General features: G+C 31.5%; 1 long non-coding RNA gene across 2 annotated transcripts; it reads left to right on the top strand.

The window, feature by feature from the left end:
* The first annotated feature begins 7,383 nt into the window (after positions 1 to 7,383).
* Positions 7,384 to 50,235, top strand: LOC124418544. Of its 2 annotated transcripts, none has more exons than XR_006940063.1 (3): positions 7,384 to 8,041; positions 12,263 to 12,511; positions 50,160 to 50,235. It is a non-coding gene; the product is annotated as an uncharacterized LOC124418544 (long non-coding RNA). The 2 variants fall into 2 exon arrangements; XR_006940064.1 differs by lacking the exon at positions 50,160 to 50,235 and adding an exon at positions 41,128 to 41,184.
* The last annotated feature ends 21,854 nt before the right edge of the window (positions 50,236 to 72,089 follow it).

Genomic DNA, 72,089 nt, shown 5'->3' on the forward strand with positions numbered 1-72,089 from the left:
ACCACAGAATCTGGTACTATGGGATCCGGTAGCCCGCAAGTAAAAGTTTCGGACTTTGTATTCTCTCGGGAAGATGCCTTCGGGATTCGTGTCGTATCTGTGGTTTAAAACATATTCGCGGAATTATAATGTCTATAATTCTGGAAAAGTTCTGCACTGTTGCCGAGAGTAACAGCATTGGAAATGCGTCCAAAAAGAGAAGCACAGAATCTAATAATATGGGATCCTGTAGCCCACAGGTCAAAGTTTCGGACTTTGTATTCTCTCGGAGAGATGCCTTGGGGATTTATGTCGTATCTGCAATATAATGTCGATAATTGTGGAAAAGTTCTGTACTGTTGCCGAGAGTAACAACTAAGCATTGGAAATGACTTGGTGTTAAGTGTTTACAATATGCGATGGATGTAGGGGCTTGAACCTTACCCAAGTCATATACATATATGGAATATGTGGGATGTTGTTCTCTACTAGTTTGTCGGGTGAAACTGGTGAGTAGATAGATTATTGATGAAACGTATCTTACACAAGTGATGCCAATGAATTTCCCACTACATGCTCTGCAAATATGAACGAGTTCTCGGATTATTTAATAAATTCCTGTTTCAGTCTACCCCATCTACCGTTGCCGACTGAACAGAAACCATTTTTGCATCTTTGAGGTTAGGCAACGTGGCTACAATGTACATGAGCAAAGTGCTGGTGATGATCAAATGTATCCTCAGTCTTTCTTGGAGTAATTTGACATGGGGTCTAACCCGAAACACATGATACTCGAAGAACAAGAAATGCTTTATGGTACTCATATCATCCCAAGAGAAAAGAAATTGGAATAAATATATTCGTCCATAATTTCAAGAACAATTTTATCCCATCTTTGTACACGGTAAAAATGTGCCTGTTAATAAAACAAGAAAAAATAATACTCTACTCTTTGATAAACATTTTGGCAAAATGTTTGGCAACCACATCTGTTTTGCAGTTTTAATAAACGCAACACTACCCAGCAGTTTTACTTGGAGTTAATCGCCAATTTTAAGTTTAACATATACTTATTTTTCAGAATTTGATTATCTGGAAAAAAAAGATATTTCTGTCTTTTACCTTAACAGCTATCACAAGTAATCCATTTCGGAACCAACTAAGCATTTGTAGAGTGAATTTACTTTTTCCATGTTTTAATATTAAATATGTCCGGATATATGCTTGTACATATGTATGTGCTATTCTCTTTTCACATATACTGACATAGAGAGCTCACTTTTAGCACACTTAAGTTAGATAAAATCATTAGTTCACTCAAAACTGCAGGGTACCATTTTTAAAGCCTCCTAATTACAGCCTAAAACCACAAAGTAACTCATACTTAAAAAAAAGAAAAATCTGTTTATAAATGTGTCTAAGTGTTCATCGAAATTACAAGACAAAGGCCTGTGTATTAAATGAGGCGGAAATGTGAAATCATTTAGACAACCGACTTTTAAATAAAGTGAACAAAAGTGCAATCAACAAAAAATAAAGAAAAACCGACAAACAATTTTTTTGTTCAAAAGAAACGAAATTGTTTAATGATGAGAGCAGTACAACACTGCTGGTACATACTAAGTTAGTTTGTACCCACTGGCCCAAAACTTAAAACAAAATGCAAAATTGCTGATAAAAATATAAAAAAACCCACATAAAAGGATTTGAAAGTTTCTTGGCAAGCAAAAAGCACCTGATGACAAAAACAAATGAAAGAAACAAAAGAAAGAAGTCTCATAAAAAGTGAAAAGTCATCGTCATCATGAAATGAGAAATTAAATTGAGATTATATAGTTAAGGAAGTTGAACAAAAAAAAAATACAACTAAAACTAGGACATAAAGGATTTCACTTTTACACAGTCGCATAATATGAAATATACAGCTGCATGATATTTTAATTTTAATTTTTTTTTTCAAGAACATGTATGTAGCTCTAACACACTTACATATCTGAGTGTCTGAACAATATTCATATTAATTTTTTTTGTATCCCTTTGGTATTTGACCAACATACATATGGATATCCTTTTTCAAGGAATTACTTTTTGCATTAAAAAAACATTTACACAAAGTAAAAAAAAAGCTCAACCAGTTCTGCATAAATATGTGAAGGAAGCAAAATATTTTTTAATCTCTTTAGTGGATATATTCGTTAAAAATTTCCGTAGCATTTGATGTCCTAAAAGTTATGATTTCCTGAATAGCTTTAAAGGAAACTAAACTTTATGATATTTTTTTTTTGTATAATTTATTTAGAAATGAAGAAGTTTCACACATTATATCAAAAAAAGTAACAAACAAACTAACTAACTAACTAACTAACTAACTAACAATCTTACAAACTATCTAACTAATTAACTAACTAACTAATTAACAAACTAACTAACTAACTAACTAACTAACTAACTAACTAACTAACTAACTAACTAACTAACTAACTAACTAACTAACTAACTAACTATCTATCTAACTATCTAACTATCTAACTATCTAACTATCTAACTATCTAACTATCTAACTAACTAACTAACTAACTAACTAACTAACTAACTAACTAACTAACTAACTAACTAACTAACTAACTAACTAACTAACTAACTAACTAACTAATTAACTAACTAACTAACTAACTAACTAACTTACTACCTAACTAACTAATTAACTAACTAACTAACTAACTAACTAACTAACTAACTAACTAACTAACTAACTAACTAACTAACTAACTAACTAACTAACTAACTAACTAACTACCTAACTAACTAACTAACTAACTAACTAACTAACTAACTAACTAACTAACTAACTAACTAACTAACTAACTAACTAACTAACTAACTAACTAACTAACTAACTGACTTACTTACTAATTGACTAACTAACTTACCTAACTAACTAGTTTAATTATGGGGTGAGGTAGTGCTCTTTCTCCTGGTACTGGATAGGCACAAACTCTTTTTATTAGATAGGTAATAAGCAGAAATTTATGAATTGTCAGTCACAGCCTTATTTAGAGGGCCGAATTTCAATCCAAATTTATTTCTTTAAAGATACGGATGCAACTGCATACCAGATCCAGAATACATGATGGTGAAGAAGAACATTGGAGCAAATGGCTCTAAACAGGAGAACAAAGCAGTTATATAGTTCTAAATTCAAAACATAGGAACAGGAAGACACTATCGTCTAAGTAATCACTAGGTTAGCTTCCAGACAGGTAATGTAATAAGGGAGTTTGTTAAACAGAATTCTTATAATGATAGTGATAACAGGCATTTACATATCAGACAGAAGGTAATAAAACAGGTGACAACTTTAAATCTTAAACCATATTGGACCGTAAGAGAACGTTTACTTAATACTCTCCCAAACATAAGTTTAGAACACTTCGCTCTCTTTTCAAATGGAATAGGACTTCGAAGAAGTTAAACGGGCGTAGTCAAACCTCTTGATTCGAAAAGCCTCGCGTTTAGTGTGATAATATGTGTTTTAAGTGAAAACATGCGTTAAGTGGAACATTTACTTGAAATTGATATTACAAATACTTATAGGAAAAGTTGTAAGAATTTGTTTCTAAGTATCGTGCTTAATCTAAGTTTTTGGTGTATCTGGACTGCTTGCGGAGAGTACGATGATGCTTTTCGGTGACAGCAATATATCGAATTATATTAATTCGCTGCATTATCGATCATATTTAATTAATGATAACCCACGTCAGTCAGTATAAAAGAGATTTTCTATAAGAAGGCAAAGAAATTTAAGGCTACTTTAGGGTTATTTATGTACACTTTAATTGTGTTATTAGTGTTTATAAGTTAATTTTGACCTTCAAGTTTGTTTTTTGAAGTGGAGTTTGTATAGGAGTTTGTAAGGTCAAATGAGGCTCGATTACAAGAAAAATTGTCCGTGTTATTTAAACTTCTTAAAAACTAAGAACGTTTAACATAATGATGAGCATTAAAGTCATATTCTGAGGGTACGGTTGTATTGGGGCTAAGCGAAATAATGGACTGATTTCAACCGTTTTCAATGGCGTTCGTATATGCCAAATTTCATCAAATTATCTTGAAAAGTGCAATCTGAAGTGTGCGTACAAGCTTTACATGAAAACACACATTGACAGACAGACAGACATACAGAGGGACGGACAAACAGACAGACAGACGGACAGACAGACATAGCTAAAGCGACTCAGCAAATGATACTGAGCCGATTAGTATACTTTAAAATATGTGTAAGACCAATATTTTTAGGAGTTACAAACACCAGCTCAAACGAATAATATCCTCCTTACTAAAATTGTTTAAGTACATTTATCAGCAACATTGCAATAATAATAAAAACTACCATTGTGTTTATCAATAATAATGTTATCATTAGTTTTCCAAAATGTTACTACAAAAATATTTTTATATTTCCAAAAAAAACTAATAATCCTTTTACTTGCGTACTGCAATGACACAACACAGTCACAAACTTTGTTGCCTTCCTAGCTTTCAACTTTGTATGGCTGGCAAATTGTAACTAACAGCAACAACAACAACAACTATTATTACTCTCTAAACTCCCATACTAACTTATCATCATACAATACGCATACACATCTATATTATGTATTCTCATGTCTAAAAGGACTTCTTCCATTGCACACATTGTTTGCTTTTAATACCATTAAAATACTATACCATTCATTTTAGTTTTTTTTTTTAACATTGAGAAGTTGAAACAAACAATATTCACACAAACAACAACATAACAAGCAAAAACAACAATTGAAAGTACAAACCCATCTTTGTTTTCAGTGTATTTATTCGATATTTAATGCTGCACGACTGTTTTACATTATTTTTTTTTTTTTCATATACAAATATAAATACATTTACACATATATATGTATGTATCTGTGTAATATTTTATTGTATTATGTGGCCCATAATATTCTTATTCTTCTTCATCTTCTTCTTGTTAATGCTGTTATTGTTGTTTTTGTTTATCTGTGACACTGTTAGCGTTATATTTTCCCGGAGCACGTTGTTGACCTATATTTTTGGCATCAATGAATTTAAACCCCACCATCACCACCACCACCATCATCATCTGCAGCATCCACTAGTGTCACAATAACAAAAACAACAATACAAACACTTGCAATATCAACAAATCTCGTGCACATGCACAATTTTTATTTTGCCGATGTAGTTTTTAACCGACTGAATGTACAGAAAAACACGAAATGTTGAGGTCTCCCTTAATACAAATTTTCTCTTTTATTGGATCTCTTTCTTGAGGGGGATGGAGTATGATAAGAAAATTGTCGGAAAAATACTGGAATATTGTTTCTCTTAAATTAAAATTTGATAAGAAACTTTAAATTATACCGTAAAAGGTAATAGAAATACGTTTATATAAAGTAAGTAAAAAAGTTTAAAATATCAAGACCTACAATACAGTCTAAATATTGGCGTGAAAAAGCTCTTAGTCTAAATTTGTATTGTTCTTCCATGGCAAAGAAAACATAGTTCTACATGGTTACTATAACTAAACTATGTTCACCGTAACAATATGATATTTTAAAATTGTTACAATTACCATAATATATTTAGATTACAATCATAATTTTAACCATAATATGTTGCTCTTAGAACATGGTTACCACAACCATGTTTTTTTCTCTATGTGCAGTAATCATACGTATCCACTCAAAAAACGTACTAGCATGGTACTTGTTCATTCTGGAATATGTGTGGCTTTACTCACCATTTCATTATACCAAGATTTCACATTCGTTTGGGTAACTTTCGCGTGTTCCATCCCTTTTATTAAGTGATCTACTACTCATATGATGTAAAATTTACCACACAGGAAGGTTATTCGGTTAAGGGCACTTCACACGATCACACTTTACGTACGACAAGTCTAATGAAAAAGTAAAATGAAATACCATCCGTATGACAAAAAAGAGAATAAAAGTTGTTTGATTTATATTTTTCGTGTTTTCACGATTGGTATATAACAATAAAATAGTAAGATGGAAACATCTGTTTTACTTTTTTTATATGTGTTTACATAAAAATACATCCCTGATCTAATGCGATCTGCTTGTTTTTTTAATTAATTTTAATAAATGAAGAGAGCCATACGACTGTCAAATTTTCCATCCGTATTCTCTCTCATTGTGTGATTGTTTCATTACATATTGCGTTTAGACGATCCCATCCGTATTCTTCTACACAAAATTTTGACAGATCATATTACTTGTGTGATCGTGTAAAGCCGGATTTAGGGATATTTTAAAGTTTAATACCGTTATTGTCTTTCATTGTTGGAACATTTCGTTGTTGCACGGACTTCAGCCTGTATGCTACTATATATTTTAATTAGGTATGTGATGGGCCTGTTTCGTCCCTTAACTTAGAGTCAAGCTTACAGCCACGAAGTTTTATGATCATTTGCTCTAATGTTTCAATGAACCATTATATTGTATGTTTGCGTATTAACTTTCACTGTGTTCTGTATATGTATTTTTATGACTGGTAAAATGTTTGCTTCTCCTAATTTTCAAGGTCCGTTCGGATGTAGGTGTAGAAGAAGTCCATCATATTATAAAAGTTATATAATTTCGCACATAAATGGATATATATAAAATCACTATGTCCTTCCAGATTATATAGTGTGCAGAACCGATCAGCCGTTCACCGATATATTCAGTTCTTCAAGTCTTTTTCAGGACTTCCATGAAGTATATTCTACTTCTATTTTGCTTCTTTGTAAGTTCTTTTTTTTTTGTTTGTATTACAGTCGATGTGTGAGCATTGCCAGTTGAAAGGCTGCCCATGTTGGACAACTAATGGTTATTTGGGAACTAGTGCTATTTATCATTATTTTCTTACTAATCATAAGTCTTCCAACAGTAAATAATATTTACTTGCCGTATCACCTAAACCATACAAATTCTATAATTCTATTTATAACGTCCTTTAACCTTAAAACTTTTCGTTTTCTAAAAACAGCTTGTCATATTGATTGTCAATAAATTTACAGTTATTTCCGCTATATTGAAGAAAGAGAGAGAGAAAGCGAGAGAAAGGAGAGTCAACTAAAGTGCAACTGTCAAAAAAAGTTTTCAAGAACAAACAGCTGTGTGTATGCTAAACTAAAACAAAACATATGTATGTATGGAAATAAGAAAGCTTTCTGGTGAAAAGCTTTTACATTAACAAGCCACTAACTGGAATATAAACAAAACAATGCATGATTTACACTCTCACTCTCTATGCATATAGTACATATGTATGCTCTCCCTAGAGGAAACTTTGTTGTTGTAGTAACTTGGCAGAACAGTTAGTAGGGAAGTGGTAGCAGCAGCACAACAAAACAAAAACAAGACACAACTTTTACTAGGTGAAGGCATTTTAAAAAGACAACTGAAAAAAGGGCACAAGTGTCAGTGGAAAATTAAAATTACAGCAACAACAACTATAATAAGAATGTGAGAAAAATCACGAATGACAACAACAACTACTACATATTTTATGGATATAGAAAATATTGTTAAAGCCACAACAACAACAACAAAAGCCATCAACGAAATGTGCGTTCTTTTCGGCTTTCGTTAGCTGGAGAATTATTATTGTTGTTTTTGTTTTACTTGCTCTTCTTCCTGTTTTACACTTCCTCCTCTTCTTAATGCTCATCTTCCACAACAATTCGACAAACGAGAGTGAACAAAATTTGTGATTTTTTTTGTTTTTGTTTTTTGGGAAAAAATAAGGAAAACCATTCATTTTTCATTTCATATGATTTTGATTTTCTGTTATGACGAAAAAAAAAACAACTAACAGAAACAACAAAAAAACAGAACACAACAATTTTTCCTCATTCAAGTTGGAGCTTTATAACGTAACGGTTGGCTTGTGCTGGTTTTAACGGTAAAACTAAGTAAACAGGAAACTAAAGTGAAATTCTATAAGAAACAAAAAAAAATGTTCAACGAGGAGTTTTAAATTTTCATGTGAATCTGTAAGAAAAAAAAAATAAAGAAAAAATTTAAAACCCATGAAAATTGTTTAATATACAAATAACAACAACAAAAAATCAATAAAAAGGAAATGTGAAAATGTGGCCAATAGAAAATCTTTTGTGTTTTATTTAAATTTAAAAAAAAAGTATAAAATAATACAAATTGGTTTGTAATTAATAAAATAAGTAAAAAAATATAATAAAATTTTATTCAAAAATAAAATTGTGTTTCAATTAAAAAGCCAAAGAAATCAAAAGCACAAAAGTATTTTCTTTTTTTTAAATAAAATATTTATTTAAATTAAGTGTAAAATTTGTTAAATAAAATATTCATAATTGTTTAAGAAGAAAAAGTATTATATTCAGTTGTTCCTGTTTAAGAAGAAGAAATTGTGACGTTTATATACCTTCAGTCAGTGTATTGGCCTCCCAATAACGACGTTATACTGTTTATTATTTATATGTTCGCTCTCCCAAATAATAAAGTATGAAATAACAACAACAACAAACACGTAAAAACCTAATAAAATTTGAACTCTTTATCATGGAATAATAATAGAAAGAGTCGCTACAAAGCTCTTTAATAAACAAAACAAAAATTACTATGTCATTTTCTCTCACCGCAAATTTACTAGAGTTGCCAAGTGGTTATAAATTAAAGAAAATTACTTAGAAAGTTTTTGATAAATATGTTTCGTTGTCATAATTTTTTTCATACTTGTAAAATTTTTCTGTAAATTTTGCCATTATGGTTAAAACCTCTATCTAGTTTTAGTGAATTAACATTAAAATGTTTCCAGATTCCTATATGATGATAGGTCATTTGGTCAATATTTCACAATTAACCAGAAACGGAATATGGTAGATCTTGCCCGACCATATGATATCCTACACCAGTAATTAGTATCATTCATTTTAACTTACATATTTCAGATTTTACCTAAATTTATGACCTTTATTGACTACAAAACTTATTTATGCCAATTTTGATATACATATATACTATTATGTATAATTCAAATCTGGACTTTAAAAAAATGGGATTTTGTATAGGGGCTACAGGCGTTTTGAAGCCACCATAATGTTATTCGGCTGTAAAACTTTTCTGTTTCAGTTTTTGTCAATTTTCATCACTGTAACCTTCTAAAGGTCTTAAAGCCGTGATACACGGTTGTCAGATCTTACAACGTTGTCAGTAAAATATTCAGAAAATAATCATCTGAACTTAAAAATTTTCTTTGTAACTTTGTCAGACATGCTTTTTCTGAAATATGTATTGCATGACAATATATTTAGCTTGACAGTATTATTAAACATTTTCTGTATATTTTACTGCCAACGTTGCAAGATCTAACAACCGTGTTCACATAGCATTATATATGAGGGTGTGTTCAATTGTGGAGCGTTCCTCATAAAATTTTGTAGAACGATGTTAGTTCATAGAAAACTTGATTATGTTGAAAATTATCGCTTTACTGTAGTTTTAAGTCAGTAATTGCTATTAAAATAGTTATGTGAAGGGAAAGGGTCAGGTCAATTATTTACCGATCTTCATAAAGTAATTGACCCATTCTATATAATATTTGGAAGATTAACGTTTCTATAAAGGTTTAGTTTAATTTAAAAGGGTTGTATACCAACAGGAATTGGATATGGGTGGGAGATCTTCACTGTCCGTTACACGAATAACCAAGATATTCCCCTAGTAAAACTAATCTAATTAACATCCTGCTACTTCTCCCGATTCATCATCTACCTAGCCATTTCAGTTTCAGACTTTGTACTCTGGACAGCTGCATAATAGATGACCTACTGTTTTCAGTTTATCCACTTCCTCACACAATCTACAAAAATCCTGCGTGTTGCCGACCCAGTTACACCTAAAGGCCCAAATTGCAAAGTGACCAGTTATTACCCCTATTATGGTCCCTATACTCTTCCTGTCCTGTCGTAATAGTATTTTGGTTGCATTTGGGTTTAATTTCGGCCAATGCGCCATAGAAAACCTGCAATCCAGCATAATGCGCCAAGATCGGTTGATTAAGTTTTTAAATTTTTCAGAATTTTACAGATTATAAATAAAATCGAGCTCTGACCCTTGTGCGGCCAATTCATCTGCAATCTCGTTTCCCTGAGTATCATAATGTCCTAGTATACAACATAACCTCGTTGTGTATAATCTGTCCAATGAATCCAGGTCCCTTTTGCAGCTAGTTACAAAGCTAGAATGTAACATGTGATAATGTAGAGCTTTAAGTGCTGTCTGAATATCAACATATATGTTGCGATGTTATATGTGGAGGAAGGTCAATTATGGACCGAAGAGAAGAGGCAGCGTGGCTATAACCAATATTTCGATTTGTTGTTTTAATGGAATGACAATGACACTACCAATACACATTCCACTTATCAAAATCTCTTTACGGAAATCAAATTTCAGGTTCAGTTAGTTTCTCAGGCTCATATGGCTAGAGAATAGGTTCCGTGGCAAAATGAGGAATATTGCATGTCTTAACCTTCGCAGGATACTAGGGTTTGTCAAGGGAATAAGTCATTTCTTTAACTGCGTTTTGTAGGGGAACATAGTTTTTCACTCTTATCTCCTTCTTTTTGGGAAAATCTCCTGGTCTGTATTACCTTAGATACTCTGTTACTATTCTATTTAAGATATACCCATCGTTCTATACCTTTTTCTTAAGTATCTTTTTTCTCTGTCTATGTATCTTTAATTTTAGAATCTTCAATATTTGAAGGTTTATAACCTTTTTAAAGCTTACCTATCCTCGTTTCTACTTTCCGTTCTGTAAAAAATCAGCCTTTTAGATGACATAATTAAAATTTTATAAATAAAATTATATTGGAGTTGTTATAAAATCTATGGCCAAAAACGGAGCACGATATTTCGAAAACACAATATGATATAGATTTCAGCGTAAAAGTTTACTTTAGAAAAGTATACATCTATTTTTGGGTTTCAACATTCTTTATTTTCTGTTGTCCTCTTTAGATCACTATAAGGAAAATTACATTATTTTGGAATGCATAATCTTAATCTTCTGTTACTCCTTTTCATGAATTTAGCTCACCACGGCAACTCTTTTTTTTACGAAAGACACAACAACTATTACAGCAACAACCAAAATCATTTCCTTTTCAGTTTGTATGTTTGAAAATCTTTAAAACTACAATTGTGCAAAAATCTCTATTACAGTATCCTTTGAAACGTCTTGCCTAACAAATCGCAGCATTCATATATTTTGCTCTCTCTTATAGGCATTCGCACTTCAAAAATATTCTTTAAATGAAATTTAGTTTGTCAGTGAAAAAAAAAAAACAAAATCGTAAAAGGCATCTTTAATCAAAGTAAAATAAAAGTAAAATTTAATTAAATAAATTAAAAAATAATAATAAATTTGAAAATTAATTAAAATCAAATACTAGAGGAGACTCAATACACTGATTATTTTAAAGAAAATTTGTGCTATAAATAATAATGAACTTGTTTAATCCTATTTTACCGTTACACGGAAGCATTTTGTTTGTATAGAAAGTGCAACAGTACTGTGTGGGTGTTTAGGTATGTGGGGTGCTGGATGTTGGATGTATGTGTATTTGCCTGTGGTTTTGAACTATATCATTGCAGTTCAGATGTTTATTATAGATATTTTATTTGTTGATTTTCTTGCTGTACTCTCAATTGTCTTAAATAAACAATTAAAAGCATTTAATATTATTTGCACATACACATACATAAAATATATTAACACTGCAGCAAGACTTATCTGGTAATTGGGGATGTCGTCAACGTTCTAGAGTTTTTAGTTAGTGGGATCCATGTCTAAAGCGATATATACATTTAACTCTGTAATTGATTACTTTTGATGGGTTATAGAACTACTTTCTAAGGGCAGTGAGTTTCCTCTCGATTACTTTCCTCTCTTGGATCTAAAGTAAAGATTAATTTTTCGCTAGCTTGCCAACTTGATAAATGTATTACAAGTGTTCTAAAAATCTATAAAAAAATACATCCTACTAGGAACTACAAAACTTTATATATTTAGAACATTTTGTAATTGAAATTCTTGTGTCTTTTTTACTATATTTTCTTTTTTCACCAAACACATGCTGTTACGATACCTACAAATACCCACACATCCACCACAGTATTATAATTAAAATACATACTAAATATAAGATAAAAAAAACCTCAATTGTAATTAGATTGTGCGGTGTTAGTCACATCTCTGATTGAAAATTCATTTTATCGACATTTTACAAATTATAAATAAAAATAAAAAAAGTAAAAAAATAAATAAATTTCATTCATCTACAACTTTAACTGAGAATGTCGATGTAAAAGCAAACTGGTGCATCTAGATATAAAAAAGAAATACAACCAAAACGAAGGAGAATATTATAACGTACAAAGTTCTAATAAACTCATCTTATGCATGGCTTGGTGTGTTACAGGTAAGTTAATGTGTGATTGATAATTAAAATTCTGTTTTTATGCTTAAGGATTTTATTGTAAGGATAACAAAAGTTAGCTTGACAAATCCAGTTGAGAATATTATTCGTCCTTGTTGTGTTACTTTTATTTACAACCATGTAAAATGCATTGTGAATGTCATACATGAGTTTACTTGTCAATAGGACGTAACTATGTAATCGGTATCAATCAATAAAGTAATAATTTAACTGGACTTGAATATAATATTGGTACTTATGAAAATGCCTGACAGTGGCAAAAAAAGTGCTCCAGGGTTTCACTGTCCTCTCCACATGCTCTACATTCGTCTGTATCCTCACGTCCAATTTTGTATAGATCTGCACGTAATCCTGTGTGTCCACTCAGAATACGTACTATCAGACTTGCTCATTTTGAGAAGATTTCTCGTCTTGCTCACATCAGGGTCACCCCATAGAATCTTTGTAGTTCTACCCACCGTTTTATTATTCCAAGAGGCCTTATGGGATTCTCTCCTACATATTTTTTAATTTAGCTTTTGTTGCGTCGAATGGTTTTGCGTTTGTCAGGTTAACTACATCAAGCTCATTTCCCTTTAAAGCTATTACATTCGCCCTTTCGTTGCAACTACTCCCGAGTAGCCTGGTACCCATATGATGTAAACATTACCTCTGGGAGAGTATTCAGTTAACGCTTTCTTACAATCCTACAATCTATCACCGTGTAGCAACGGATTCTTACTGGTATTTGCTCCAATGTGCCGCTTGACCAAGACATTCTATCTGGGATTAGCGTTTCCGACATATTCTGTGTCTGATATGCGATCAGGCACGTCCGATGAATGTGTATAACATTCCAATGTGTCCAGTATACATTGATGACGTATCCTATAACCGTTTTTGGCCAGTTCGCCTAAAGTAAAGAGCCATTCGGCTGTAAGCGCCGCCTTATATCTTATATATGTTTCAATGGGTGGAATATCTAGCAACGTTGTATAATAGTTATAAACTATTATTTTCCTTCGCTTGTGATTAAATCGATTATTCAGTTTTCAAGTTATTCGCACTGACAGATGTGCCCCAATGGCGAATGATCCCCTTCTAAGCTAAAGGTGAAATCTCATAAAAATCGATCTCCACATCTTGTCATATTTATACTCATTATCCAAAAAGATAGGGGAATATCGATTTTGTCGTTTCGTTTGTAACACATCAATTTATAAAATTCTAAGACGATCTACCAATGTCTGTAAGTCTGTCCTTTTATCTGTCTGTCTGTCTGTTGAAAGCATGATAGAGTCCAAACGGAAAGAGTTAGTTCCCTATAGATAAGGCCTGTTTGATATTAAAAATTGGCAATATCGGTCCATGTTTTCCTATAGCCTCTACACAAGTGGCCCCCAAAAAACTGCATTAACAGTTATAACTGTTTTAAAAATGCGCATGTAGCGATGAAATTGGAGTGAAATAAATCTTATATGAACCAGATTCTCTAATTAATTAATTTTTCTAACTAATTTTCGTGACTGCTCTAGAGAAAGGCAATTATCTTCAGTTTCTAACTTTTTCTTCATTAACAAGCAATTATTTTCTTGCCCTTTTTGAGAAAGTTGTGATATGTGTTTGTCAATATATTGGAAGACTACTGTTTGGTTCTCTAGAAGATCCAGTCCTTTTTGACTTAGAGCGAATCCAGCTCAAATGTGGAGGGAGGACTTTTTATAACTTATTTTATTTTTTTCCTTCTTCCTCATTTTTATATTTAGTATGAAAAAAATTTTGGTTTTTGGGGGGAAAACATCCCTTTAACCACCATAAATCCGCGCCTTTACATACATAAGCTAAAATTAAACCATAAAATAACATTACCAACTATATGCATATATAATGTAATTGATGATAATCATTTCCATAAATTAGACCAATTCCAGTGCAGTCAATTAAGACTGTATGTCTCAAAAACACATTCCCTCTTGTTCTCGGTCCTTAGAGAAGACACACATGCACACACACACACCAAATAAAACGTACACTATTTTTTGTAACTGTCAGAATACAAGTATCCAGAACATTAGTTAGAAGAATGAACATTTGCTGTGTTTATAATTTCGTAAATAACAAGTTGTTTGCCACTGCAAGTGGCAATTGTTTCTCTTTCGATTTGTGCAACTACAAATGCAATTGCAACCACAACAAACAACAACTCTACTTGTCAAATTTCAATGAAAAACACACAGACACCCAAGTACTGGGGAAATTATGGCAACTGACAGCTAAAATTTATTTAATGATGTCAGTGTTAATGATAATTTCAAGTGTGGGGAAGTATTAGAATTTGCGAGAAGTGCAATTAGATTGTGTTAAGTAGATTTAGTTTCAAGTAAATAAAAGTGGATATATTGGGATTTGAAAAAATATGCAAATATATTTGGTTACAAAGCGAAATTTGTCAACGAAAATTTGTTTTTAATTAGAATCTTGTTATAATATCCCAGCGAAAAATGCAATCAATGTAGGAAATAAGTTACAATTAAATTGGAAGGATTATAAGATATTCATTACGGAAAAACGTATTCTTTTCTCTTCAGTTCAGTTCTAGTTCAGTTCTAGTTCAGTTCTAGTTCAGTTCTAGTTCAGTTCTAGTTCAGTTCTAGTTCAGTTCTAGTTCAGTTCTAGTTTAGTTCTAGTTCAGTTCTAGTTCAGTTCTAGTTCAGTTCTAGTTCAGTTCTAGTTCAGTTCTAGTTCAGTTCTAGTTCAGTTCTAGTTCAGTTCTAGTTTAGTTCTAGCTCCGTTCTAGTTCATTTCTAGTTAAATTTAAGTTAAATATTAGTACTGACTGCAATGGTCTTTCAACTTGTTAATAAAATTGTTTTTGGTTATTTATTTTTCTACAAAATATGATAATTTAGAAATTCCTAAACGACCTTTTTTGTCAAAATGTACTAAAAATAAAATTTGATTTCCACCTGACACATCTTTAGTCCTAGTTATCATTGTCCTTTAATAGACCTAGCAAACACTTACATTATAATAATGATATTTTTCTTTATATTCGTATACAAAAACAAACTTATAGTAAAAAGCTTTCGCTTTTATTGTAAAGATTTTGATGACATTTGTAACAATGAAATTCATACAAAAAAAAAAAAAAAAATAATAATAAAAACAAAAGCAGAAAACATAACTTAAGACAATAATACTCTAAAGGATAAAACAATCTAAACGCAAGAGAGCTGGATAAGTACGCACACATAAAACTTGACTTTACACATGCAAATACTAACACTCTTATAATACGTAGTTATAATGACAGACAGTGATACAAACCAACTGGCTGGCTATTTTTGTGACACACTTACTAGTTTAAGAGAAGAAGGATACTACAAAGCAATTGCTTTAAAATAACATTAACATAAAAAGAAATCACTTAACAATGACTATAAATACAATATTATTATTTTTAGAGTAAAAGTACCCAAAACAATTACAAACTTAATCATCAAATTGAGACTAAAGATTAAAAGTAGAAAACAAACAATTTATGTTAAAACTAAGATCTGGGAAATCTGCAAGAACGCCAGAATTATATATAGAAGAAAATACATAAATAAATAACATTTTATTTTCTCATTAAATGCTAATATAATTAACCTTTCCCTATTTTGCATTTTATCATCATTATTGTCATCGCTATAATCAGTTCCATCATCATCGTCATCTTGTAATAAATCATTACAATTATAATAATTAAGAAGTTGATGGTGGTAATAAAATTGTAAATTAGCTTTCATTGTTTTTTAAGGTAAGCTTTAAAAGTAATTTTAAAAAGTTGACAGTGGAGTGTGTAAAACTTTTGTTGCCTTAAGGCAAAAATGGAACATTGAACGTTATCATGGGATTTAAAAAGAAAAATTATGTTGCACTTGCTGTTTAAATCGTTTACTGCTGAGTTATAAAAGTTCTTCTTGTTATGTTGCAATTGAAGTGAAAATGGAAGTTAGAAAGTTATTTACCTTTGTGGAAACTTTAGGGTTTACCATACATTTGTAAGGAGGAAAATATGAAATTCTATAAAAAATATTACTGTTGTTCACCTTGTTTAAAAATTTAATTTAAACTTAAGGATTTGTTAAGTCTGAACTTCATGAATCGTCATATATATCAAAGTTAATTATGTTCCAAAATACTGAAATTTAGTTTTTTTTTCATTCATTAAAATTATACTATAGCCGCCTGAATTTAGCAAAACGTAGTTAAATGGCAAATAGCTACAGGTCACGAATGCCAAATGTTGTTGTGATTTAAATGTCATAAAGGTGTGGTCTTACGTTTACTATAGTTAATTATCCCACTGATTTAGTTAGTAATATCATAACTAGGATTTTGTATAGAAATTATAAAGAATTAACTTAAACAAAAGTGTATTTTAAACCAATGATGAATTTTTTTTGTTCCTCAGACTAGTGTGGAATATCATAGTAGATGATAATCTTTACTAATATGGACCAGAAAAATATCTATATTTGGTTTTTTCCTTTGTACCAAAACAGTTAGTAATTTAATTTGATCGGAGGATGTATATACATCAAATCAGAAGAAATACACCTAGACCACATAGTAAGAATCGAACCCACCAACTCCGGTCTACCAGACTAGAACACTAACCTAACGGAGGCCTGCATTTCTCTCTGTTAAAATCACGATAAGGACTAAAAGGGAGGAGATAGTACGTATTAAAAATGTCCCCTAAGAACTCCCATTTCACAAGATACTCTGAAGTAATCAGAAACTTATGAAAGAAGGAGGTTCGAAAAAGACCCACATTTAACTCTGGCCCTTTCCAACGTGACTTTAACTTTCTTAAGTGTTTTTGAAATTCTTTATATCCACGAAATTTTATATAATAAAGTTAATCGCCATTAATTTCAGACCAGTCTGTCCCTTCTAAGGAACATGATTCAAAACAGGTAGAAAGAATCTCATAAATACTGCATTCGGCTTGGATCAATCAAAAAATCAACCCAACTAAAACGATAATCTTTATTTTCAACAAAGATCTAACTAACTAACTAACTAACTCACTAACTAACTAACTAACTAACTAACTAACTAACTAACTAACTAACTAACTAACTAACTAACTAACTAACTAACTAACTAACTATATCCCTTTTCATACCCTGCACCACTTTAGTGGCGAGGGTATATTGGGTTTTTGCTGATGATTGTAACGCACAATAATATTGGTCATATACCCACCTTAAAGTATACCTATCGGCTCCGAATCATTTTTTGAGTCGATTTAGCTATGTCCGTCCATCTATCAGTTTGTCCGTCTGTCTGTCTGTCCGTCCTTCCATGTAAACTTTGTAATCATACTACAGGTCGCAATTTTGAAGATATTGAAATTTGGTACGTCATATTCTATTGTCCAGGGACAAAAATGGTTAAGATCGGTCCATTATTTCACCTAGACCCCATATAACTGAACCCCCCAATAATTATGTTTAATATACTCCTATCTCGGCAAAAAGCTGCAAAAACCAAGTTCTATACTAGACTTGCGAATAGGTAGTCATATGATCATAGCCCCTATGAAAAGCCCCCATCATAATTTCTTTTAAATCTCTACAATTTTATTCAACAATAAACGTCTTAAGTATGTGTATCTGGGGTAAGGTACAATTCAATTTAAATGCTTTACTATGACAACTAAATCACATTATATTTTTGTAAAAGGTGTAAGGTATTTTATGATCGACTATACCCGTCTATACTTTCATACTTGTTTTTTCATTGAAAAAAGCATACCGAATATTTTTTATAACTCTCAAACCAACCATAAATAAAAGATCTGTGATAGTTAATTTAATTGCAAATGTTTTCGGATGCACTATGTGCAACTCATCATATAATCATAATGGAAATATTCCCAACATCATTTCTATTTTCAGATTAAAACCTAAATAACTTTCAACATAACTTTTCAATCAAAATCTGTAAACAATATCAATTATGTAGTTTGTAAAAAAAAACAATTAAGTTTTGAGATTCTTATGTGAATGTAAAATCTTTTAATACAAAAATCATAACTATATAACTCAAGTTCAAACGTCTAATATATTTTCTTCAACAAATAAGCTGCTGGGTTCCTTTGAATTCAAACTCGGCAACGGTATCATTACAATTCTAACAACTTTACCAAGTGCAATTTTGTCTGCAAGTATTTTTTGGAATGGTATGTTGTTGTTGTTGTTGGTGGTGGTAGAGTGTTGTCGGTGGTTGTAAAACATAATGAATGTAACTATAAACCATGTTGAAATGGCATCAAAAAGGAGGAAACGAAATTGTTTGGAATTAGAACAGTCACTGCGGGAATTAATTGCGTGCCTTTTCACAGAAAATTGTATTTTTGGGTTTCCTTTTGCTATTTTCTATTTTTTTTTGTGGATTCTTTGTTAAAAGCATAAAGCTTGGCAGGAGGTATGTATGTAGGGCGTTGCTTAAAATATTGTTGTAATCTAACTTCTCAAACAACTAAAACTATAGGAACATGAACACATACAGACATGCATAGTTTTTAAATGGTTTTCATTATTTTTCATCAAGAAATAGTGAAAACTTGTAAGAGAATGAAAAAAAAAAAACCGACATAAAATTTCAGGGTAAAAATATTTTAAAACTAATTGTAACAACATCTTTTGAGGTTTTATTTATTAGCTGCAGTAAATTAGAGACATTGTCTTGATAACTGTCAAAATATGTTGAAAATTGTAAAATGTGGATTATTGGGGGAGAACAAATGTTATTGAAACTTGTATAGAGAATAAAATGTAGAAATAAATATGAATGTAAGTTTTTTATTTAAGAGATATTTTTAGAATTCAATATCTGATTTTGCACTAGAAGAAAATAAAATGTGCTATTTAATTAAATTTTTTGTTTAAATAAATTTTTAAAAAATTTAATATATTTTTTATAAACATGATATAACTAACAAGATTTGGTTTAGTTTTTTCCAATGCTTGTTGTTACTATTTTAATAGTAAAATAATACTATATCCTCAAACTTCATAAAGAACACTCAACTATAAACTTAATTACAGTTTAAAAACAAGTAAGAAATTATAGTCGGATAAGGCGACCATATAATATCCTACATCTGTATACGAATAAAATATGATTTAGTTTTCATTATAAAGCATTTAAGTTGAATTGTACATTGCCTCAGATATACTTAAGCCATTTATTGTTTAATAAAACTGTGGATATTTAGGTAAAATTTTTAATGGGAACTTTCTAAAGGGGATAGGGTCTAATAAGGCCCTATAATTATAAAGTTCATTAATGTCATCAAGGCTAGTATAGAACTTGGTTTTGCAGCTTTTTGTCGAGATACGAGTATATTAAACATAATTATGAACTTAAAAGCTATATTTGGCGGGTTCAGTTGTATGGGGCCTAGAGGAAATAATGGACCGATGTTAACTTTTTGCAATAGGCTTCATCTGCGGTACCATAAAAGATCACGTGCCAAATTTGACTGACTTATCTCCAAAATTGCGACTTTTAGTTTGATTACAAATTTTACAAGTTCTATGCGGAGGTTCAGTTGTATGGGGGCTAGGTGAAATAATGGACCGATGATAACCATTTTTAAAAGTTTTAGTCCCTGAGACAATAGAATATCATGTACCAAATTTCATTGAATTATCTGCATAATTGCGACCTGTAGTTTGATTACAAGGGGTACATGGACGGACGGACAGGCGGACGGAGAGACGGACGGACATAGCAAAATCGACTCAAAAAATGATTCTGAGCCGATTGGTACACTTTAAGGTGAGTATTAGACCAATGTTATTGTGAGTTACAAACATCAGCACAAACCTAATATACCCTCCCCACTAAAGTGGGGAGGGTATGCTTCGTCAAGTACTAAAGTACTTCGTCAAGTACTAATATAAATCCCAAAAATCTTCTTTTTTTAATAAAATAAAATAATTTTATTTGCAAAAAAACAAGCAATCTTCAACACATATGCTGTTTGCTGACTGTGACATTAACACATGTGAATTTTCCCATGACTTTGTTTTACATTTTCTATTTTACAGTTTTTTTCCATTTTCTTGGTTTTTAAATTAATTTTTAATACTAAGATGTTACTTTATATTTGTACGAGTAAAGTTGTCTACATACTAGTTCTTTCTAGCAGTTTTTTTTTAATCAACTAATTCATACATTTTTTAAATGTTCATGAAATGTAAAATGGCGTGTAAAATGACGCGTTTATATTTTATTCTTTTCATACTAGTATACTTACAACTATAAACGTTCATATGTACGGGAACAAAACCCAACAGTTCGAAATTTGGCTTTAGTTAATACTATAAACTGATTCAGTACTACAAAGATATATAGAAAGATATTTATTGATTTATAATCGAGAATATAGAAAGATCTAAAAACAATACTTATCTATAATCAATACTAAAAACGGAACCAAATTCAAGGCTATAGATTGATCTATAGTCAAGGTTATTGACTCTTCTATAACTAAGACTATAGACTATTTGTAGTCAAGCATAAAAACTGACTTTTTCATAAAAAGTGATCTATAGCCGAGACTATTTACTAATAGTCAGAACTAAAACCAATGTATACTTAGTCGGTATTTAAGACAAATCTTACTTTAAAACTATGGACTGATCAATAGTTATAATTATAAACAGATCTGCAATCAAAACTGATCTATAGTAAAGATCATAAACTAATTTATAGTCATGATATTAGTCTTATCTATAGTTAATATATTGGACTGATCTATAGTCTAGACTAGACTGATCTATAGTCTAGACTAGACTGATATATAGTCTAGACTAGGCTGATCTATAGTCTAGACTAGACTGATCTATAGTGTAGACTAGACTGATGTATAGTTTAGACTAGACTGATGTATAGTCTAGACTAGACTGATCTATAGTGTAAACTAGACTGATGTATAGTCTAGACTAGACTGATGTATAGTCTAGACTAGACTGATGTATAGTCTAGACTAGACTGATCTATAGTCTAGAATAGACTGATCTATAGTCTAGAATAGACTGATCTATAGTCTAGACTAGACTGATCTATGATCTAGACTAGACTGATCTATAGTCTAGACTAGACTGATCTATAGTCTAGACTAGACTGATCTATAGTCTAGACTAGACTGATCTATAGTCTAGACTAGACTGATCTATAGTCTAGACTAAACTTTAGACAGGTTTGAAGTCAAAACTATAGACTGATCTATAGGCAAGACTATACATTAATCTACAGTCAAGACTTTAAAATGATCTATAGTCAAGACTACATACTAATATTTTAGTGACTATATATTTATAGTTACGGCTATATACTTATATTCAGTCAAGAATGCACACTAACCGACAGTGAAGTCTATTGGATGATCTAAAGACAAGACTATATACTGATCTATAGTTAGGACTATAGATTTATGTATATTCAAGACTACATGCTGATCTTTACTCAAGACTATAGATCTATAGTCAAGACTAAAGATTGATTAACATTCAAGACTATATACTTATCTATAGCCAGTACTAAATTATAATATTTAGTTAATATTATATGCTGTTTTATGAGTAAGTCAAAAGTGAGATAATAATAATTATTTATTTTATAGTTAAAATAAAGACTGTTCTATCAAGGATATATATTGTTAATTGAATTCCTGCTAGATTACTTAGAAAACTCTTTAATGACTCTATACCTCATCCAACTAAAATTTTGGAAATTTTCTGATCTGTTGACTTGTTGTATACCTGCCGGGCAAAGACCATAATACAGCTTTAACTAAAAGCTACAGCATAACAATAACAAGAATAAAATAGCCTGAAAACTGGGAATGTTACTGTAATGGTAATTCAAAATTAACAACAACTCATACAACGGTAAACACTGTTTAACTGTAGTTACGAGTTTATTCATGTGCCTGCTTTTCATGGTTGAAATAATAAATATAAAAAAATTTTATTTCCCATTGTTATTATACGCATGAATATCGTCAACTTAAATGCGAAAAAATCCTAAATATAACTTCTATAACTATCAGAACTATCAAATAGGAAAATGGTTTCTTTTAATATGTATTTTCCAAAATTTGGAGCAATATTTAAAAAAATTCATATATTTTCTGTTTACATATACGATTGTTTAAAAATTATATGCAACAAAATATTTTTGACCTTCTACATTTTTGACAACGATATTTGTGTTTATGTATGTGCGACATTTACATTTACAACATTCATGTGTAAATGTTATGTGTAAAGTTACTAAATTACACTTTATTCTAGCAAAAAAATATGTATGTTACACATACTAATTTTGGTTAAATTTTAACACTTTCATTTTATTATGTTTTTGTTTTTCTTTTTTTTTTTCTTTTCTATATACTTTTTTCGGTAGAATAAGTACACAGCAGGACATTTACTTAAAATGTTCTCATTATTAAAATTAAAAAGTTAATTTATTTTCGTTTAATATACAGTCCACAATCTGGGCTAGAAATTAGTATATAGTAGGGTTATTGTTAGTCAGTACTATAGACCAGTCTATAGTCTGGAGTGTATACCAGTCTATTGCATGGAGTAAAAACAAGTTTATAATCTGGAGTATAGATCAATCTATAGTCAGGAGTATAGACCAGTCTATAGTCTGAAGTATAGACCAGTCTATGGTTTGGAGTATAGACCAGTCTATAGTCTGGAGTGTATACCAGTCTATTGTATGGACTAAAAACAAGTTTATAATCTGGAGTATAGTCCAGTCTATAGTCTGGAGTATACACCAGTCTATAGTCTGGAGTATAGACCAGTCTATAGTCTGGAGTATAGACCATTCTATAGTCTGGAGTATACACCAGTCTATAGTCCGGAGTATACACCAGTCTATAGTTTGGAGTATAGATCAATCTATAGTCTGGAGTATAGAGCAGTCTATAGTTGGAAGTATAGACCAGTCTATAGCCTGAGTATTGACCAGTATATAGTCTGGAGTATGGAACAGTCTATAGCCTGAATATTGACCAGTATAGTCTGGATTATAGAACAGTCTATAGTCTATAGATCATTCAATTTTCTGGAGTATGAACCAGCTTATAGTCTGGAGTATAGAGCAGTATATAGTCTGAAACATAGACCAATCAATGGCCTGAGTATTGACCAATATAAAGTCTGGAGTATAGACCAATCTATAGTCTGGAGTATATAGCAGTCTATAGCCTGAGTATTGACCAGTACATAGTCTGGAGTATAGTCCAATCTATAGACTGTAGTAAAGACCAGTCTATAGCCTGAGTATTGACCAGTTTATAGTTTGGAGTATAGACCAGTCTATAGTCTGAAGTATAGACCAGTCTATAGTCTGGAGTAGAGGCCAGTCTATAGTCTGGAGTACAGTCTATAGCCTGTAAAACTGACCAGTCTATAGTCTGGAGTATAGAACAGTCTATAGTCTGGAGTATAGACCAGTCTATAGTCAGGAGTATAGACCAGTCTATAGTCAGGAGTATAGACCAGTCTATAGTCTGGAGTATAGAACAGTCTATAGTCTGGAGTATAGAACAGTCTATAGTCTGGAGTATAGACCAGTCTATAGTCTGGAGTTTAAACCAGTCCATAATCTGGAGTATAGAACAGTCTATAGTCTGGAGTATAGACCAGTCTATAGTCTGAAGTATAGACCAGTCTATAGTCTGGTGTATAGACCAGTCTATAGTCTGAACTATAGACCAGTCTATAGTCTTGAGTATAGACCACTCTATAGTCTGGAGTATAGACCAGTCTATAGTCTGGAGTATAAACCAGTCTATAGTCTGGAGTATAGACCAGTCTATAGTCTGGAGTATAGACCAGACTATAGTCTGGAGTATAGACCAGACTATAGTCTGGAGTATAGACCAGTCTGGAGTATAGACCATTCTATAGTGTGAAGTATAGCCAATATATATTCTGTAGTACAGACAAGTCTATAGTCTGCATATTGACCTGGACTATAGACTAGTATAATTATCTAGCCATGGGCCTCATGGAAATCTTCCAATATCTTTAAATCCTTGAGAAGAAACTTCTCTACTTGGCGAAGAAAAATAAACACTGATTTAAAGTTTAAAAAAATTAAAATTCTTCATATAATAACTACGGGTAGTATGAGTAATATTGTTTTAATAGATATTAACAATACGCATTTATGCACAACATTTAAAAAATAAATGAGTATAACATATTCAAAGTAGTGTTTATTGTTTAAAAAAGTTACAAATATATAATGGCACATTTAGTAATCAAAGTTCATGGCAAAGACATTGAACAGAGTACGTATATGTTAAAATTTAACTTTTTAAGCTTTTCATGTCTAAACAATCTTGTAAGATTTTTCATTATATATTTAATGATTTTTTAATCTGTAAATCCACTATGAGCTATTAAATCAATTATTTCTTGATATTTTAATTATCTTATAGTTTCATTTAGCAAAAATGCAAAACACAAAACCACATGCTCATCGGAAAAAAAGTTTCTTAATAAGAACTTTAATAACAATAAAAACAGATATACAAAGTTTATATACTATATTTTATTAAATTAAAAGATTTTTATATCATATGAACAAATGTGTGTAGCATTTAAATAAAATTAAACATTGTGTAAACCCTTCTTAGCTCACTCCGACTACAACAACTAAAGTGAATAATCATTTGAGTTGGTACAATTTTTCAAAATTATAAAAAAAGCAGCCACATAAAGACGCATACATTAAAACTTAATAAAGTCCGGTAGTTTTATTAAGAATCATGACATCCGTAACTTTCGATAATATTCTATCAGGAAAGTAATGTCTCTGATGCATTTTGAATTACTGTGATTTAGTAATCAAGAGGGTAGATTCTTAAAATATTTTATTTTTTATTTTACATTTGTTACTTTGTTGTTGTACCAGTTCGTCGGTGGAGCAGCAATTTAGCAATCTTGGACCGACTAAAACTCTTTCAAATAGTTGCATATACTCTACTTATAGCAATTTGAGTATTGTCGCCACAAACTACCGGGAAATGTTTAACACACACACTTTTTGTATACAACGGCATTTGGTCGGTCATAAATTTGCAATAAACAAAAACTCAAAGGTTCTTTAGGGAGCCATAAGTAAAAACAATAAACAACAATAACATACGCAATAACAAGACAAGGCAAAAAAGTATTCTAAAAGATAAAACAACGAAATTAAACAAATAAAATAAAGTTTTCCTTTAGGCATCTTAAGTTGTCATTATATGATGTCTCGCCAAAAAGGACTCGTTTTGTATCAAACACTCACTTACTCAGACATATAGACTTCAACATAAACTCATTTATTGCTAAAACGTCACTACTCAGAAAAGAGAAATTAAACTCTTAAACCTTATCCGGATTACACAGAAGTAGTCAATCAAAGTCCTTATAAACCTTTCTCCACATACTTCCTTTTTGATGAAAAATAAAAAAAGTATAAATATCACAGGATATCCTTCGAAAACACTTTTCGCTAGACGTCAAACTCAGAAAAGAACTGTTTCGAAAAACTTTTCCTGATTACACAGAAGTAGTCAAATAAAGTCCTATTAAACCTTTCACCACATACTTTGTTTTTGATGAAATATAGAAAAAGTATAAATATCACAGGGTATCCTTCGAAAACACTTTTCGAAAGACACTAAATTCTAAAAAAAAAAAAAATTTTTTTCTTTGGAAATATCAATTTACGGTAGCTGTAAGCTAAAAATATCGCTCTAAATCGTGAAAAATAAGGAAAAAATTTTAGGACACCGAAGTCCCTTATACATGACTTTCTAAGTTAGCTTTTCCGTTAAGATATTGAAGCTGTATACTTTTTTCCCAAGATTTACATTCACTGTTTTCTTTTATTACTTATTAGCGATAGTGTGAAGTACGTGCTTCCAATGACACCACCGTCTTAAAATTTTATCATATTAACCCATTATTTGATTATAAAAGTGTTTGCTGGGTAATACTTAACTAAAGTTAATAATTTAATGTACTTATAACGCTCGTTTACAAATAAGTACCTAAATAAGTCATTACAATTTAAAAAGTTTTTTGTTAGTTTTATACACAATTAAAAATATTGACATGCAATAAGAACATGCATACATATATCAAAAAATGGTTTCCATACAGAAGTAGTATTGGCATTTATGTAAGTTATTTAAATATTACTTAGAAGTAATGTAGAAGGTATGTAGGTTAGGTTTCACAGACTACTTGTGTCAGTTTGTATTGTCTGTAATGAATGAAAGTTAAAGAGACAGAGAGAGGAAGAGAAAAATTACTATAGAGAAGATTAATGAGAATGAAAGGTAGATGAAAAGGATTATAGAGAAGATACAAAATAAGACAGAAGTAGACAAAGAATTCGTTCCAGTTAAACATCTGCAAAACAGATAGATCAGAGAAGTGTGACGACTTCAACGTTTGATAGTGAATCATTTCTAGGAAAGGTCACTTATACAGAAGGTGAATAATTGATTCCTCCTCCTAATTTTGTCAGCTTCTACAGAAGTCATTATAAGGAAGACTCATGCTTCTTGCATAATTTCTAAATTTACAGTGAACAGTGATAAATGATGTAAAAATTAGAACGGATGTTATATGAGTGTCACAATTTCTTGTTCAGAAGTAATAAAATAATAGTTTAATAGTTTTCACACAAAACTTAACTTAATTTCCATTGCTGTATAAAATAACATTTCAAGATTTAAATATTATTTTTTGCATATATAGTTATTTGTAAGTTATAAATACACTCCTTCCAATTAATGCTGACGTTATGTAGTAGCCATTTATAATCAAGTTGTTGACTAAGTAATAGTCATTAACAAGATTTCCGTACCATTAATGCGCTCTCATTCAAAGTATTCTCGCTATCCATTACATACTAAGAATTATTTTCTGAGTCGATTTAGCTATGTCCGCCCATCTGTTTGTTTGTCTGTCTGTCTATTTGTCCGTGTAAACCTTGTAATCAAACAACAGGTTGCAATTTTGAAGATAATTCAATGAAATTTGGTTCATAATATTCTATTGTCCCAGTAGCGTCCCCCCGGGGGCATGTTACCTTGACGAAACCCCCGCCTTGGTGTTATTGCAATCCCGGAATATAAAGAGGTGGCCAATACCTCCAGTCTGGCCGGGACTAAAAAATTGGTTACAGTCTACTGCTTGGATTAGTCCTTGCATAGATTGCCAGAGGTCATACCAGAGCACCGCATAATCTTGTACTACGGGTGGCCAGTTGCCCGCAGGACAATGTCCTGGCTAGTCATTTGGTTAAGGTTCCTTCGGGATCAACGTATTGGATGTGGTTTAAACCCAAATTCGCGAGAAGAGTAAGTGGCGGTTAAAAGACTGATGCATGATAATAGTCAATATATCGGGATAAGTTCGGTGCTATTGCCGGAAACAACAGATACCCCACAGAGGAGTGACTGTGGGACTATACGTTGGAAATGAGTTGGTATTAATTGTATATGGTACGGGATGAATGTGAGGATCAGCGGGCCTTACCCACCCGCCTACCTAATGAATGCGTCGTATGTTTTTCTCTTATGAATGTATCGTATGAATGAGATGTGTGCAGGGTTGAATGATGATGGATGAAAGGTATGGTGTACATGATATACATGTCTTCGGCTTATTGATGGATTGTACTTTGCTCTACCGGATACGTCTCTAGGTGCTGTTGTCGAAGCAACTGAGGCCATCCAATGGTCAGAGATTAGATAGCTCGAGTACTCCAGCAAAGTACTTGTGCATGGACCGGGCAAAACCAATGTACAAAAATTGCCACCTGAGTTCTTCATTGAAGAATAAAGGGGCGAGGGTAGACCGTTCTCAAGTCTACCTAATGGATGAAAAAGACCACCGTGAGATAAGACCGTCAAGGCAGGTGCTCACGTTAAAACTCTCGACAGTCATGTCCCAGGGACGAGGTAATTTATTCACCTAGCTCCCATACAACTGAACCCGCCGAATAGAGATTTTAAGACTCGTCGGACAATAATTTCTTACTTGTTTGTTATTAAAATCATACTTTTTGATTATGTCTACCACTGCTACATCGGACGTAATAAAATGATACATTATTAATTTATTGCGTATTAGACCACAATAAAAAATATCACAACAATTATAATTAGAAAATAATTCTGAGAAATTTAATCCACACTCATTTATTGTTCTAAGAAAAAAAAAGAATATTGTATGAATAATTTAATATGTTGTTTGCAAATATCCAAAAATAACTCCTGAAATAAAATATCTATTCAATATTTTAAGAAATTATAACTTTAATACTAAAAGAAAATTCCTAAATTATATTAAAATGTTTAGTCTTGTATACTTTTCGATTATAAATTTATGCACGACCTTATTTGAAGTTATCCAAATCAATAATCAATCATTGAGTGAATTTTTCTGACAAACACAGTTCTTTATTTTTTTCACATACAAAAGTGATTGAGTAGGAATTGCAAGTTATTAGAAAAATCATTCGATGTAAATCGTGCTTCAACATCTTCATACAGATTCTGACTGACTGTCGAGAGTTTTAACCTGCCTTGACGGCTTTATCTCACGGTGGTCTTTTTCATCAACTGCGTAGACTTGAGAACGGTCTTCCATCGCCCCTTTGTTCTTTAATGAAGAACTCAGGTGGCAATTTTTGTACATTGCCTTTGACCCGTCCATTCACAAGTACTTTGCTGAAGTACTCGAGGTATCTAATCTCTGACCATTGGATGGTCTTTGTTGATTCGGCAACAGCACCTAGAGACGTAACCGGTGGACCGAAGTACGATCCATAAATAAGCCGTAGAGATTGTTCTTACTCACAGGGACACACTGTGGTAATTCTGATATGAACAGAGTTACTCTGGACAAGGAAGGAAAATTCAACCCAGCACACATCTCATTCATACGACACATTCATAAGAGAAAAACATACGACACATTCATTAGGTAGACGGGTGGGGTAAGGCTCGCCGAACCTCACATTCATCCCGTACCATATACAATTAATACCAACTCATTTCCAACGCTTAGTCCCACAGCCACTCCTCTGTGGGGTATCTATTGTTTTCGTCAACAGCACCGAACTTATCCCGAAATATTAGTCTTTTAACCGCCACTTATTCTCCCCGTCAATTTGAGTATAAATCACAGCCACTATGTGGAACCTCAACCAACTGACTAGCCAGGACATAGTCCTGCGGCCAACTGGCCACCCGTAGTACCAGATTATGCGGTGCTCTGGTATAACCTCTGGCAATCTATGCAGGGACTAAGCCAAGCAATTTTTCAGTCCCGGCCAGACTGGAGGTATTGGCCACCTTTTTATACCCCGGGATTGCAGAACAACAAAGCGGAGGACTCGCCAAGGTAATATGCCACCGGGGGGAACAGATTCTAGCTTATGAATTAGAAACTATTAATATAATACATTATTAATAAGACGTTATTAAAGTACTTCTATGTAATCATAGGTATTAATAGGTAAGCGGTTAAAATTTTCAAGTCATTAACAAGTTTTTGCTGGGTATATACATATATATGTATCACAACTGCTACAACATCTAAAGCTATTTATTTTCGCTTTCATTAAAAAAAACTTTTACAATTTAGCACAAATTTGTTTGTAAAAACTTTTATTTCGCCCATTTTCTTTGCGTATTTTCTTGCGGAAATTGTCATTCACATATTGAGGATATACATGCACACATAAATACATACGTAGCAAACCTAAATATGTTCAAATAACGAATTATATTAAGAAACAGAAGATAGAAAAATCGTTAAAGATATTGTCTGTATAAGAAAATAAAACGATGACAAAGTAAACTGAAAACGGATATTGTCTTAAGAAATTTAATTTTACAAAATTTATTGTTGTACATAGTTGTATGTTTTATTGTTGCAAAAAAATACATAAGATGATATTTGTGTCAATTTTCATTTGTGGTTTGTGTTAAGTAACGCCCGCGGAAAGTTAATTTCACACTTCAATGTACGCCATTTTGTATGGCATGAAATTGTGTGAAACAAAAAGTTAGATTTTATATGATTTTCGTTAAAATTATGTGGTTTCGAAGGGTGGTATTAAAAGTTTTACAACAGCTCAAGAAGTTTTTATGAGAATAAATATTAAGAGAACATTTTGAAAATACCAGGAAATCGGTAAAATGCCTTTTCTTATTAATGACTTTATTAATTTTCTAAATATATTAGAACTAAGTTTGCACAATATCCATTAAAAAGTTTTTATCTTCAACTTTTGAAGTAAATGGCTTTCTTTTATATAATTTATTTACATCTGGTAATTGTCCTTTTGTAAAATTTCACCACTTTCGTTTAACTCAAATAGAATTTAGTTTTATCTATAAATCTATGGCGTCCTTTAAACAACACGCTCTTAGTACTAAATATATAATTACACCGTATGCTACTACTTAGAGGAGATTATTATGTAAATATACTAATGTTTGTTACGCAACAGTTACGCATGTTTTATCGAAACTTGTTCTAGAACCAAATGTATTAAAACTACTCAGCTAAAACTTACATTACCAAGTAAGGCATTTAAATGCAAAAATTTACTTGCATAATAGAATTTTAAGTTATTATTATAGCAAAGCGCTGACATTGGAAGCAAGCACTTATCACTTTTGCTTATAAATAAGGAGATGAATAAGTACTTACCCTGATCTCTTGCTATACTTGTGTAAAAATTAAAATTCTAAAAAAATTCATGTCTAAAAAGTAATCACTTACTTCTAAAGTTATTTGTATGTCATTGCTAGATTCATTCTAAGTACAAGTCTTTAACATGATTTTGCTGGGTAGTTTTGAATCAGGCCCGGATTCACGTGGGGAATGTTTAATCATATGTAAACATCCAAGCTATCCATGTAAGAACTGATTTCACTTGATCATGATCATCTATGTGTATGATCGTTTAACAACAATGGGTTAAGTAAGTAGTTTTGTTAGAAATTGCGTCTGCTTATATTAGGAGGAAAAGAAGTTTTCAAGTTATACATACCTGGTACAAAATTAACACCAAACTTTACTTTATATACTTTTTTATATACTTTTTCAATAACATCCATTTTCAAAGTATGTACATGCAGTTGTCAAATAAGCAACTAAAATAAACAAGTATGAATGTATAGTCGGTCATAGCCGACTATATGATGCCCTATACAAGTCAGTATGCTATTAATGAGGATTATTTAAAAAGTAAAGCATTTGATTTTAAACTTTATTTCGGAACATTTTAACTTATTTTTGGCATAAAAAAGAGATTTTTTACAAGAGATCTCAAAGAGGATTAGGGGAAAATAAGGCCCTATCCTTATAAATGTTGATAGGGGAAGTTAAGTCTACTTCAAAGTTATTTATGTAGAATTTAAAAGTGTTATTAGTGTTTGTAAGTGAATTTTGACCTTTAAGTCATTTTCTGAAGGGGAGTTTGTATGGGGGCTAGGGTCAAATGAAGCCCGATCATTACACAAGTCGGTAGTGTTATTTAAAGTTCTATAAAACTAAGTTTTGCCGTATTTTGTTTCCATAATAGAACATTTAACTTAATTTTGAGCCCAAAGTCCCTATTCAGGGGGTACGGTTGTATGTTTGTTAGGCGAAATAATGGACATTAACGCATTTTATCCATTTTGAATAGACTTCATCGAAAAAAAAGAGTGTGTGCCAAATTTCAATCAATTATCTTGAAAATTGCGACCTGTATCTTGCGCACAAGGTTTACATGGACAGCCAGCCAGACGGACGGACATAGCTTAATTGACTCAGAAAACGATTCTAAGCCTATATATACATGTATGTTGCAAACATCAGCAAAAAACCCAATATACCCTCCCCACTAAAAAGCCGACTAGATTATTACCATGCCTCTGCTAACAATCATAGGGGAAAAAAAACGTTTTCAAGTTATACATACCTGGTACCAAATTGACACCAAACTGTTTATACTTTTTCAATAACATTCGTTGTCAAAGTATGTACGTACGCAAAGTTATCAAATCCGTTCTCGAAATGAAAACGATTTGTTATTGAAATAGCGAAAAGATCCAAAGTTTAATCGAAATAACAACAAGAATGGCAACGATGCGTTGTCCAAATTTTAACAATGGTTGTCAAAATAATAACTAGGTGTTATTTAAATGTTTTACATATTTCTTGTCTAAATATTAACAAATGTGAGGAAGCGAGGATTTACTTATTTTTGAACCTATTACCTTTCTAGTCTTATAAACTCACCGATATGTGGTATTATTTGTTCATTTATGTCCAACAATAATTCCTTATTTGTTCTAATTTATAAATTATTTCTTAACATCTTTCTTTGTCACACTCATAAAGACGTAATAATATTTTCATTCTCTCCGAAATCCTTTTTGTCGTCTGCTACCGGTCCCAAAAGTCCAACACAATTAAATGCAATTAAAATTTTTTTTTTATTTTGGTTCATAACTAAATTATGCTTATAGTTGAAATATTATTTTCATTTTTATGACTTGTGTATTTAGGGGATATTTCTTTATATATTTATACATTTGTATGTATAATTTGTATAATTATCATAAATAAGTCCGCATTGTATTTTGCTTAAGTATGATTACCATTAAAATGGCCTACTTTTTGTGTGATGTTGTAGTTGTTTCTTTTACAACCAGATTTTATTTGCAACTGTCTGTTTAAACACCTAAAACAATTTTGCATGAATATGTATATATTTGTGTGTATATGAGCATATATGGTTTCAGAATTAGAATGTAAGTATAATTTTTGTGAAATGTTAATTATAAAAAATTGTAATATTTACGAAATCACACAATGTTCTATTTCATTTATGATCTTATTTTATAAAAGGTTTATAAAACAAAATTTCTATATAAAATCTATTTCATAAACCATTAATAAAATAAAAGTTTGGATAAAACAAAAAAAATAAAAATTTGTTGATGTTGCTCTTCTATAATCAGTGGTCGTAAAGGGTCGAAGTGCTTAACGTGAGTACCTAGCGCGTAACCCTAAAGTGAGTTCCAACGCACTCAACCATATGAGAAAATCGCTAATAAATTAAAGAGAGGGCAGTGACGACCCTACCTCACGTCCATCCGTTCTTTCTTGCAGACCATAGTTTAACACATCGTTACATCTTCACTTTATCTGTCAAAACGATTCTCTCTAGAATCTTTGCATTATCAGCTTAAATTCAATATTTTATAAATCTACAGTCATACTATCTAATTTTTACCGCTTGTGGTATCAGGGAACGATAACAGAAATGTATCTGGAAAATTATATTTCACCGTGTATCAGTTTTTTAACAACCACCCTCTTTCCGCGATTTGAGTTTAAACCACAGCCACTACATGGATGCCGAAGGAACCTTAACCAACTGACCAGCCAAGACAAAGTCCTGTGAGCAACTGGCCACTCGAAGTGCCAGATTATGTGGTGCTCTGGTTAGACCTCTTTTCAATTCATACAAGGTCAAGCCAAAGATTGAATTTTAAAAACCATCTAATAGTCCCGGTAGACTAGAAATACTCATCCTCTTTACATCGGGATTGCAATACACCATGTTCTGACACTTATCATGGAAACATGCCCCGGGGGGAGGTCATAGAGGGTATATAAAAATGTGTAATATACATGTTAAATTAGATGTCCTTCCAATCGAGTCATATGTATATAGGATATAAGTCTGCACTCACTGCTGTACAGCTTTTATCCAATTTGTCCAATCGTTCACGAACAGAAATTGTTGTACTTAAAATCATTGGCATCTTTATAAGACTTTGTGCTAGATAATACATCCAGACAGTTGTAGGATGTGTCCAATCGTTCACGAACAGAAATTGTTGTACTTTGAATCATTGACATCTTTATAAGACTTTGACTTTCGGATTGCAATAGGTGCTCTAACCAGAGAATATCTAATACCACAGAAGACAGTGATCCATAAAGCAGAGTTTTCGATTTTGTCTTGTGCCAGTTAGGACCCATTGCGGTGCACACGATGGCTGTGCTTGGACCATAAAACGCGTTAAGAGAATGTTGATTTATATTCAAATGTACAGTGAAATCTATATTTTAGGATAAATTTGGTTTTGTTAGAGGAGTGACTGTGGGCCTAAGTGTTGGGAATAAGTTGATGTTAAATGAATAAGATACTGTATTAATAAAGAGGAATACAGGCCTCGTCCACCCCTATACCTTAAAAAGATGTATCGGATGTTTTTTGTGTGCATACGTGGGGAGATGGATGTATGGTAACTTATTTAAGTTGACATCATTGTTCTTTCTCTTATTTTTCAGAGTATATTCTGGGTTTACTCTGTTTTTAAGAGACTTACGTAGAGTGTTCTCTGTGAATAAGAAACTGTGATTGTCTTTTTTTTGGTGACACCATTAAATTTTAGTTCTTTAGTATATTCAAGATATTCTCTGTTCATAAGTGATTTACGACAGAGTGTTCTCTGTGAGTAAAAACCTATCTTAGTTTTAATTAATGGAATCGTGGTTGAAAACGAAACTGAGGTTTAGATATCTCGGAAGTTACGCAACAAGGCAGAGGTAAATAGGAAGTACTCGATCATATTTATCTTTCGACATCTTGTAACCGAATAATATTACGGTGATGGTTAGATTACGTGGGTTGAACGCCAATAAGCGAGTTCATTCGGTTACCTTGTGGCCCATTGTGATACACTTAAAAGTGCCATTCCCTAATGTTAATAGAATAGTCTCCTTGAAACCAAACGGTGTTTAAAATAAAACCGATCACGTTAACTAGTGACGCATCTCTGAGACAGATAATGGAAAAGAGCTCTAACAAGATAGATTCCAGTAATTAGCTCTACACCATATGGGTACTCGGGAATAATTTAAATAGAATTGTACCTTCCCTCAGATGCACATACTTAAGCCGTTTATTGTTGAAGAAAATTGTGGACATTTAAGTCAAACTTTGACGGGTGCTTTTCATAAGGGCTACGACCATATGAGGACCTATTATAATAGAATTCGTGAGGGTCATAAAGTCTAGTATAGAACTTGGTTTTGCAGCTTTTTATCGAGATATGAGTATATTAAACATAATAATGAACTTGAAAGTCCTATTCGACGGGTTCAGTTGTATGGGGGCTAGGTGAAATAATGGATCGATATAAACCATTTTCAACAGGCTTCGTCTACGATATCATATGTACCAAATTTCATTTAATTATATCCAAAATTGTGACCTGTAGTTTTATTACAAGGCTTACAAGGCCTATTATCTCCAAAATTGCGACCGGGTGTTCAGTTGTATGGGGGCTAAGGGAAATAATGGGCCAATCTTAACCATTTTCAATAGGCTTCGTCCCGGGGACAATAGAAGATCATGTACCAAATTTTGTTAAACTGTCTTCAAAATTGCGACCTGTAGTTTGATTTCAAGGTTTACATGGATGGACGGACATAGCTAAATCGACTCATGATTCTGAGCCCATTGGTATACTTTAAGATCGGTATAATATTGTACGTTACAAACATCAGCACAAACCCAATATACCCTCCCCACTAAAGTGGTGTAGGGTATAAAAACTTAAAAAATACAGTAAATTTGTGCTCTAACTCTAGGGATTAACGTCCCTTACGCAAAGATTTGTTTAATCTCACGCCTGTTATAGCAATACAAACTTAATTTCATGTCACCTGTCTGATTTAAATATGGAAATTTCAATTCCTAAACCAAATATAGAAGAACAACAGCTACATACATATACGAATACAGACAATAACGAAGGGGAGAAACACCTTTGAAGATTTTTACCTTTTATTATAGTTTTTGAAAAGTGTAACTAACGAAAGCAAAAGTATTGCATATTTTTGGAAAAGTAATGAATGAATGACTTTATAAACATAATTAGTTTAAAAAGAGTTAGATGAAATTAAATTAAAATTGTTTTGAAATAGATATTTGTGTGAGAGTGAGTGAGTGTGTATTGTTATTGCTGTTGAGTTGAAGGACAAAAACAAAGTCTAAATATCTCAGCTCATAGTATTTTTGTATTCGTAAGTTTTCAAAATATTCAAGTGGTGCAAAAGTAGAACGAGGCTGACTGGGTAAAGTTGGGTTGGTTTAGTAGAAAAAGTGTTAAAATAGTAAATAAGATGATTGTTTGAGTAAAGTGAAAAATAATTAAATTACTTTGGTAGGGGTAATATTAAATGTTTAAATTAATGTTTAAAAGAAAATGATTAAATAAAGTTTAAGACTAATTTACTGTTGCAAATCAGTTAAAGTAACTGATTATAAATAACTAAGTAGAAAAATGTTTTATCTTAAATGATTTTGACTTGAAGCTATTTTAGTTAAAATGATTAAAAATCATTTTCTTGAGTTGTTGTCTAAAAATGTTTACAAAATAAAATTTATTAAACATTTTTTAATTTTTTTTATATCTTTTTAGCCTTAAGTAGTAAAGACTTAATAAGGGCCTTTTTAACAAAATCTTTTGTAATATTATTTTTTTTTTTTAATTTAATAAATTTGAATATGAACTACTGAATTTCATTTTACTTTTTTTATTGGCTCACAGAAAAAAACTAAAGCTGACTACAGTTTATATTTACTATAAAAGCCGAAAGCCAAAGCAGCTAGTGCTTTATACTTTATTTTAATTATAATTTTCAATTGTAATTAAAATTTTTTAAATAAATAAATAAATAAAAATAAATATTTACTATAATGTCTGTCTTTTTTGGTTTTTTTTTTTGGCACAGTTTTGATGTTGATTTTATAGTTAATAAAATAAAAACAGAAAACAATATATTTATGTACAATATTCTTCTCAATCATTTATTCTTTAATAAACATACTTATATTTAAATACAAAAAATCAACAATACAATTGAACAAGAACAATTAATGGAATTTCAATGATGCATGATCAACACATCACATAATATTGTGTTCATTATATATTTTCATAAATACAATTACACATATATATATCTATATATACCCCGCATGTTCTGTTTGGGATAACCCCTTAATTACTTAACGTGATCCCTTTCTTGAAGTCAATTAGCTTTCAAATAGAAAACAAAAAAGCATTAGACGCTAACTATTTACTTCAGGTAAATTAAATAACTACTTTCTAAATTACAACACAGAATCTCCTTAAATACTCTAAAGATACTTTAAACTGTGTATATTTAAGTTATTTAAGTTATTTAGTCAATTTTATCATTTCCTGAAAATACTAAAGTAAAGAGATAATTTTGCTCTTCATAAAACTACTGGGTATTTATTTATAAATGAATTCATAAATACAATTACAAACACATATGTACATATAAATATTATTGTTTATTTACTTTAATGAAATGGTTATAATACAATTGAAATTTATCAATATGTTTCTCATTTTTGTATTTGTTTTTTATTAAAAAAAACTCAAATGTAAAATAAAAACTGTATTGTGGCAACTAAAGCATTTCAAATTTAAATGATAATGTGTTGATAATTTTAATTGTTTTCTGTGGCAACACATGTCGTATGATGTATTTCAATTGTAAGTGAATCGATTAAATATTTATTATACGTCGTGGAGCTCCTACCAACTTAATGCAATTGAAATGTATTTAAGTATTTCGAAATAGCAAGAGTTGAACAGATTAAAAACAAAAATTTTATATAGAACATTTTTTTTAAGATTATAAAAAAAGTTAAACGGATTTCAGGCAAATTAGTATTGGCAATTTTCTATAAAAAAGTTGCACACAATGTAGATTATTTTTACAGAAAATTGTACACAGTCTTCAACTGTGAAAGTTATTCTACTTTCCTATAGAAAACATGATCACACCGTGTACACTCTGAGGAATCTTCTCTATGAAAAAGTTTCTTAGGAGTGTACATAAAGCAGAATATATAAAGAAATCCATTTGAATTGAAATTTATCATTTAATATTTTTTTTTATTTGTAAGCATCTAATAAAGTCCTATGCAAATATATTAAAATAAATGTTCTCTGATTTCCTTTTTGCCATCAGAAAAATTGTGTTCGCTAAACTACAGAAAATTAAAACTAGAAATTGAAACTAAAATCAAATTACAAAAATTTACCACATTTTACATGAGTGATTAACATGATTGACCAAATAATAACCAGTAGATTTTTGTTAACAATATATATTTAAAACATCCTTTAATCAAGAAAAAAACATACAAAAGAGTCACTAAAAAAATTTAATTTGCATGTATATGTTTGTATATATGTTGCTCTCCCCGAACATACCAGTCGGATAAAGACTAAAGCACAGAGGAAATATCACAAAAAAGATGTCTGTCGACAAGTCATTGTAAAAACGCTGACAGAAAACTGAAATGTCATAAAAATAGCAAAAATACAACAATGTAATGATTGTCATGATGTCGAAAAGAAAATGCGGGTTTTAAGATGAGAGAGTTCTAGCTCAGGTTTAATTTATTTCAAGTTCAGTTCTAGTTCAAATCTAGTTCAGTTCTAGTTCAATTCTAGTTCAGTTCTAGTTCAGTTCTAGTTCAGTTCTAGTTCAGTTCTAGTTCAGTTCTAGTTCAGTTCTAGTTCAGTTCTAGTTCAGTTCTAGTTCAGTTCTAGTTCAGTTCTAGTTCAGTTCTAGTTCAGTTCTAGTTCAGTTCTAGTTCAGTTCTAGTTCAGTTCTAGTTCAGTTCTTGTTCAGTTCTAGTTCAGTTCTAGTTCAGTTCTAGTTTAGTTCTAGTCCAGTTCTAGTTCAGTTCTAGTTCAGTTCTAGTTATAGGTTATTTATAGTTCGGTTAATTTTCAGTAGGGTTTTTAACTGCATAGTCTGATTAACTATAAGTTTATTTGATTTTTAAGAAGTTATTCTTAGACAAATTGTTGTAAAATGTATTACATACTAATACCTTGCCTGTGTGTTTCACACGCATACACAAATATTATTGTTATCTCTAGACATACATATATTATCTCTGCCAGCAAATTTGAGTTTAATATTGGATACATGAACTGAATAGTCACTACAAAGGCTCAATTTTATGTTTCTCAGTGCTAAGTTAAAAAATTTACAAAAACAAAGTACATTACTTTCTAATTTTGATCATAATTTTGTTAAATTTTAGTGCGTTTTAATAAACCAAAAGGAAAATTAAATGATAATAAGTAGATAGAATAAAAATTTCAAAAACTAACACTTTTTAATACACTAAGAAGATAGTTTAATGCAGAATCATTCTTGCTCTCAAAATTCAGAAGGAAAAGTATTTGCACATTTCAGTAAATATATTTATTTCATTGTGATCACACACAGAAAACAGATCGATGGGAAATCGGTTACCATGATAAATATTTAGTTAAACTAATTAAAATTGTATCGCTGTTATTGAAAAACTTTATACTTAACTGATTTTCTATATTCAGTATTCAAAAACAATAATACTAATCGAATTGTGGTTTTAACTATTTCTAAATCAATAATTTGAACTGAATTGTATCGGTTATTAAATTCATTTGGCAATTCAGTAAATGCAGCCGACTTTTATTTAGGATTAAAACGTAAGAACATCAAATATTAGTCGCTACAACCGAAAAACAGCAGAAAGTAAAAAATATTGAGCACTGCAACCAATTATCAATTGAAGTAATTATTTAAAATTTAATTACGGTTAAAGGAACCAAATTCGATGTTCAGAACCGATTAATTGGTAATTATAGTTGACGTATACAAAAATAAATAAAATAAAACGAATTTATAATATAAAAAAACCTAATTACACAGAAAAAATTATCGGTAGTTTATTTTCAATTAACATGTTTTAATTTTCTTTACTTTTTATTTAAACACATTTTTATTTGTCTTAATTATCTCATTTTTTGAAACTGTTTGAAACATAAGTATACAATTTTGATTAAATTTTTAATTAATTCAATTAATTTTTTAATTGATTGAAAAAATGTTTCTGGCCTACTTTTCTATTTTAGTTTTATTTTTTTAATATTTTATTTAATTTTTTTGCGAGGAATACTTATAATTCCTAAATAGTTAATAAAATGTTAGGCATATAATATTTAAGTTTCTTGACAATTTGTGAAACACTTTATATGTTAAATTGTGTCAATAAAGTGATAATTTTTGTAAATGCTGAACGCATTGTTAAAGGTCTAGTATTCCTTTAACGTTGTGTGTAATCGATTAATAATTTGATTGTTTTAATCACCTTCTTAATTGATTTTTAAAATTTTCTCTATCAAACAGTTTAATTTATTTGAATAATAAATTAATAAAAATCAATTTTTTATTTATTAAATATTTAATTTATACAATTAATGAATTAATCAATGTTAAATCTTGTCTCAATTATTGACATTGATTGTTTTGATTAATTCGTTATTTGGAAAAAATATATATATTTTTATTTTTTTACAAATTTGGTAATTGATATCATCATTTTGGTTATAGGTGCAAAACTTGCTTGATACAATTATTTTGATAATTAAAACTCATTTTCAGTTTTTTCTGTGTACATTTGAGGATAAATTAATGCAGAAATTTGGATAAAAAAAGGTAATGTTTGGTGTATTTTATATCTTATAATCTATTTTGTGTTATTTTTCTATAATTTTTAATAATTTTACAGCAGCGGAAAGGCGTGGAAAGATAGTGTTCCTTTGAAAATGTTGAGCAGAATCAAGAGCAAAATCCCTATTTATTACCATGAAAATCTCAAAGCAAAAGGGGAGAAGTTATTTTATATTTATACGTTTTGTAAGTTTATACATATTTATATTTTATTGTAAATACTTTACACAAAATAAATATATTTTCAAATACACATAATCCACAAATTGTTTTTCTATAAATAATATTTCAGTTGCTAATACCAATAATTTCAATCCAGATTACCAAATAATAATTAAAAATTTTTGTGTACACCATATATTCAGTAATACTAACCGAATTATACAATAATTACAATCGAATTTTGGGATAGTTGTTAGAACCGACTGAATTCGATTGGAAACAAATTCGGCTATCACAACGAATCTGTTTTCTCTGTGCAGTTGTGTGATATATTGTGAAATTTAAATTTTGTAATAAATTGTGTTAATATAAAATTCAATATATCTAAAACATAGTTTAATATAAAATAAGCATCAGTGAGAGATTAGTGAGTGCAAAACAGTATAATAAAGGAGAAATAAAAAAAATTATAAAGTCGCGTTTATTACATAAAAGAGTATAAAATCATTACACTTTCCAGCTTCTCTATTGTTATGGCAAAGCTTGAAATTACTACATTTACGAAATTTTATGTTATAAAAAAGTTACTTGAAACTGAAACAAAATGGGCACATCAAGTAAGTATTAAACAGGCGGAACAGTTTCTTCCGAACGGGTCACTTTTTATTCACTCAGATTATATCAAATTAGATTGTTTTAAACATTTAGCTGTAACGTTATGGTTACAATTTGGATAGAAATTGTTGGCAGGGATTAAAAGAATGTCATTTATCAATGACCCTTTTTGTTCTCTTACATAAAGTGGTTTTCTTCAATGTGTTTTAGGTCACAAAAAGAAAGACAGAGTGAGAGAGTGAGATAATTGTTGACAAACATGAGAAAAGAAGCAGTCACTTGTAAAGGCTTATGAAAATGTATGTGTATGTATCTGTCTATATCTAAAAAGTCAGCATTAAGTGTTTTATTTTGATTTTATTATGATTAATTTTACGAGTTTATTGTGGCGTATAATTGTTTTTTAATTAATTATTACTCATACTCATGCTAAACATATATAAAATGTACACATTAAGAATAATTTAAACTTATTACGACATATAATACTAACTTATTACGGCAGGTAATACTAGTTTTTTTTTAATTTAATTTAGAAATTTTAATTTTTAAATAAAAATCGAAAAGTTTTTAATTATGTAGCGTTTATATGTTAGCCAAGTTGAAACAACATTTTTATCTCCGCTTAAACTTTATTCATATATACATACGTATTTTATACTAAGAGCTACTGGTTTTGGTATCACTTGATATTTAAAAAAGGCACCACAACTAAAGCAAAAATCTTTCAATATATATTTTTTTCTACTTTTTGAATTCAAACACTTGAAGAATACAGTTCATGTAATCGTAGCAGAATTTCTACATACTAACACGTACTTGAGGGTGAATAAGTCGATTCTTTTTTTTCCGCAATTTTAAATATACGTGTGTTAAGATTTTGATTCCTAAAATGAAATGGAAAATTCGTATTCGTGTGAGTTTGTGTAGTTTTTTTTTTGTTTTTTTGAAGTAGTATGATGAAATGATGAATAAATGAAGGAATGGATGAATGAGTGAATTGAATAGAAATGATTTTAATGGCAAATCGATGATGGCAGGTCATAAGTGAATGAATTGAGTTTTACATTATACATATATGCATACATACATAAGTAAGTAAATAATCCAAGGCTGAAAGTGTAATAGAGAAAACAAAATACCAAAATACTGAATATGTATTGAAAACATTGTTTAGTAATATGCGAGGGTAGATTAAATGCTAGAATTATTAATTAATAATTATATTTTAAATTAAATCTTGAACTATGACGTACCAATTGGTACCCAAAAATTAAAATCTACTAGTCTGTTATACTTTTAGTGCAATCATTGGTCTTTAAACGATATGCCGTAGATTTTTAGTCAATCGTAATTTGTGGATTTTTAATTTAAGCTTTGACTTTTGGAGAACATACATAACATGTACAATCAAGAAAGTTAAAGATCTGTGTAAGTTAACTTAGTTTTAAACTAAGTTCTAATATGGCAGAGGGACTTCGATTTTACCCTCAATTTCAACATTTTAAAGGGAACCATGAGCTTTTTTAAAGTGTTTTCTAACGTCGAATAAAACATACTTTCAAACTCATTTTCATACTATACTCACAAATAGCAATCAAACTGTCAAAATATACATTTGAAAAGAACTTCCAAAAAAAGAGGAAAAGAAGCTGAATTTTATATAAGAAAGTACTGAAAAATATCCGTATGTATATAATACATATAGTTAGTTAGTTAGTTAGTTAGTTAGTTAGTTAGGTTGTTTGTTTCTAACAGTTCTTTCAATACCACTTATATAACAAAATTTTATGTAAAACCCTCGTGCAACCCATCATCATCATTTATTTCAGCACCATTATATTCACACAATCAAACCGCCATTGACTTTTATGAAGAGTTGTTATACCCTACACCACTATAGTGGGGAGGGTATTATACGTTTGTGCTGATGTTTGTAACATACAAAAATATTGGTCCAATACCCACCTTAAAGTATACCGATCGATTCAGAATCATTTTTTGAGTGGATTAAGACATGTCCGTCCGTCCGTCTGTCCGGCTGGCTGGCTGTCTATGTAAACCTTGTGCGCAAGGTACAGGCCGCAATTTTCAAGATAATTTGACGAAATTTGGACCAAGCATGTTTTTTGGCACAAGGACGAAGCCTATTGAAAATGGTTGAAATCGGTCCATTATTTCACCTAGCCCCCATACAACCGTACCTCCCGATTTGAACTTTTTATGCTATAATTAAGTCAAATATTCTGCTATCTCTTTAAAAATTGGCACAAATAAGTTTTATATAAGTATAAATGACACTGCAGATTTTCGTAAGGATCGGCCTATATTTGACCCTAGCCCCCATACAAACCCCCCTTCAAAAAATGACTTAAACGTCTAAAATTGACTTGTAACCATTTGTATCGCAATGAAACTCAACAAAACTAACTATTATTTAAAAATATATCCCTTTTCCCAAATTTTCGCAGATATCTGAGATCTTCTGATAACTTATTTAATCATACACACAGACAGATAGGCGTGGATAAAACGACTCCGCAATCTATAAGGATCCAGAATATATAAACTTCATAGGATCGAAAAGTTATATTATAAAAACTACAAAGGGAATGATAAACTTCATATGTACATACCCTTCTCATCCCCTCGCCCGGGCATGTTTTCTGGTTCTAATAGTATAAAGGGACTATAAACTTGTGATGTCAAATGTATTCTCGATATTTCCTTGGAATAATTTGACATGGGGTCGAGTCAGAGCACCTCATAAACTTTTTTTACGGGTGGTTAAGGTTTAAAACCAAATTTGTGAGAAGGTGGTGCTTGGATAAAAGATTGATACACGGTGAAATATAAATGTTCAGGATATGTTTCTGTTACGGCTCCTTGATTCCAGGAGCTGTCAAAACACTTAATAAGGCTGTGGATTAATAAAATGTTGGAATTGAGTTGATAATGTAAAGATTGGATATGCGTTGGAGTGAGGTGTCCCATCGAATAGTTGTATCTGATGTATGAGGGAAGGTTCTAAGTTGTATTTGTGAAGATGTCGGAGTGATGGTTGAAGTTTTGGTGAAGATGGTTAAGACGCGGTTTAAGTTTAATTAATTGGTTGAGTGTGTTGGAGATTACTCTAAACATGCTCAACTTAGCTTAGTAAGTTCTTGAGGCCACTGAAATAATAATTATATAAAGATCTGTGTTTTTCTAACCACCAACTAGGGGACGTGCTGTTGCCGAAGCAATAGTAGACGTCTCAATAGTGTGTGCTACTATAAGAGGACCAAGAATACACTGGGGTGTGTCCTTAGATGATGAGATAATGATTGTCAGGACATGTCATTCCTCATAGCAAGATGTTGTATCCGCCTCTTTTATCGGTTCTGTCGGGGTTAGATTCAGATTGACTCGTGACATCTGCATATCTAAACGGGGCTACTAGAGCAAGATAGCTCGAGTACTTATGCAAAGTGCACATGAATCTACATACCTAAACAGTCACCTGTATGTAAGACACGATATGGGGTGGTGATGAGTCTTCAAATAAGCTCACCCAACAGTTGAAAAAAGCACCATGAAATAGTCCTTCGCACGAAGTTATTTCAAATATTGGTATTCACTATATAGTTTTTCTACGTTTTATATAGGTCGGTAGAAAACAAGTTCATATTTTAATGTGGTTCCAAAAACAATTTAATGGGTTAATATTATTCGATTTTACTACAGAAATAAGTTTCCAATTATCTGGAATTTTATATGGGGAATTTTATATAAAATATATAATTTTCTAATTTTCAAAAATATGAACAAATAATTATTTTCTGCAAAATCCTTTAAAGTCAAATCGCAGGTATTGCTAATCTGTGGGTAATATAGACAAAATTTCTTTACTTTATAATTCCGTTTTTATTGTCCATAAATTACAAGAAGATTTTCTTAAAATTGAAAAATTTGCAGAGTAATAGAAACTAGAGCATTAGAACTTTCATCTGAAGAGTTATCCATGTATTGGCCTGTGTTATTAGGAAAAACTTGCAATGATATTTTCAATTTTACTGCATCCATTCTAAATACTTTCATATATTAACGCATACCACCTTTTTTAGATATTTATCTCCCCCTTAAAGATCTGCTAATTACTTGACAATCTCCTCTATTCTTTCACATTTATCTTAATTAAAATTCATGACATTACAAAAGTTTATCTTAAATGTGTTTAGCAATTTGTCTTTATGAATATTACTTAAATGAAACTAGTTAAACTTATTAAATCTTTTAAACTATTCTAAATAAGAAAAGGTCATTTTGATTAAACGAAAAACATGAAAAATTTATTTAAACTCACTTAAATAAATTTCTAAGTAAACTTTTGCCCAGTTATATCATATGAGGAAAACAGAGATTTAAAGGAATTTAAAAACATTTCAAATGAATTTTTAGTTTTTAATCTAAATGAATCTTAATTTACATTTTCTTCATACGAACACGTACAAATCTTAATTACAAATTTGTCTTTTCTAACAGGTGAAATGATTCCTTTGAATTTAACACTAAATTCATAAACACACCAACACAAATTCTTACAAACATTCATGTAATTCCCGCAAATCCTCTTATAAACTGAAACCTTTCCCAATAGAACACCAGATTACCCTAACTCACCTTAAACGAAAAAAAGGTAAAACTTTATTTTTCACCCTCTTTCCAACCGCGTCAACACAATAACTAATTGTTATCTTTTTAATGTGTAAATTTCCTTGGATTTCTACATTTTCGTTAGGATTTTCTAATAAATATTTTGTTTTGTTTTATTTTTTATTTTGGGTCAAAAGGACGGCCAAGTAAGGACTTTTTTCCTTAATTCTAAATTGATAAATAAGGGCTATAAAGTACACAAATATTTATGTGTCTGTTTGTTTGTTTGTTTGTTTGTGTGTATGTATACAATAGAAGTGGGTGCTGTTGAGAATGTGTTTTGTTCACAAACTCATTTGAGTTCTTACGACCCTTTTCAATAAATTCTCTCTTGTCTCCTTTTGCTAATACTTGTCGACAAAAGAGTGTATGTGGCTCTTTGTATACAAGAATGTATATTGTGTTGATGTTGTTATTGTTGTTTTTGTGGAATTTATGAGCATAATTTATATATTGGTAAAATAATAGCAGCATCAACAACAGCAACAAATTCCACTTGTTTTTCTATATAAATAGATTTTATTTTTATTGTTGCTAAATGTGTTAGAAACAAAATATTAATATGTGTCATAGATTCCATACACCAACCAAAATACATGCACATACTTATTTAAATTTGTTAAATATCTGTGTAAATAGATTTAATTAATTTCTAACATCTGAAGGTTTTATAGAAAACCTTTTAAATATTTTTTTTAAAAAACCTTTTTTTTAATTGGACCAGCTCTCAGGGGATGACCCCTACTTATGCAAAACATTGTGTTGGAACTAGGAAAATAGGTTGTGGAAAGGAGGATAGAGGGAGTAGTGTTTGTGGACATTTGATTTAAATCTTCTTATGTCGAAAGTGGCAGCGAATACCTCTGTATGAATTTTTTTCCACATACGAACAGTGCGGCTGAAGAATGAATTTTCCCTGTAAAGTGTTGTGCAGTACACTGGCCAATCTACCACAAATGGATGTTGTTCTTAAAAAAGACGTGTGTTACGCAACAATATACTGGTATTGGGAACAAGTTCCCTAATTTCAAAGGAACACATTCCATTGTAGTATCGATAGAACAGTGGAATACACCCCACGTTGCGACGGTGCTCCAGTGAAAAGATTTGGATACCCCACTCTCACCGATAAGTACTTTCGCCCTCTACTGTACGCGGTCGAATAGCTCCAAAATAGACTTCGAAGCTCCGGCCGATTAAGTGATTAAGCTATTCATTCATATTGCGCCTCTTTGGCCTAATCTTTAGAGGGCTTGACCTATGATTGAATGAATAAGAATACCAGATACTGCTGTCATCCGCAAAAGAGTAGATAGAATAGGAAGTTTTATATAGAAGGTCATTTTTAAAGATAAAAAATTGTGTAGAGGAAAGAACGGAGACTTGTGGCACCCCTGAATTAAACTTGAACTCGTTTGATGAGATCCCATCTATAATAACTCGTATAGTGCGATCTCTGAGAAATAAATCGAGAGAAGTTATTACCGACACCAAATGCAATTAGTTTTGATACAAGTGCACCATGCCACACTCTATCAAACGCTTTTATAATATCATGGCATGTTTCCAAGACCATAAACTGGTGATGTCAAATGTATCCTTGGCTTCGCCTCGGAATGATTTGACATGAGGTGTAACCAGAGCACCATATAATCTGACACTACGGGTGTGCAGTTTCCCGCAGAACTAAGTCCTGCCTGGTCAGTTGGTTGAGGTTTCTTCAGGATCCACGTAGTAACTGTGGTTTAATACCCAAAATCGCGGGGAGAGAATGTTTGTTTAAGGACTGATATATCCAATACCTAATGGGTTTGATAAATCTCTCTTCGAAAAGGTCTGTGTACAAAGCAGCATATGCTGGATTCCTAAACCCGATCGGTATCTCTTACCGTTCGTGTAGTGGGACGCCAGCATGTGCTTGGGAATTGTCAGGTCAGTATTCAATGGTTGCTTGTAATTCCCTAGATCGAGGTAAAAAATCGGGAAGTCTCCATATATTGGAGATTAGTACTGATTTAGTATACCTTTTTACGCTTCTGGAAATTTCTTCGGTGCTGTTGCCATCTCAACAGGATATATTGATACATGTTGCCGGAGTATTTGTCTGGGCAATTATTGGAATTAATTGACTTTGGAAATTCCTATTTCCTTTGGTAGATTGATCGGTTCCTAAAAAAGGGATCCTGATCCATTTTGTTGGGTATTTCGAACTACCAAATATGTCTCTAGGTGCTGTTGCCAAAACAACAGAGCCATCTCAATAGTGTGGTTGCGCGGGCTTTAAGAGGTTAAGAAATGCTCTGGAATGGGTCATTAGATGATGGAGGTTGCATTTTGAATAATGCAATTCTTTCATGACATCATAAGGGTGGTAAATTTCGCATTGTCGGAAGATTGATTTCACCTGATGTTGGGACTCGTCATTGTTTTTCCCTTGTCGAGGTACGAATTGGGCATTTTATCCTATGCGCCCTGTCATTCCGCAACCGGGCTACTATGGCAAGAGATTAGATAACTCGAGTATTTCAACAAAGTGCTTGTAAATGGACCGGACATCCATGTACAAAAATTGCTGCCTGAGTTCTTCATTTAGGAATTCAGGGGCGCATGGTAGACCGTTTGTAGTCTACCCAGTGGATGAAAAAGGCTACCGTGAGATAAGGCCGTCAAGGCAGGTGCTTATTTGTCCTAAATAATAATGTCGGTACGAAATTGGATTCGAAAATACTTCAGGACTCTAGCTGCTATATTTTCGGAGACATACTATTTTATGTTGTTATATGGAAGGTGCCCATTGTAGCTAGACTGCCTTTTTATCCTCATGTATTTATATGGATGTCAAAGTTGTTCATACAATATTTGAAGACACTAGATGTTGCACTTTCTGAGAAATGTAACTTTATAGACATACTTTGTATGCGGGTATGGAACCTTGCCTATATTTCCTTCCAGACAAACAGAAAGGCAGTGTAAAAAGTTTTAAAAAAATCGGTTCAGCACTATATTTTTTAGTTTTTTGTTCTAATTTTTCTTTCCGATATAATAGAAGTATACATTGTACAAAATCCTTGTTTATATTGAAGTTACCATAAGAGCTATTTAATGTTAAAACGTGGATCAGCTCCTCCGTATGTAGAGATAGAAGGACAGAAAAACGGACATGTCAGATTATCCTAGGATTTAATAAGAACCCAGAGTAAATAAACTGGCCAATATTTCGATATGTCACAAATGGAATGACAAAATCTGGTTATATTGATTTTTTTTACGGTTATAAAAGTAGGCAATATCGAATAAATGGAAATGGTTCATTAATATGTCTATATACTGGATAAGGCTCAAAATTCTATTAAAATTTCTTACGAATATCATTATGTTACCATTCTATGACTTCTCTAAAATATAAAACGATTTAACTTTAATATTTTTTATCTTTTCAGGTATGTCGTAATCATTCAGACAACTGCTCATAATCTGAAGGTAATAAAATTAGGAAAACAAATTTATTATTTATTATATTTGGAAAATCCACTTCAAAACGAACTTAGTAGCTTTATTTTATTTATTTCAAAAAGAATTTCCATTGCTTTTGTTAAAAAAAATTGTTGATGTTTTTTGTTTCTATCTCTCGGACGAAGGTTTGAATCGTTTTTGTTTCATACATGATAATTGAATGAAATTTGGCTATTGAAAATGGTTAAAATCGGACCATTATATCGTCTACCCTCATACAACCATACTCTCACCAAATCGGGCCTTGTGCTCATAATTAAGTTAAATGTTCAAATTTGTCAACAAAAGTCGGTAAAACTTAATTTTATTAAACTTTAAATGTCACTACCGATTTTTGTAATGATCGGGAACCATTTGACCCTATACTCCTGTCAAAAAGTCGGACTACTTGTTATACTTTGGTAGGAACCTATAAAAGGGAAATTTTGATATATTTTCGTTTTTTAATGAGTTCTTTTTGTATTTTCTATAATATTGCACCTAGAGTCCGATGTATGCGAAAAATTAATGGGTGCTTTTTTAATTTTTTATAATATTGAACCTAGAAGTAGGAAATTTTGCATGAAGAGCCGGGAATAACTGTGAACATATAAAAGGGACTTTCTGGTACTTTTTCGTTTTATAATTGGTATTTTTTTATTCTGGTAATAAAACATACTTACTTTTCTTTAACACACTAAAATAAATTAAAAAGTTAACAAGAATTCCAACCATAAACTCTTTAAAGTCAAAGTCTACGAAAAAATTCCATATTTTAAATCAACCATATTTAAGGCTCAAAAATATATAATAAATTTTCCAACTAATTAAAAGTTTTGTCGTCTTCTGGTAAATTTGGCAACCAACTTGGTTGCGTGTAGTAAAACAGTCAACGCAACAACAACTAACAGTAGAATAAAATCAAATAAAACAAAAATAACAACAAAAACGACAAAGACAACACTGTGAGAACATAATAGTAAATGAAACTAAAACAGGAACAGGAAATCATATTTATTATTTCATTAGGTGTGTATTTGTATGTTGTACAGGAGGAGTGTTTGTTTGTGTGCAAATCTTTGTGTCGTACAAGTCAAGGTAAACATAAACTAAAGCATTAATAAGCCACATTAAGTATCGGTTACTAAATGAAAAAGTTTCCGCTAAATAAAGCAACAACAACGAACAAAAAAAAACTTATATAATTAGTAACAAATTTCTTTGGCGTAAAACAGGAATTACAAAAACATAAACTTACATATACATACATATATAAATGAAAACTAACACACCCTTACAAATGTTTCTGGTTAAATGTTAACATTAGTGTGCGTTTAAGCCATAAACTAAATTGTAATTATATATGGCAACAACAAAAATCAAATTTCTTAATTATATATGTAGCTTAATTGTAAATGAATATTAATTTATAGTTTTTAGTTGGTGTGTGTGTGTTATAAATTGAGACTAAAATATTTACTAAACTAAATAAATAATTCTATAAATTTACTAAAATGTAATAATTAATGATTTAGTTTCCGTGCTGCCCTAAACGCTAAAATATTTAGTCACATTTTGTTTTTGCTTTCGTGTGTGTGTGTGTGGGTTGTTATTATTACAGATTAATTAATGAAAGTTTAAATATCAGATCACCATTAATTAATTTTGATAAGAAGTGATTTTCATCTTCGACACTTAAGGAATTAAAAGCTTTTTGTTATAAATAAGCAAATTATTAGGAAAACTCACCCTCTTTCTCTCTCTTTCTTGTTAGAAATATACCTAAAGAGAAGACGACAATCTTAATCGTTTTTTATACCCTCCACCACCATCAGTGGTGATAGAGGGTATATATAACTTTGTCATTCCGTGTGTAACACCAAGAAATATTCATCTGAGACCCAACAAAGTCGATTTAGCTATGTCTGTCTGTCTGTCCGTCTGTCCGTCTGTCTGCCTAAAACACGCTCACGTTAAAACTTAGACAAGGACATCAACCAAATTCATCGAAAATATTTGTTGTTATCCTAAGCAGTTTGGTATTGAAAATGGGCAAAATCGGTTCACATCGGGAAAAGTTATGAATCAAAATTTGAAACAACCTCAAAAAAAATAAACATTTTTACACATTCTGATGTAATTTTCTCGAAAACTATGCAAGATAATTCCATAAAAATCAGCGCGCATTCGTTTCCGCACAAAAGCTTAATATCTGTGGAAAATCGACAGAATCGGTGCACAATTTCATATACCTCCCATACAAAAGTACATATTCCCGGAAATTTGGTTTTTTGTTAATAACTTCCGTCGTTATGTCGATATCTTCACAAAATTTTAGAAATTAAAATTCTATGATAATAGAATTTATTCAGAGGAAAATTTTTTTGGATGGGTCCATAATTGGCCATAGCTCCCATACAAGGTCCCCTCCCGAAAATCACTTAAACGCGCATAACTCATTACTAAATCAATATATTGATATAAAATTTGGTACATGTATTGCTCTTATATACAGAAATATTACAATGAAAGCTTTTTTGGATCGGTCCATAATTGGTCATAGCTCCCATACAAGGTCCCCTCCCGAAATCACGTAAACTCACATAACTCATTATTAAATTAAGATATCGATATAAAATTTGGTACAAGTATTGCTTTTATATACTGAAATATAACAATGGAAGTTTCTTTGGATCGGTCCATATTTGGTCATAGCTCCCGTACAAGGTCCCCTCCCGAAAATCTCTTAAATGTAATGATTTAGATGAAATGGTATTAATGTTTTTCAATAATTAAGTCTTTTATACAGTTTCAATGGTTTATGTAGACACCTGAAATGCAAAAGGGCTTAACAACACTTTTCAAAATTTTATTATAGAGATACAAAACTGAATAAAATGAAAACTATAGTGATTATAAAAATTATCTTTTTCACAAGGATACATTTATTTTTTCAGATGTCAGAAATTGACTAAACTTTCTATTAAATTTAATGTTGATCAAACCATAGAGTATATAGAGAGGAAACTCTGCTGTCAAGGACCTAAGTCTGTTGTCAAAAACACAGTCGTCTGAATGTACTAGTAAAACAACTTATGGTAGTATTAGTATATTTCCTATCGACAATTCAGTTTATAATAAATAAACTGATTTGTGTCATCCACTGGAAATTTTTCTATGCTTATTTAAATCCATCGAGCTGACCGTGGAAGTTCATGTGCCCCTAATTCATTCTGTATCTTATTCATTTAACTCATTCAGAACTTTTAGCCACACAATAATTTTTCTCCCCTTGATCATCTTGAGACGCTATAAATACTCTTAGTATGTCGGGACTATAAGCTGTTGGCATACTTAACTTTGTTCCGGTTTCGAACTTTGTATTGTGCCGGTTATTGGTGAGGTCTTTTTTGGTACATGTGTTTTTTGTGGTTTAAACATAATGCCGCGGGAAGAGAATGTTGGTTAAAAGACTGATACACGGTAAGGGCTATAACATGGGATAAGTTTGGTGCAGTTGTCGAAACAACAGGAGTGTAAATGGAAGTTATGTTTTCATTTCTTCGAAGTTATGCTATAGGGCAGCAATGACCAGAGATTATATAGATCGAGTACTTGAGAAAAGTGCTTATACATGGATCTGTAGCACCATTTACAAAAATTTACACCGACGTGTAAGAAGCACGAAGGGGCGGTGGCAAGTTTTCGACTAAGCTCACCCTGTGTTTGTAAAAGTATCACCGTGAAATAAGACCAACACGGCAGGTGTTCTCGTAAAGCTCTTCGATTTCATATCTCTTGCCTTTCCGGCAACAGCAGAAAACTTCTGCAGAAATATAGATTTCATCGTTCATCAGTTGATAAAAGGTATCATCATTATCTTCCCACGATTTTGGATTATTTAACAGCCACCGCGTGCATCCGAAGAGACCAATAACCAGGATGAGACAAAAATGGCAATACAGACGAGTAAGGAAAGTACATATTTTAATTTTGTGATATTTTTTAAAATAAAAATTATTAAATTTACATTTTTTGACAAATGACTGTGGGAAACTCTAACATACCACCTGTTAGAGTTTCCCACAATCATTGAATTCACAGTACCCGTATGTTTTCAAAAAAATAATGACATGTTTCTTCTATCTTCTTTCTCTATGGATCAAACCATTTGACCTAAGCTCATATCACCTTTAACATTTAGACTTGACTTAATAAAAGGTAAATCATGATAAAGTGGAACCAAGGCTCTGGAAACATTGCTAGATATTCCACCTCTTGAAATATATTTAAGATATGAGGCGACGCTTACAGCCGAACGGCTCTTTACTTTAAAAGAACTGGGCAAAAGCGGTTATAAGAAATGTCATCAATGTATACTGGATACATTGGAAGGTTATACACAATCATCGTATACCAGACAAAGAATATGTCGGAAAATTTGAAACGCTGATCACAGATAGAATGTTTTAGTCAAACGGAACATTAGAGCCATACCAGTAGGAATGTCTCTAAATTGAGGGATAAAGTGGGGCTGAGGTTCTATATTGAAGATTCAGAAGCAGAATATACCACCATTTACCAAATCATAACACAAGCTTCCAGGTAGAAGTGCGAGCAATGAATTGTTTTAAAAAATTAATATACCTTTTAAATCCAGTAAAAATTTGCCTATAATTAAAGAAATCCCTCAAATAAGGACCTCTTTTAAAAATTACTCTGATATTGAAAAATCTCGTTTTTATATCGATATTACGATAAAGTTCTATGTAATAAATGTTATTAAGTTTTCTCAGAATGGATCCGTTATTGGATTTATGCTATATATTAGACTTTATATTGATGACCATTTAATTTTAAAGTGTTTTTTTCATATATTAATATAAGATATAAATATAAAATTTAATTTCTATAAAATCGCTACATTTTTTTCATTCTTTTAAAACACAAAAATTCGAAAATTCTGTCAAAATTATCTATAATATCTTGTTAAGCACTTTTTATTGTGGAAAAACTAATTTGTTATAATGTCCCTTTGAATTTCGTTAATAAAGTCGGTGTTTTTGATAATAGAGTTCTGAAAATTATTTGGTTGTTACGCCTTTTTCTATTTTAGGTGACGATATGTATATTTTTAACACAAAATAAATAACTATCTTAATTGTTCCTCAATATAGGGATTCATGAGATATCCGGCGTCATTCTCATTTAAAAGAATCTACAGTCCTGATAGTTAGGAATGATCTACTACAGCAAGCAGGTTGGCCAGGTAAGGACTCATAAGGGTGTAGGGCCTTCAACATCGGCTACTTGAATAGTGATTCCTAGTGGGGATGAGTGGTATGAATCCAAAGTTCTGTTTGAGGTGTGTGTAGCCTTTACTGATGGATTCAATATGGATGGATTCTGACACATAATGACAGGGTTTATTTGTTAAATAACAACATAATAGTATCTTACAGACTTCCTGTCTGTAAGATACTATTATGTCTTTTAGACAACAATCCAGGCAATATGGAAATCTATGAACATTATTAAAACACACATAGAAAGGTGATCGAAAGTAACGATTTATATTGATATTCAGGCAGCTCTTAAAACCATGAAGTATAATACGTCACATTCTAGCTTGGTAAATAGCTGTAAAAGGGACCTAAAAGAGTTAGTGAGGTTATACAAAGAATGGTACAGGGACACTGTCTCGTACAGGGTAATGAGATTACAGATGAATTGGCCACACAGGGCTCAGTTTGGAGCTCAGTACGGAAAAACAAACCAATTGTTATTACTTTAGGTTAATCTCCGAAAATTCACCCGATCATGGCACAGTAGGATGGTAGGCAGAATTTCTAGGACATCATGGCCTAAGTTAAATCCAAAAGAAACCAAAGTACTATTAGCACTGAACATAAAGAGTACAAGGATTAAGGAGTAATAACTGGCCACTGCGGAATTGGAGTACTTAGGTCTAATACGGTTGGTAGCACACAGCACCTTGGAGTCTAGGACTGTGGCTAGGCAAAAGATTCCACTATGAACACAATGTAGCAGGGTAAAACTTAAGCGACATTCTGAGCTTCATCAGGGGAATATTTTGGAAATTCAGATAACGGATATTAAGGGATTTCCCTACCATGCCCACACACTGATTTTAAATATCGATCTTCTCGAAAGCATGTCTAACAGAATTATTAAAGTTTCGGATCTCGCCGATATCTAGGGTCCTCTAAAAACTGATTTCAACAGACGGACAGACAGACGGACATGGCTTAATCGACTCCGCTATCTATAAGGATCCAGAATATATATACTTTATAGGGTCGGAAAAATTATATTATAGAAATTACAAACGGAATGACAAACTTATATATACCCTTCTCACGAAGGTGAATTAAATAATTAAAGTACAAATTGCTCAAATTTTAAATAATTCCAAAATAACATTTCATATAAATAGTTTATCTATTAAATTCTCCCTTAAAATTTAAGGTATTTTGAGTAGTAAAATTGTAAAAGTATTCATGTACTTTCCTCTTTTGGCATGCTGTGTGAATAAGTGGTTTTTGGCAGGCGACATTTACCACAAACTGTGACACATGATAAACTGATGGGTCAATATTTTTTTTTTTTTTTAATAAGTATAAATATATCTCAACTTTCGTAAACTAAATGACGCATAAACAATGAAAATTTAATGCGTCTATAAACAATTACAAAATGACAATTTTGATACAATTATTCGGGCACAACTAGAATAGCAACAACAATAATACATTTGTAAAATAATTTCAAAAATCTATTGACTAGTTAGGTCAAATAGTGTAACACTTGCTAAAATACATAGTATAAATCGAATGTAGAAAAGTAAAAACAAAATCTCCTCATCAATATTTGTATAAAAGCTGCTATAAATTTATGCTTTTGACAAGTCCATAAATAAGAATCTATATAAATTGGAAAATTAAAAAAAAAATGGAAAAACTCTTTAGAAATTATACAATGTTTGTTTTTTGTTAAAAAAAACAGAAACAGAATTTATAGTGGTTATAAATTTTAAAACATGAATTCCATTGTGTGCTGTACATATAAATAGGAAATTGTGGTTTCAAAACTAAGTAAATATTGCACATTCAATACACAATAATCTTAAAATATGAGGCATGCATGAAAAGTTATTAAGGCCTAAATCATGTATGATATTAAAAAGACATAATATGTATGTATTTGTTATAGAAAATCTTAAAAATCAATATTGTTTCATTTAATATCAATTGTCTATACTTGTTCCAAAAATAGCTCTAACATACATATGTTTAATTAATAATTCAATTATTTTTCGTCTACTTGTGCATGTGCGTCATGATTCAATAAATTTATTATTTTAATAAAATGCCATTAACGTCTTTTCCAAAAAAAAAAACGCAATTTATTTCTTTTTTTCATTGTCTGAAGCCACATCAGCATCCATTCCCTATATTTTGAGTTTCAAAATTTTTATCATGTTCGTAAATATATCATAATTATAATGAAAACATGACACATGTTTTCTTCCGTTTTGTGTTGTTTTAATTAATTAAGCAAGAAAATAACAGGTCTTAGGAAACACACCAGTCAAATGTCTTAATTCAAATTTATTGACTTTACTAGCTATACCCAGTGTACTTTGCTACCCTATAAGCAAAAAAAACCAACTAACACATGGGAGAGCCACTCCGTATTTAATTCATATGCAAGGGGACAATCCCCCCATTGAAAATCCGCCTAGTTCTCTAAATATTCACATGAATATTAAGGTTCTTCATGTAAAATTTTAAGATTCTAGCTTCCACAGTATCTCAGATATATAAATTTTTCTATACAATTCATATGCAGGTTCCAAGCCACCCCCTGATGTTCAGATGAATATAAAAGTCCTTTTTGCAAAATTTTAGGAATCATGTTCTATTAGTTTCGTAGATAAAATATTTTTTTATATTTAATTCATATGGGAAGTACCGCTCCCCCCTTTGGTAGTCCGCAAATTTATTACCCAAAATATTTACATTGATGCTAAAGTTCTTCGTGCAAAATTTAAAGCTTTTAACTCTAATAAAAAGTTGCTTAGTTCCTTCCAAAAACACACAAAAAGGTACTGCTAAAATTTCAAGATAATCGGTCCAGCCGTTTTACAGTCTTTAAACTTCAAACAAACAAACCTGTGTTCTTGTATAAATCATTTAAGAATTTATTTCAAAACGACCGAATAGAATAGCTAACTAACGAACAAGAAGCTAACGAACTTCATATTCTGTGTGAGCAATATTTTTAAGAAAACAACTTTTTAACATCTTGTTTGTAAGTACTTATTCATTTAGTGATTTGTAAGCGAGCGTGGTAAGTATCTAATGAGTTAAAATAATAACAAGTATGAATGTATAGTCGGGCGTAGCCGACCATATGATACCCTACACCAGTCAGGATGTATGTTAAAAATGGGGATTATTTAAAAAAAAATAAAGCATTTGGTTTGTTTTTTTAACTTTATTTCGGAATATTTTTACTTTTTTTTTTGGCAAAAAAAGAGATTTTTTTAAGAGGGCTCAAAGGGGAGTAGGGCAAAATATGGCCCTATCCTTAAAAATATTGGAAGGGGGAGTTAAGTCTTCTTCAATATTATTTATGTAGAATTTAAAATTGTTATTAGTGTTTGTAAGTGAATTTTGACCTTTAAGTCATTTTCTGAAGGGGAGTTTGTATGGGGGATAGGGTCAAATAAAGCCCGATCATTACAAAAATCGGTAATGTCATTTAAAGTTCTATAAAACTAAGTTTTGTCGACTTTTGTTAAAATAATAGATGATTTAAATTAATTATAAGCCAAAAGGCCCTATTTGGGGGGTACGGTTTTATGGGGGCTAGTCGAAATAGTCATCCAATTATCTTGAAAATTGCGACCTGTACCTTGCGCACAAGGTTTACATGGACAGCCAGCCAGACGGACGGACGGATGGACGGACCGACATAGCTTAATCGACTCAGAAAATGATTCTAAGCCGATTGGTATACTTTAAGGTGGGTATAGAACGAATATTTTTGTATGTTACAAACATCAGCACAAACCCAATATACCCTCCCCACTAAAGTGGTGTAGGGTATAATGAAGAAGTAAAAAGCGTTTTTTAGTTTTTTACCTGTAACTTTTCAATGTAAGTTGCTGTTGGCTAATCTATCATCATGGATGAGAACTAATCAACTAACTATGTAACTACCTAACTAACAACCTATACAACTAACTAACTAACTAACTAACCCATAAAGGTCCTCTGTGACAAATATTATGCTAAATGAAATCGGTTCATTATTTCGCCCATTCGAGGGGTACGAATAGGGCCTTATGACCCAGAATTACGTAAATCGGCAAAACTAAGATTTATAGAAATTTAAATATCATTACCAATTTTTGTAATGGTCGGGCCCCAGCCACCGTACAAATTCCCCTTTAAAAAAATGTCTTGAAGGTCAAAATTCACTTCTAAATACTAAAAACACGATTAAATACTACATGAATAACTTTGAGGAAGACGTAAATTCCTCTACTAATATATAAATATAGACCCATATATGTATATCCCTACTGCCCTACACTGCCCTCTTGTAATATAATAAGTGAAAATATTCCGAAATGAAATTAAAAAACAAATTAAATGCTTGATTTAAAAAAAATAATCCACTTTTTAACATACTAACAGGTGTAGGGTATCATATAATTGACCATGCCCGATCATACATTCACACTTGTTTTTCTGATTATCATTCTATGAGTTTTTTCTCATATTTTTTCATAGTTTCCGTAGAGTTGTTCCTGTTTGTTTTAGATAATATTTATCCTCGACATTGTTTTATTACAGTTTTTGCTTATTGTTATCGTTTTCCCCACGATTTGTTTTGCTATGTTTTATCTTCTACAATGACTAATTAAGTTCTTCAGCAATGATAAAACAAATGAAAGCTTTATCATTTTTTTCAACTAGTCTTCTTGTTCTACAGTTTAAATGGTTGAAACTAACGTATTTATAGATTACTAAAGGACCAGGTCGTTCATATTGTTAGACATTTTTAGAAAATATTTTCTGTGATGATGATATTGACGCTTCTAACACAGCTGGGTATTTGTTAAAGTGTATATGTTTTTATGTACATGTATCCGTGTTATGACGCAGCAAAAGTTCACGGAAAACGGAAATATATTAACTTACAACATACACATTTACTGTGATTATTAGACGGAAAGGTTTAATTAATCATGTCATTACTGGCAACATTTGTACTGTTTTTTATAACAGTTATTTTAAGAAATTTAAAATAATAAAAAGTACTTATGTTTACTTTTTTTATTTCTACTCATAATAACTATCCGTAAAAGGATTTAATTACATTATTGTGAATATTTAATATATCCTTCTTAAAATCTTTGCATATATTCATGTTTATATACAAATATGATGAATATCAAAAAATATTATTAAATTCATCAAAAACCAGATAACAAGTTTCCAATTGCGTTTCTATTACCATTTTCAATGCGCAAATTGAATAGAAAGGTTAAATTTCAACTCAAACTTAATTGTATTCAAACATTTATTGTTTTTGGTTTACCAATCTCTAACGTCACCTTTTAAACCTCAAACATTTGTTTTTGGCTGTCAATATTTGAAATTCTGCGACAAAGCAACATTATGAAAAATTCAAACATATGAGTATTTGTTTAATAGAGTGGCTCTAATAAATTGCAAAGAATTTTAATAAATTTTACGATGCTCATGTTATACTTTTGAAAACAAATGGATTGAACTTTCTTCCATAAAGTACTGTAAAATAATATATTATACAAGCAGGTGATAGAACTAAATCGAAGACTATATTGGCTTCTAAGAAAACTTAATGTAAATATTGACCCCAGAGGTAAGGTTTCGTTTTAAAGAGAAGGGAACTCGAGATAATTAACCTGATGAACGCAAAACCATTTGACGCAATTAAAGCTGAATTTAAACTTTGAGTGAGAGCATCCCATGGAGTAATGAAACGGTGAGCAAGATCACAAAGATCATTCGGGTTGCCATAATAAGAACAAGACGAGATATATTCTCAAAATGAGCAAGTCTGAGGTTAGTATGATGCTGAATGGACTCACAAGATTACGAGAACATCTATAAACAAGTAAGAAATTTTAGTAGGGAGAGGCCGACCATTTAAGTCGACCTCAGATATACTTCATCCATATATTGTTGAGAAAAATTGTGGACATTAAAGTCAAATTTTAAAGGGGGCTTTTTATAGGGGCTAGGGTCTAATGAGGCCCTATAATTATAATGTTCATGAGTTTGATCAAGGTTAGTATGGAACTAGGTTTTGCGGCTTTTTGGAGAATTACATAATTATGAACTTAAAAGCCGGCGAAATAATGGATCGATGTTAACCATTTTTAATAGGCTTCGTCTACGGTACCATAGAATGTAATGTGCTAAATTTCATTGAATTATTTCCAAAATTGCGACCTGTACTTTGATTACAAGGTTTCTGGAGTTGAGTTGTATGGGGGCTAGGTGAAATAATGGACCGATCTTAACCATTTTCAATAGGCAATAGAAGATTATGTGCCAAATTTAAATTATCTTCAACATTGCTACCTGTAGCTTGATTACAAGATTTACATGGACGTACAGACGGTCGGAAGGAAGGACGAACAGACGGACGGAAGGACGGACAGACAGACAGACGGAAGGACGGACATACGGACGGTCGGAAGGACGGACGGACAGACGGACAGACGGACGGACAGACGGAAGGACGGACATATGGAAGGACAGACGGACGGACTCAGAAAACTGAGCCGATTGGTATACTTTAAGGTGGGTATAGGACCAATATTATTGAGTGTTCCAAACATCAGCACAGACACAATATACCCTACTACACTAAAATGGTGTAGAAGCACTTTCATGCATTCGTTGTAATGATATCCATGTATCCTGGAAATTATATTCCAAAAATTAATGATAATTAATTCCAAATTTGTCCAATATTAAGTATTATTGTGTCATTCCATTCTCCTTGGTAGTAGTAGAAAAGTAGTTGCTTTTGACATTTTTGAACTAAACCATTGATAAAAAAAGTGATATGCATAGTCGGTCATATCCGACCCTACCCTACACCAGTTAGTATTTTGAAAATATGGATTACTTTTTAATAATACATTTTCAAATGTGGGAACAATGATACACATGGCTCATTCAATAGGCAATTATATTGTCTTGTTTCGTATTTTGCGAATCATTAAAGGTTTTTTATCCTGAGAAGTTTAGCTTAAGCATTCTTCTTTTATTTTTTTTGTGTCGGTCTAATGTCGGTCTACAACTTACACTTTTTTGTATATAAACAAATACTTATATATATACATATATTTTGCAATGTATTTGTTATAGTACATGTTTTTTTTTCTGTTGTTGATTTCCTTTTTGGCTGTTGACACAATATTCAACATATGTTTTTATATTCTGAATATTTCATATTTTGAATATATTCCATTGTGGTTTCTTTCCCATAAAAATTTATTTGTATTTTTGACCACTAATTAACCACAATGTGGGTAGTGACGAAAATAAATAATTTTTAGTGTTTTTAATGTTTATACTAGTAGCGGTAAAAGTTCATAAATATTTACGGTAAATATTTTAAATATACATGAATAATTTTGAAGGATGAAATGAATGTGTTAATTTAAATTCTTAAACACACTGTTTAAACAATTGAGGAAATAATTTATAAATTTAGACGAAATAAAGACAAAAATTTTAAAAAACTACAACAGGTCTCAATTTTTTTAACATTTTAAAACTTGAAAATGATCCTATGATTTCTTTTACCAACCATAAGGAATAAAACTTAGGCGTAATAAATTACTAATATTTTAATACTCTGCACCACTATAGCGGAGAGGATAATATTTTTTTTCTTGGACCAGCACTCAGGGGAATGCTGCACTACCTATGCAGTGCATCGTGCTGTGAGAGGGAGGATAGAGGGAGTAGTGTTTGATTTATAATATAAGGGTATCGGGAACGAATTCCTTAATTTCAGGGGAACACATTCTATTATAATATCTATAGAACAGTGAAATACACCCCACATTGCGATGGTGCTCCAGTAAATCAATACATGGGAGTTGTATTCCATTCTCGGACGGATATACATAAAGTGAAGAATGTCTTACACTGTTTAAAAAAATCGAGAAACTTGAATGCTTCTTTTGACATTTGGAACATGTGTTTAGTCCATCGGACATCGCACTGTATTTTCATGACTAGAACATCAAAAATTTCTGAGTCTTACTCGACTCGTTAACACGACCCCATTCAGAAATTTTTATCAAGTTGTGATTTAGCGATTCATTCATATTGCACCTAATTGCCCCAAAAGAGTAGGAAGAGTTGCAAGTTTGACATAGAAAGTCATTTATAAAGATAAGAAATAAGGTAGGGGAAAAAACGAAGACTTGCGGTACCCCTTAATTAATCCAAAACTCGTTTGATAAGGTCCCATCTATAAACTCGAAATAAATCGAGTGAAGTTATTACCGACACCAAATGCAATTAGTTTTGATACAAGTGCACCATGTCACACTCTATTAAACGCCTTTGAAATATCTAGAGCCACCGCTTTACTTCCACCAAAATGGTGAATGGAATGTGACCATTTCTCCGAAAGGAAGGCTAGTAAGTCTCTCGTAAAGCGACCTCTACGAATTGACCATACTTTCCATAACCTTAGAAAATAAATTTCAGGATTATTAGCTTCTCCCTTTTTGGGAATTGGCGTTACATTAGCAATCTTCCAGCATGCAGGAAATTTGCAGGCATGGTATAGAATGCTGAAAAGATTAGCTAATGGATGGAGTTAGCGTCGAAAAGCACTTCTTCAAGAACAGTGCCGGTATGACATACGGTCCAGGAGACCTGTTTATGTTGAGATCTGATAGAACCTTTTTAACGGCAGGAAAGAATATATTTTGCACGAAAGAATATATTTCGCACGAAAGAATATATTTGACATAGTTCTTGATACCCCTTCGAGATCGGCAGTGATTGATCGCTAACCGGCAAGCAAGAATTGTTTGCGAATAACTCAGCTAAAAGGTAAGCTTTTTCAACCGCGTCAGTGAATGTTTGGTCGTCCTTGAAAAGCGTCGGAATTGAAGAACTAGCATTATCCTTTACATTTTTAACGAACGAACAAAAGGAGTTGCTGTCGATAGGAGCAGCGAAGACCTCGCCTTCTTGCGCAGCTTATCAGTTTGGACGTTTTAGTTATTACGCCAAATTCTGAAAATTTCCTCTCAAGATCTGATTGCATTTTTGCACTTCTGATTTATGGATTGAATGTTTTCATTCCCAGCATAATTACATTTAACCATTGTATTGACATTATTGTCTAGGAAACAAAGTTTCTAATTGTATTGCCTATAGAATTCATTGAGCTAAACGTTACAAAGTTCAGAGAGCGAAAATGAGACGGATATGGTACAGTGATCCAAATTACCAAGAGGTGCGAGAATATCCACTTCATACTTATCAGGATGTGAGGTGAAAAGAGGTCGAGGGTATTATTTTGGTGCCCTTCATCACATAAAATATGTGTTGCGAACTAATCGTCACTGTTCCGACAAGTCTTAAGAATATTCAGTATGAAATCGGAAAGTGCGTCGAAGTTTTATATGGTAGCATCCTTTCCCGAGTTTTTACGCCTGTTTTTACACACTATTTGCACCCAAAGTGCAAATAGTGTGTCCTGAATTTGAATTAAACCCATCAACCCTGGTGATATCCAGGTATATAAAAATCCGGTGGATCTGCAATCTCAGATAGCAGTGTTTCACATAAGGCGAAAACATTCGGCTGATGGAGACAAACGTGAGCATGTACAGAGAAAAAATTCGCTCTCAACCCGCGTATGTTGCAAAAGTCGATGCGAAAACGACCAGCCATTATGATATAAAAAGAGATTCAAATCAATTGTCTATTTCCTATGATATATTGTTCCCATAATTGACTATTGTTAATGAAATTGCTTGATGACCAGTGCTATACCTTCGTTCAACAACAATCAATATATTTACACCAATATCACAAGAAATTAGTGATCAGAGGATAGGGAAAAGGTTTCACAATGACGTAATTTAAAGGAGCCATAAAAGCCCTGATGTGGTCATTATGGCAGAAACAAATGTCAAAACAAGTGTCAACAAGTGCCCCAAGTTGTTTTGCTCTGCTGTGGCTATTATTTATTTTAAGTTTTTCTTTCTTAGAATACGCCCATAATTACCCCTTACCTCCATACGAGTCCTATGGTAGTAAATCTCTTTTGTTTGTCAAGAAAACGTAAAAATATTTCGGAATTAAGTTAAAAAACAAATTAAATACTACATTATTTTAAAAATAATCCACATTTTTAACATACTTACTGGTGTAGGGTATCATATGGTCGGCCATGCCCTACTATACATCCACACTTGTTTTAATTATCTTTACAAACAATTTATTGCAATCCAATTATGTTTTGTTAACTTAATTTAAATCAAAAAAAAATTGCATAATAATCCTATAAACAAAGTACAAATGAAAATATGTATTTATATTTTATCATCGGATTATTTTACATTCGTACACTTTGTTTTTGTTTCTTTTGTAGCTTTATATACGTATGTATATAAACCTTGTTCTCAATACAAATCCGCATTCATTTGCCACACTATCCTTAATGTTATAAAAAATATTTAATTATTTTTTCTCTTCTACCTTTTTATTACTCCACAGAATATTTTGTACGTCTATAAAAATAGTTATTTGTTTGTTGCAAAATACTTAAAGAGTTATACTTTTAAACACCCAAAACCTTTAGTTATTCAAACTCAGTGGTCTATAAAATAGAGTTGGATCCTTTTATCAAATGCAGATTGTTAAAATGGTATCTGTTTTTAAAATAAACAGATAGGAGTTAGTTCGATCAATTTCTCATTAACAGAATATTTATTTAAAAAAAAAACAAAATAAGATTACAGACGTTGTTTGCTAAGTTATAGAGAGAAGGGTAGAAGGGGGATTATGCGCCATAAGGGCACATCTGTCAATGCGAATAACTTGAAAACCGAGCAATCGATTTTATCACATTATCAAATTTTGTTTTCGTTTATCGATGATCTATCATCGCTAAAAGTTTGAAAAATTGACTTCACATATGATCTGTGCCTTCGATCATATGTAAAGTTAAGTTTTTCAAAAAGCTGTGAAAATATTTCACTGTGTATATTTATTGTGTTAACTTTTTTAGTTTTTGTGATACCATAAGACTTACTATTTTTTCGATAACATAATTGGAAGACCGAAAAAATTTTAACTAAACCGCTTAACAGCCCCTGGGGCACATCTCCAAATATATGTATTGCTTGTGATGTAGAACAAAATTTGGTATCCCCGTTTTTTGGTCAATTCGGAAAAGTTTAAAAAAATATGTACATTAATGTACATTAAAGTTCGAAAGGAATAAAACTAAAGTTAACACACCTAAGTATCCGAACAAAGAAACAAATTAAGAATATGTATTGTGGTTTTAGTTTGAGGACGCCTCCAAAAAAATTGGCGTATGGTCCCCCTTCTACCCTACTTTGTTCGCATTTTTGTACTACTTAAGTTGCTGTCTGCTAGAAGAACAACTAAAAGCTCTACCAAGTTGTAAACACATACTTTCGTAAACTATTTTTATAGACGACTAACAAAGACCTGCTACTAGTATTGGAATATTCCTAAAAATTCTCAATAAACTTATAAAAAAGGGTTAATTGAGGAATTAATAATTTTATACACATGATTTACTTTTATTACAAACATGGTAACAAATTTAGTAAATCCCTGCTTGTATTAAAAAAATACTCAAGTTTTTACTGTAGACCTTTTTAACCCTTAAAAAATGTATACATTCACATACATATATACAAATACTATAAAATCCCTGCAGCTTTTAAAAGTTTTAAATACTCACATACGTACATTACCTATACATGCCTATACAAGCCATTTAAATAGTCTTAGAATTAGTATCAGTTCCTCAAGAGTTACTATTGGAAATGACAAAACATACAATTAAATTCGACAAGTAGACGACACGTTCCTAAAAACGAAACAAGTCTCTGGATCTGCATGGTTGTTTACCTGTTTGAAATATATAGAAAATAAAAGATATAGTATGTATTGGTTGAATACTAAAACTGACAACAAAAGCTAAATATTGATTATCATTCATAGAGTTAAATTGAAAATTCATGATGCATGATGTATTGTAAATCCTATATTGGTGTTTTTTCCATAATTGTATACACATGCCAATAGTTTATTCAATTAAATGTTGTCATAGTTTATGTAACTGAATTCGCCTGGGGTATTAAGTGAAATTTAAATTTAATTCAATAGTATTATATTTTTTCACTGGTAATTTTCTCTTATTGTTTCTTGATAACATACCTTGAAGGGTATGTTACCTTGATGAATTTTCCTCCATTTTTTTTTTTGGTGTTATTTCAGTAGCGGAGAAAAGTTACCAGATACCAGTACCTTTTGTCTGCTGGGACTAGAAATTGGAATTGTTTTAAATTGGGTCGAACAAGAGAACCACCTTATTTAGTACTACGAGAACTGTTGGCTCACAGGGATAAGTTCGGGGACAAATGATCAGAGCAGGACACAAATGATCAGAACTATGTGCGAAAATTGCCGGCGGTTAAGATACATAAAGGTAATGAGTCATCATAAAACCTTTTTACACTAAGGAAGAAAAAGACCACTGTCAAATAAGGCCTTTAAGGCAGTCATTTACGTGAAGCGATATCTTGTTTCATTATGGCAGATCAACCCGGCTCTTAATTGGATTGGACAAATCTACTTGCCTGTTAAAGTTATAGATTATTCTTCATTTTACTTTAAAGCCTTCAACTTTTTAATATTGCTACTTCCTCTCCAGTTTTCCCCCGGCAGCATGTTACCTTGGTAAAGCCTACACCTTGCTATTGCAATCACGCTGAATAAAGGGGTGGCAAATACCTCTAGTCTGGCCGGGACTAAAAAAATTGGTTACAGTCTACAGCCTGGCTTAGTCCTTGCATAAATTGAAAAGAGGTAAAACTAGAGCACCGCATAATGTGGTGCCTCAGATGACCATTTGCCCCCAGGGGACTATGTCCTGGCTGGTCAGTTGGTTGTAGTTCCTTCGGGATTCGCGTATTGGCTGTGGTTTAAGCCCAAATTTGCGGGAAGAGGGATTAGATAGCTCAAGTAGTTCAGCAAAATGCTTGTACGTGCACCGGTCAAATCCATGTACAAAAATTGTCATCTGAGTTCTTCATTGAAGGATTCAGGGGCGATGGTAGACTGTTGTTCAAGTCTACCCAGTGAATGAAAAAGACCACCGTAGTGTAGGGTATCATGCCATGTACTCACGTAAAGCACACGACATTCCTCTCCTGTTGTTGCAATAATGGAACTATCGTCAGAATAGCATACTCTTCTGGGCCTACCCTTCATAAATTTCAATGTAAAGCATTAAGAGGAAAAGGACGATGCAGAACTATTAACATTTCATACGAAGTATTGAATTAAATAAGAATATCGCCTTATGACTTCTACTAGTCACCATCGTTTTGTATGAAATCAAGAATTTGGCTTATGCAGATAAATATACTCTCGATCGATGTCCCTAACGTGCAGTTTAAATTAAAGAATTTGAAAATGATGGACTTTAAATAAGTTACAAGAAAACCAATGCTATGAGAATTAATATTACCACCAATAGCACCATGCTACAAAGGCCAACGATTCAAATAGACTTGGGCGTTAACAAGCTTGTGTAAACTCTATTGGACTGATGTAAAGTATTCAATAATAGCAATAGAGTACAATCCCTAAAGCTCAAGTCGCAAAATACTCCAAAAAACTAGGATAGTGTAATCTTACATGGGAAGACGCAAAAATAATAATAACCAGAAAATAGTGTATGATGAAGATGTTTGTGGTAGCCGTATGCTCCCGAAGGAGTTAATACAAAAAAAAACATTTCTCTTTAATGGTTTGCTTAGCTCTGAATCAATTTGCGATAGTTCAAAGATTAATAATTTAGAAAATAATAATTTCTAAAAATATATAATTCCTTCCCATCGTGCAACGTATTCAAGTTTTATCCCTTTATTTTGTAAAACAATTTTAAAAATTTAAATTTTAAAAAACAAAAACAATTTTTATGAAAAACAAGTAAGCGAGGCCGTCCACACAATACCCTGCACCTGTTACAAAAAGTAAAATTTCATTAAGTTTTCATAATAAAACCTTTTAGTTGAATTGTACCTTGACTCAGATATACTTAATAATAAAACTGTAGTTTTTAAGTCAAATTTTGAATTAAATGTGATTTAGTTGTCATAATAAAGCATTTAAGTTGAATTGTACCTTGCTTCAGATATACATACTTATGTCATTTATTGTTGAATAAAATTGTGAACATTTAAGTGAAATTTTGATGGAGGCTTTTCATAGGGGATAGTGTCATATGAGGACCTTTTATAATAGAATGCGTGAGGGTCATCAAGTCTAGTAAAGAACTTGGTATTGCAGATTTTTATCGAGATATGACTATATTAAACATAATTATGAACTTAAAAGTCCTATTCGGCGGTTTCAGTTGTATGGGACTATGTGAAATAATGCACCGATGTATACCAATTTCAACAGGCTTCGTCAACGGTATCATTGAAGATTATGTGCCAAATTTCATTGAATTACCTTTAAAATTGCGATCTGTAGTTTGATTACAAGGTTTACAAGCTCTATTCGGGAGTTCAGTTGTATGGAGCCTAGGTGAAATAATGGACCGATCTTAACCATTTTCAATAGGCTTCGTCCCTGGGACAATAGAATATCATGTATTAAATTTCAGTGAATAATCTTCAAAATCGCGACGTGTAGTTTGATTACAAAGTTTACTTGGACAGACGGACAGGCGCACAAACAGGCGGATGGGAATAGCTAAATGGAAAATGATTCTGAGCGGATTGGTTTACTTTAAGGTTGGTAAAGAATCAATATTATTGTGCCTTACAAACATCAGCACAAATTAAATATACGTTCCCCACTAAAGTGGTGTAGTGTACAATGAAGTGAAGTGAGGGAAAGGGATTCACAAAATAACTTCCTTAAAGTATTTTGTTGATTTTATTCACTTTCCTTTATCAATTTGTGACATTGTTTGATTATGTATTCATAGTTCTTAATTTAACACAATCAATATTTTATTGATTCAATTTTCAACAACATTATTTAAACACATGCTCCAAAACCCATATACATAAACACATACAAACACACAAGAGTTCATTTCGATGGTGAAAGGTAAACACCAAGTAACTATATTTAGTGTCTAACATAATATAGTAATTTAATTCGTTATCTCTAGAATGCTGGAGATGTTTGACATTAATTATATTGGAAAAATATATTAGTTATGTGGTGATAACTTTTCAGCTTCAATATAAATATGTGGCAAAAATTAAAAAGCACATATCTCCAGATATGCAAAAATCATCATTTCGCATTTTTGAAATTTCCGTACTCAATCTATATTGTGTAAATTTTTTATAAATACCGTATATAAACTTTTTAAAATATCTAAATTTTTAAACTTTAAAATATTAATTTTAAAACATTAAAATGTTCCCCTGAAAAGTGCAAAAAACAACTTATGCACTTTTGCCTTTTTACCACAAAAATTAAAAGCTTTATTTTAAATTTTTGTTCATCTATTAAAAAAAACGTAGAGAAATCAATAAAAGCTTGATAAATATTTACCTGAACATTCCAAGTTTATGTACCTTTGGTAACATTTTCAATCTACAAATATTTGCAAAAAGGAAAATCTTATAAAAAATATAAATAAAAACTTAAAACTAAAATCAATTTCATTTCAATTGTTTTCTTTTGTTACAGTTGTTGTTGTACGTCTACGTGTTTTGTTTAGCATTTTGTTGAAATCCATTTCCTGGGCCCTTTTTGGGCAACGGAAACAGGATGTTATAAAAAACGGACATTACAACCATACAGGATGTGACAAAATATAGCAGAAGCTTTACTGGCAGCAGTTTGAGCAGCAAATATTGCAAAACAGCATTTCTTGCTTGTTTTACTGTTATTTTGCAATAAACATTAATGCGGATATTTAAATATTTCTTTTGCCGGAGCTGTGTTCAACACAACACGGCATGAAAAAAATCAATTTTTAAAATGTAACTAATGTTTCCTCTTGTAGTATAACATTTATTGCGACAGGTTTTTACAATCACAGCCAACGACAATGAACAAATTGTTAAGAAAATAAAAAAAATAACTAAATCCTTAGCTTTGGCATTAAATGTGTGTGTGTTAATCCCTCAATATTATTTTAAACTTCAAATCAATAGCTTTTTGAATTGTTTTCATTAGCTAACTTAAGATATGTTGAAAGAATAACACAATGGTTAAACATTTGTTGTAAAGAAAAAGAAATAAACTTTCCTAACGAACTAGTTGTTGTTCATCATCTAATTCAAACTTCAGAAGTCCTGTCACAAACCGAGTCGATGAAATTTCAAGATTACTGATGCAAACAAATTACCATTTCTGTTTTCTTTTAAAATTTGTATATCCTACATCACCATAGTGGGGAGGTCATTATGTGTTTCTACTGAAGTTTGTAACGCCTTAAAATATTCGTCCTACTCCAACCTAATATTATGTAGATCACTTTCTGAGTCCATGTAAATTTTGTTGGAA

This window comes from Lucilia cuprina, chromosome 2, assembly GCF_022045245.1.
Source record: "Lucilia cuprina isolate Lc7/37 chromosome 2, ASM2204524v1, whole genome shotgun sequence".
In the NCBI taxonomy this organism is placed as follows: Eukaryota; Metazoa; Arthropoda; class Insecta; order Diptera; family Calliphoridae; genus Lucilia; species Lucilia cuprina.